Here is a 67,410-nt window from a genome sequence, read left to right on the forward strand (position 1 = left end):
TGAGGCTGCATGAATATTTAGATCAGTTTAAGGAGAATTATATTCTAGTCCATGAACACAGTGTTTTTCTTCATTTATACATTTGAGAGTAAATTGCAGACATTATTTCATTTTACCCCTAAATATTTCAATCTGTATTTTGTAAAAGCAATGATATTCTCTTACATAATCATGATACATGTACCAAAATCAGGAAATAAACATTGATGTATTACTATTGTCTAATCTCTGTGCATTATTTAGATTTCCTTTATACCTTTACTAATGTCCCCGACAACAAAAGAGAAAATAAGTGCTGTGGCATTTTTGTTTTTTGAATCATATAGTGCATTTATTCCTTATGTCTCTGTAGTCTTCCTTAAGCTAGAACAGTTCCTGAGTCTGTCTTTGTTTTGAAATGTTTAAGAATACATTTAAGGCCAGGTTTTTTTGGTAGAATATCCCTGATTTGGTTTCATCTGGTATTTCCTCATGGTTAGACATAGGTTTTTGCATTTAGGAAAGGAAAAGTCATGAAATTAACTTTGTGTCTCTCTTTTTGCACCATGTCAGCATGTATTAATACATAATGTCAACTTACCCCTTTGCTGGTAATTTTGTCCACCTGGATGAACTGCCAGTCTTCTCAACTGTAAGTTTACCTATTTTCCCTATGTCATGTGCTTTGGGTTTTTTGATGCTATTTTAATGCCATTTTTAAACTCTCTGATTGTTGATGGTATATAGAAACTCAGTTGGTTATGGTTGATTAACCTTGTATTCATTAACCTCAGAAGACTGTTTTGAACTGTGCTGTGCTCAACTGTGTCTGACTCTTTGCAACCTCACAGACTGTAGCCCACCAGGCTACTCTGTCCATGGAATTTTCCAGGCAAGAATACTGGAGTGGGTTTCCTCCTCATTTCCTCCTCCAGGATATCTTCCCCACCCAGGGATCAAACCCACATCTTGCATCTCCTGCATTGGCAGGTGGATTCTTTACTACTAGCACCACCTGGGAAGAACTTTTCTATAATTTGTTATATTTTAATTTTTTAAAATTCTTTTCATTCTAATAATTTATCAGTAGATTATTATGAATTTTCTACATTTACAAATATGTCAATTGTGTGTGTGTGTGTATTAGTCTCTCATTCGCATCCAACTCTGCAATTCTGTGGACTGTAGCCTGCCAGGCTCCTCTGTCTGTGGAATTCTCCAGGCAAGAATACTGGAGTGTTTTGCCATGGCTTCTCCAGGGGATCTTCTCAATCCAGGGATCAAACCCAGGTCTCCCACATTATGGGCAGATTCTTTACCATTTGAGCTATGTGGAAAGCCCCCAATCATATATAAGGACAGTTTTTTCCTTCTGTTCATGCTGAGTCTCTTCAGTAGTGTCCAACTCTTTGCAACCCCATGGACTGTAGCCTGCAAATCTCTTCTGTCTGTGGAAATTCTCAAGCAAGAATTCTGGAGTGCATTGCCATTTCCTTTTCCAGGGAATCTTCCTGACCCAGGGGTAGAACCAACGTCTCTTAAGTCATCTGCGTTGGTAGGCAGGTTCTTTACCTCTAGCACCACCTGCAAAGCCCTTTTGCTACAAAGCCTTATACCTTTTATTTTGCTTCTTGCCTTTTTTACTGGCTAGGATAATATTAAATAGAAATGGTGATAGTGAACACCCTTCTCTTGTTCCCAACTTCAGGGGGAAAGGTTTTGATATTTTATTCTTCAGTATAGTATTTGCTGTAGATATTTGGAGAATCACTTATTAGATTGGGGAAGATTCTTTCCATCCATAGGCACTGGACTTCTCTTTTTCTTAAGTCATGAATATGTAGAATTTTACCAAATGCCTTTTTTCCCTCTATTAAGTTAATACTATTTTGCTGTTATTCTGAAAAACATAGTTAATTACACTGATTAATATTTCAATGTTAAACGAACCTTGCATTTCTGGAATAAATTCAACCTATTTATACATAATTGTTATGATATTTGCCAGGTTCTTATTTTTAAAACTAAATTGCAGTTACCCCTAATAGTTAAAAAATCCCAAATATTATTTGGGTTAATTTATGTCCAGGTTATATTCAATCCTGGTAAATGTTTCAGGCTCACTTTTCCAAATGCTATGCTATGAAACAAACCACCAAAATTTAATTGGCTTAGAACAATAGTAACCATTCTCTCTTTCACAGTGTCTGTGTGGAGAATTCCAGCCACTCATCTCTGGACCTTGAGCAGTTGAGTCTGCTCAAGGTCTCTCATAAGGTTTAATTCTGATTGTTTGGGATTAAGTTACCTCAAAAGCTTCTTCACTCAAATCCCTGGTGCCTAGGCTGGGGAGAGCCCAACAACTGGATTCTGGAACACTTGTGTGTATTAGTTGTTCAGTCATGTTCGACTCTTTCCGAACCCATGCACTGTAGCTCACGAGGGGAAGGAAGAGCCCCAGTGGGCTTACAAAATGGGTATCACACATCACCCAGGCTAGAGGTCTTCAGAAATGCCATTATGCCCTTGGAACAACAGGGCAGACCCTGAATGCATCTTGGTTTCAGTGTCCCAAGGTGAAATTCTTTCCTCACTGCCCCAGGCATCCATTTCCTCAGTGAGGGCCTCCTCCCAACCAGGACTATGTTAGGAGCTGGTAGCCAATGTAATAGGAAGAGGGACGTGTCTGTAAACTTGTCAGACATGATCCAGAGGACAAAGGGGACACTAAAAGATGGTAGGCCAAGAAGTATCATGATCAGGTTTGCACTATCACTCAGTTCAATCGCTTAGTCGTGTCCAACTCTTTGCGACACCATGGACTGCAGCATGCCAGGCCTCCCTGTCCATCACCAACTCCCGGAGCATACTCAAATTCATGTCCGTTAAGTCGGTGATGTCAACCAACCATCTCATGGTCGTCCCTTTCTCCTCCTGCCTTCAATCTTTCCCAGCATCAGGGTCTTTTCCAATGAGTCAGTTCTTCACATCAGGTGGCCAAAGTATTGGAGTTTCAGCTTCAGCATCAGTCCTTCCAGTGAATATTCAGGACTGATTTCCTATAGGATGGACTGGTTGGATGTCCTTGCAGTCCAAAGGACTCTCAAGAGTCTTCTCCAACACCACAGTTCAAAAGCATCAGTTCTTCAGTGCTCAGCTTTTTTTATACTCCAACTCTCACATCCATACATGACTACTGGAAAAACCATAGCTTTGACTAGATGGACCTTTGTTGACAAGGTAATGTTTCTGCTTTGTAATATGCTGTATAGGTTGGTCATAACCTTTCTTCCAAACAGCAAGCATCTTTTAATTTCATGGCTGGAGTCACCATCTGCGGTGATTTTGGAGCCCCCCAAAAATGAAGTCTGTCATGTTTCCACTGTTTCCCCATCTATTTGCCATGAAGTGATGGGACCAGATGCCATGATCTTAGTTTTCTGAATGTTGAGTTTTAAGCCAACTCTTTCACTCTCCTCTTCACTTTCATCAAGAGGCTTTTTAGTTCTTCTTTACTTTCTGCCATAAGTGTGGTGTCATCTGCATATCTGAGGTTATTTATATTTCCCCCAGCAATCTTCATTCCAACTTGTTCTTCATCTAGTCGAGCATTTCTCATGATGTACCCTGCATATAAGTTAAATAAGCAGGGTGGCAATATACAGCTTTGACGTACTCCTTTCCCGATTTGGAACCAGTATGTGTTCCATGTCCAGTTCTAACTGTTGCCTCTTGACCTGCATACAGATTTTTCAGGAGGCAGGTCAGAAGGTCTGGTATTCCCATCTCTTGCAGAATTTTCCACAGTTTATTGTGATCCACACAATCAAAGGTTTTGCCATAGTCAATAAAGCAGAAGTAGATGTTTTTCTGGAACTCTAGTGCTTTATCGATGATCCAATAGATGTTGGCAATTTGATCTCTGGTTGCTCTGCCTTTTATAAATTCAGCTTGAACATCTGGAAGTTCAGTATTCAAGTACTGTTGAAGCCTGGCTTGGAGAAGTTTGAGCATTACTTTATTAGCATGTGAGATGAATGCAATTGTGCGGTAGTTTGAACATTCTTTGGCATTGCCTTTCTTTGAGATTGGGATGAAAACTGACCTTTTCCAGTCCTGTGGCCACTGCTGAGTTTTCCAAATTTGCTGGCATATTCAGTACAGTGCTTTCACAGTATCATCTTTTAGGATTTGAAATACCTCAACTGGAATTTCATCACCTCCACTAGCTTTGTTTGTAGTGGTGCTTCCTAAGGCCCACTTGAGTTCACATTCCAGGATGTCTGGCTCTAGGTGAGTGATCACAGCATCATGGTTATCTGGGTGGTGAAGATCTTTTTCGTATAGTTCTTCTGTGTATTCTTGCCACCTCTTCTTAATATCATCTACTTCTGTTAGGTCCATACCATTTCTGTCCTTTATTGAAAGTGGTCAAACAGGAGATGGCAAGAGTGAACATTGACATTTTAGGAATCAGCTAACTAAAATGGAATGGAATGGGTGAATTTAACTCACATGACCATTCTATCTACTACTGTGGGCAAGAATCCCTAAGAAGAAATGGAGTAGCCCTCATAGTCAACAAAAGAGTCCAAAATGCACTACTTGGATGCAATCTCAAAAACGACAGAATGATCTCTGTTTGATTGTTTCCATGTCAAACCATTCAATATCATGGTAATCCAAGCCTATGTCCCAACCAGTAATGCTGAAGAAGCTGAAGTTGAACGGTTCTGTGAAGACCTACAAGACCTTCTAGAACTAACACCCAAAAAAGATGTCCTTCTCATTATAGGGGACTGGAATACAAAAGTAGGAAGTCAAGAAATACCTGGAGTAACAGGCAAATTTGGCCTTGGAGTACAGAATGAAGCAGGGCAAAGGCTAATAGAGTTTTGCCAGGAGAACGCACTGGTCATAGCAAACATGCTCTTCTAACAACACAAGAGAAGATTCTACACATGGATATCACCAGATGGTCAACACTGAAATCACATTAATTATATTCTTTGCACCCAAAGATGGAGAAGCTCTGTACAATCAGCAAGAACAAGTCCAGGAGCTGACTGTGGCTCAGATCATGAACTCCTTATTGCCAAATTCAGACTGAAACTGAAGAAAGTAGGGAAAACCACTAGACCATTCAGGTATAACCTAAATCAAATCCCTTATGATTATACAGTGGAAGTGACAAATAGATTCAAGGGATCTGATAGACAGAGTGCCTGAAGAACTATGGACAGAGGTTCCTGACATTGTATAGGAGGCAGTGATCAAGACCATCCCCAAGAAAAAGAAATGCAAAAAGGCAAAAGGCTGTCTGAGGAGGCCTTACAAATAGCTACAAAAAGAAGAGAAGCAAAAGTCAAAGGAGAAAAGGAAAGATATACCCACTTGAATGCAGAGTTCTACATCATAGCAAGGAGAGATAATAAAGCCTTCCTCAGTGATCAGTGCAAAGAAATAGAGGGAAACAATAGAATGGGAAAGACTAGAGATCTCTTCAAAAAAATTAGAGATACCAAGGGAACTTTTCATGCAAAGATGGGCACTATCTCTATATTAAAGTAAATCTATCCATTTTCCTTACTGTCAAAAACAATGTATACTCAGTGGCACTGTGCTTACAAATCTCCACTACACTGTATTGGGCTGGAGGGAGATTTCTTTGATATGAAGCCTCTTTTAAGAGAACATCTTCCAGGCCTTGCTTGTTTTTACACCCACCCAGAAGCACACATTGAAGAAAACCTGCAGTGGAATGGAGTTTGTTTTCCTCAGTTCAGAAGACAGAATTCAGAATTATAATAGCAACTACTTTTTCTTTTTTTTTGCCTTGCTGCATGGCTTGCAGGATCTCAGTTCCCCAACCAAGGACTGAACCTTGGCCACAGCAGTGAAAGCCTGGAATCCTAATTGCTAGATCACCAGGGAACTCCCAATCTCCTAAAGAATTTACTCCCAATCCAGAGTTTTCACCATCTCAACAGATAAAGGCTAATTTGATTCACTAGCTATGAAAAATAGGCATAGCAACATCCTTTTTAAAATACTTGGGTCTGTTAAAAATGCCAGGGATGCATTCAGCAAGAAAATGGTCTGTTAAAAATGCCAGGGATGTATTCAGCAAGAAATTCCTATGAAAAGTCATAACAAAGGTTCTGTTTTCCCCATCGCCTTTTGTGGAATCCAGAGTGGCAGCAGCAATTCCTGGTAGGACTGTCTTTTCCTGCACCATAACCCATACTGGACAAGGAAACTGTATATCTGAATGATTCAGGAAATCAAAGTAATAAAACTGCCAGCAACAATGCAGCCAAGTGATTAGAAGAAGGCTGTTTGAAAATTGAAACACCCTTTTACTCATTAATCTCCAACTGCTAAAGACAAACAAAAAGCAAAATTAACATGATTGTAAACTAAGCACTTGCGTCCTGTGGCTACCGCGTTGGCCTGCTGAGAGGGAATGAGCTGATCAAAGCCAGTGCGTCCACAGAGAACCGCAGGATGAATGCTGCTTGGGGGAGCACACAGCTGGGATCCATTACCGGGCCTGTTTCAGGAACAGGTGAATACCGTAATTAATCTTGGCTTCAATTTGGAGGGAAGCGGGGAACCTACCTGCCCTGTCCACTGAGTTTATATGTTAATCCCCCCCAGCTCTGGGGAAAAGTTTTTAAATTGGTGTAAAGACTTCTTTTGCCCTTCCGAAAGTGTAGAGAGAAGAAACAGTAGGGGTGGGTTGCTGAGATCCCTAACTTCAGACAGTTAAGACACCTTCCAGGAAAGCTGTTGATTGCTACCATCCTTGGTTTGATGCATCTAAGCACACAGAGCCAAGGCTTTTCCAATGAAGCTCGCAGGGTTTTAACGCAAGAAAATACTTGAAGATGCAGGGGGCCTCACCCCACAAAAACGAAACCAGGAAATTCAGGTACTTGGAATTGGAGTTGCTCTCAGGGCAAACAGCAAACCAATGGGTTCTTGAATTGCCTAAAGCCTGTCCAGGACTTTATATATTATTCTAGGTAGAGAAAAATGAATAGGCACCTGCCTTACCCCTCCTTTGCACCAAATTCTCTTTTTTTAATGCAATAAATTGTATAAACAAAATATCTGCATCAACAATAGAAATTTCACAGTAAAAACACAGGGCCTGCATTAAAATTCAGTGCAGAATGATGAACTGGGTAGCAAAATAAAACCAGTGCACAGAAGCAATCATTCTTCTTTGAGACAACAAATTAGGATGTAAGCAAAAGATGCTGAACGGTGCCCTCTGACACCCCTAACATGGGGCAGTACAGACCTTTCTGTCACAGAGAACTGAAGAAAAGCCAGTTGAGAGGCCTGCTAGGAACTGTAACACATGGGTGCCCCTCCTTCAACATGGTCTCTGTGGCAATAGGCTGAGGTCCCACTGAGACACAAACTAGTCAGCCAAGCATAAAAACTTGAAGAGTAGGGTCCTTTTCCCAGAGACACTACACATGTGGATAGAAATGTAGCTTCACTGTGACTGCCTCCCCCATTCCACTCTCTCCTCCCCCACAATTCAGTAATAAAATATTACTACAGTTCTGAAATGTCATTGTTGCCAGCTTTTTTTTTTTTCCTTTTCATTTCATCTGGACCTGATGTCCTACTATTAAAATTTTGTCTGGGAATCTGCTTAATTCAGGCTGTTATAACAAGACACCATAGACTTGCTGTCTTAAACCACAGAAATGTTTATCATAGTCCTGAAAGCTGAGAAGTACAAGATCAGGGTGCCAGCAGATTTGGTGTGTGGTGATGTTAGGAGAAACACTGAAACCACCCACCCTGACCAGTCCCATTTGCAAGAGTTATTTTATGATAGGAGGTCCTCATAAGGAACATGGAACTAACAAGCCATCACCAACCAGAATTCCAGAAAGGTCAAAAGGAGACACTAGCCTATATGTCCTACCAACATGCCAGAATCCTGCTTGCTGGAATCCATCTTGGCTGAGTGATGTGTGTGCCACCAGGAAGGACCCTGAATCAGAATGATTGGCTGATGACAACTCAGAAACTAATCCTATTACCATAAAATCTGCAAGCCACCTGGCAGAGTAGCCCTCCTGGGTTCCCTTCAGTTCAGTTCGGTTCAGTCACTCGGTCGTGTCCAACTCTTTGTGACCCCATGGACTGTAGCATGCCAGGCTTCCCTGTCCCATCACCATCTCCTGGAGCTTACTCAAACTCATGTCCATCAAGTCGGTGATGCCATCCAACCATCTCATCCTCTGTTGTCCCCTTCTCCTGCCTTCAATCTTTCCCAGCATCAGGGTCTTTTCCAATAAGTCAGTTCTTTGCATTAGGTAGCCAAAGTATTGGAGTTTCAGCTTCAGCATCAGTCCTTCCAGTGAATATTCAGGACTGATTTCCTCTAGGATGGACTGGTTTGATCTCCTTGCAGTCCAAGGGACTCTCAAGGGTCTTCTCCAACACCACAGTTCAAAAGCATCAGTTCTCCAGTGCTCAGCTTTCTTTAAGGTCAAACTCTCACATCCATACATGACTCTCCATACATAACATAACAAAGCTCTAAGATGGTGGAATAGAAGGACATGTGCTCATCTTCTCCTATGCTGCTACTGCTAAGTCGCTTCAGTCATGTCCGACACTGTGCAACCCCACAGACGGCAGCCCACCAGGCTCCGCCATCTCTGGGATTTTCCAGGCAAGAACACTGGAGTGGGTTGCCATTTCCTTCTCCAATGCATGAAAGTGAAAAGTGAAAGTGAAGTCGCTCAGCAGTGTCGGACTCTTCGCGACCCCATGGACTGCAGCCCACCAGGCTCCTCTGTCCATGGGATTTTCCAGGTGTTAGGTAGGTAGAATAGGGAAAAGGAGTCCAAAATGGCGGTGGCTAAAAGACAAGGAAGGTCCGAGGACCAGAGTGAAGACTTCAGGCAGAACAAACAGAACAAACAGCACTCCTGGCTAAGCCCAATTTGCATAGGGCAGGCCCAGGTGGAGGAAAAAACATATAAAAGGAGGAGCCAAAGCGCTTTCTGATGGACTCTCTCTCCCGCATGCATGCGCGCTCTCTCTCTCTCTCTTTCTCTCTCTTTCTCCCTCCCCACGCACTTCTCCACTCTCTTCTCGTGGGGTCTTAGATTCTCCTCCTATCTTATAAATAAAACAGAGCTGTAACACTGATTTGCCTAAGAGCTGTAGCACGGTTTGTCCAAGACCTGAGAGCTGTGATGTGCCGAGGGCTTTAATGTCCGTTGCTCCAAATCTTTGTTGTGACGAGACAAAGAACCGAGGAACATACAGTCGCGTGACACAGGCAAGAGTACTGGAGTGGGGTGCCATTGCCTTCTCCGATCTTCTTCTATAAGAACTCCAAAACTGCAACTCACTGCTAAACAACCATCGACAGGAGAATTTGGATCCCACCAAAAAAAAAAAAAGATACCCCATGTCCAAGGGCAAAGGAGAAGCCCCAGCAAAAGGGTAGAAGGGACAGAATCATGTTTAGAATTAAACCTCACACCTGCCAGAGACGCTAGGAGGGCTCAAACAAATCCTTGTGTGCACCAGGACCCAGAGACCCCTGGGTTCCCTTACCTTCCTGCTTTCTGCTCCACCCCTCCCTGGGCGGGGGTGGGGGGTGGGTGGGGGGGTAGGGGGGTGTCCTTTCCCCAGTAAATCTCTCTGACAACTCATTTCTGAGTGTTAGCGCACTCTTGAGCCCTAGAAGGGATCCCCTTTCCTACAACAGTGAGAGCCCTCTTACTAGTTTGCAGATGTCAATCTTCTCATTGTATCCTCATAAAGCAGAGAGCAAAGAGAGAAGAAAGCTTCTTCCTGTTTCTTCTAAGGGTACTAATCCCATCATGAGGGCTCCACCCATATGATCTAGTTACCTCCTAAAATGTTCCATTTCCAGATAGCATTACAATGGGGATTAAAGTTTTAACATATGAATTGAGGAGTGTGTCCAACTGTGCAACCAATGGACTCTAGCCTGCCAGGCTTCTCTGCCCATGGAATTTTCCAGGGAAGAATCCTGGGGTGGGTTGTCATTTCTTACTCCACGAGGAGTAAAAGGCACAAACAGTCAGAACCCATATCAATTTCCAACAGCACCCAACACCTATTTTTTCAAAATTAACTGAGAAAGACTGGTCATGAATGCATGGAGAACAAATTTAACCATATATTTTATTTTTGTTGTTCAAAGTAGGGAGGGAGTCTGTGCATGATTCACCTATCATGCTACAGGCCTTGAGGTGAATTCCACATGGTCATTCACCTTGAGTTAAGGACCACTCTTTAATGGGGAAACATACAAGCTGCGGGTCAGGAAGAGAAGATGGCATGGCTTCAGGTCTTCCCATTATCCTAAAGAGAGAGAGATGCTGTGGCTAGGTGCTGTTGCATTCCAGTATAGGGACATGTACCCTGAGATGATACTTTCTTGGAGTAAAATTGTGAGAAATCAGCCTTGTCCAAATGTGGAAACAGGGACTGGAGCCAGTGTGACTATGTTTAGGCTCCAGCTGCCCAATACCTGGGGATTTCAGGGGTCCTTAGGAAGTTGCAACCCCTTTTGTTAGGGGTAGAAGGTTATCCTGGGAAGCTAAGTTTGGGCACAGCCAGTCCTGCTGGCAGAAAGGGAGACTCTTGTCCCTCCTGGCATGACACACAAGGCATCAAGGCTAGCTCCCACAGACATTTTAGGATGCTCCTACTTGAGGCACCATACTCATCTATTCATTTTTCAAGAAGTGCTAGTCACAACCTGCTAATGGCCAGTGTGAACAATACTGTGCTACAACAATCTGCTAGGTAAAGAAAATGCTTAGAGTTAATGGAAGACTGCTCAGAGGTGGAAAAGTTTCAGTGGCATACCTGTATTACATTCAGACACATCAGAATATTAAGTTACAGAAAGTAACTTGAGAATAGTCTTAAGTTACAGAAAGTTACAGTTAATTAATAACTGTAATTAAGTTACTGTTATTATTATTGAAGATGAATAACCAACAAGGACCTATTGTATAGCACACGGAACTCTACTTAATGTTATGTGCCAGCCTGGATGGGAAGGGAATTTGGGGGAGAGTGGATATATGTGTATTTATGGCTGAGTCTCTTCAATGTTCACCTGAAACAAACACAACATTGTTAATTGGCTAAGTGTTAGTGTTGGTCACTCAGTGAACAGGGAAAAGGTCAGTAGCTCAGTGAACAGTGAAAATGTCATTCTCTGAGTTGTGTCTGACTCTTTGTGCCTCCATGGACTGTACCCTGACAAGTCCTCTACGTATTGAATGGGCAAGAATACTGGAGTGGGTAGCCATTCCCTTCTCCAGGGGTTCTTCCTGATCCAGGGATCAAACTGGGTCTCCTGCATTGCCGGCATTCTGCTCACTCGTGTATAACTCTTTCAGACCCCAAGCAGATTCTTGACCATCTGAGCCACCAGGGAAGTACTAACCAGCTATAGTGAAAATGAAGTCGCTCAGTTGTGTCCAACTCTTTGCGACCCCATGGACTGTAGCCTACCAGGCTCCTCCCTCCATGGGATTCTCCAGGCAAGAGTACTGGAGTGGGTTGCCATTTCTTCCCGACCCAGGGATCGAACCCAGGTCTCCTGTATTCCAGGCAGATGCTTTAACCTCTGAGCCACCAGGGAAGCCCCTGGTGGCTATACCCTAATACAAACCAGCTATATCCTAATACAAAATAAAAAGTTTTAAGTTTGAAAACAAAAAAAGACAGAAGGCAAAATGGAGATAGTCTATCAATTAGGGAAAAAAGATGAAGATATAAGAAGATAAAGGAAGTTATTCTAAATAATACTTGAAATAAATTAATTCAACAAATATTTATTGAACACCTGTGCTAAGTTCTGAGGATAAGGTGATGAATAAGGCAGATATAGTCCCTACTTATCCTACAGACAAGTAAAGTGAAGTGAAATGAAATGAAGTCACTCAGTCGTGTCTGACTCTTTATGACCCCATGGACTGTAGCCTTCCAGCTTCCTCTATCCATGGGATTTTTCAGGCAAGAATATTGGAGTGGGCTGCCATTTCCTTCCCCAGAGGATCTTTCTGACCCAGAGATCGAACCCAGCTCTCCTGCATTACAGGCAGACTCTTTTACTCTCTGAGCCACCAGGGAATCCCACAGATGAGTAAACAGCCCAGTATAATCTTAAAAAGCTAAAATATTAATTTTTAAAGTTTTTTTCCTGAAATACTTGTACTAACACTTAAAACTCTCTCAAGGTGAAATCCTATTTACCTAAATTAACTGAAAAAAAAAAAACTGATGGATAAACAGAAACAATAATAAATTTTAAAGTAAAAATAAATTTTATGTAATCTTTAAAAATGATTCAGAAAATTTTTGAATGTTTATTTTGTGCTAAATTTATTTTAGGAAAAGACTGCCTTGTTGTTCAGTCACTAAGTTGTGTCCAGTTCTTTGCACCTCCATGGACTACAGCACACCAGGCTTTCCTTCACTATCTCCCAGAATTTGCTCAGACTTATGTCCATTGAGTCAGTGATGCCATTCAACCATCTTATCCTCTGTCACCATTATCTCCTCTTGCCCTAAATTTTTCCCAATATCAGGGTCTTTTCCAGTGAGTCATTTCTTCATATCAGGTGGCCAAAGTGTTGTAGCTTCAGCTTCAGCATCAGTCCTTCCAATGAATAACCAGGGTTGATTTCCTTTAGGATGGACTGGTTTGATCTCCTTGCAGTTCAAGTGACTCTCAAGAATCTTCTCCAGCACCACAGTTCAAAAGCATCAGCTCTTGGGGTGCTCAGCCTTCTCGACAGTCCGATTCTCACATCCATACATGACTACTGGAAAATCCATAGCTTTGACTATACGGACTTCTGTCAGCAAAGTGATGTCTCTGCTTTTTAATATGCTGTCTAGGTTGGTCATAGCTTTTCTTCCAAGGAGCAAGCGTCTTTTAAGTTTCATGGCTGCAGTCACTGTCTGCAGTTACAGTGGAGTCCAAGAAAATAAAATCTGCCACTTTTTCCCCACCTATTTGCCATGAAGTGATGGGACTGGATGCCATGTTCCTAGTTTTTTGAATGTTGAGTTTTAGATTTTCATACAAAAGCCTATTTGGGGAGAATTTTTAAGATTTAAAAATAAGAATCTTATAAGTATCCAAGACTCTTCAGCAACATTCACCAAGCTTTCAAGGACACATTATTATTTAATAGAAGGGCATTTTTCAAATATGCCAGAACTAATGAAATGTAGCCACTCTATGAATAAGCTATTTCAAGACACATTCTAGAGCAAGAGATGATCAAAAGAAAAAATTCAAACATAAGGAAGTTGCAGTTGGAAGAGACTGGCAATAAGTACTGAAAACATTTCATTTGTAGGGATGAGACTTGGTAATTGGTGTAAATACACTTATACCAAGAAAAAAATAGACAAAAAGTATGAATAAACAAACCCCAGGGAAATACAAATGGCTGGTAAAACATGAAAGATGATCACCTTCACCACTGATCAGAGAGATGCAAGTTAAAACCACAAAGAAATACCACTTTCCATGGATAAACAACAAGGTCCTAATGTATAGCACAGAAAATTATATTAACCATATATAAACCATAATGGAAAAAATATAAAAACAGAATGTATATATGTATATAACCAAGTCACTTTGCTGTACAGCAGATTGGCACAACACTGTAAATCAATTATACTTCAATTTTTTTAATTTAATAAAAAGAAATACCACTATCCAATCTATTATATTAACTTAAAAGGACACTTTTTTAATACTAACAGAAGAACCAGCTTGACATAGGAAACTACTGGCCAAAGTTGGGACAGTTTTAGTATCAAAAGAACAATGACTGTAATTAATTTTCAACACTGACTATACAAGAAACCTTGAGTTCATATGATACTCAAGAAAAATAAGAAGAATAAAACAAGCAAGCAAGCAAAGCAGATAAATTCTGCAGGTAACCATTACACTAAGTTCTTTCTCTGAAAGGGACAGGAACATTTTTCCTTTACAATATTACATCTCAGTGTACCTAATATTCCTAGTTGATGAGGAAAAGCACTTCTTTCAAGAAAAATGTCAGTTATAAAAGTAGACAGACTTGGAAAATCACAATTTACAATCCCTTGGTGGCTCAGACGATAAAGCGTCTGCCTGCAATTCGGGAGACCCGGGTTCGATCCCTGGGTCGGGAAGATCCTCTGGAGAAGGAAATGGCAACCCACCCCAGTATTCTTGCCTGGAAAATCCCATGGATGGAGCCTGGTAGGCTACAGTCCATGGGGTTGCAGAGTCAGACACGACTGAGCGACTTCACTTCACTTCAAGGACACAATTAAGCCAAGAATTATCAACAGATGCTAAAAGGTAAAAGGTTGGATAGTCACCTGGTGGCAAAATTATCACCTCACAGATCATTAGCTGGTTCCAAGGTGATAGTCATTACAAACACCCTGTGATCAATCTCAACATCACGAACAACGGAATAACCCCAGAGCTTCATTATGTGACTTCTAGTTACATCATTATGGAGTACAGTGTTTAACCTGAATTTAACTAAGCCTTTAGATTCAACTTCCAATAACAGAAAATTATCAGGGTTATTGTTAAATGATAATAAGAAAAAATCCAGAAATTAGGACATTCTAGGGGACAACTGCGGAGAAGGCAATGGCAACCCACTCCAGACGTCCATGGGGTTGATAAGAGTCGGACACAACTGAGCAACTTCACTTTCACTTTTCACTTTCATGCATTGGAGAAGGAAATGGCAACCCACTCCAGTGTTCTTGCCTGGAGAACCCCAGGGACAGGGGAGCCTGGTGGACTGCCGTCTATGGGGTCGCACAGAGTCGGACACGACTGAAGTGACTTAGCAGCAGCAGCAGCAGCAGGGAACAACTGACCTGGTCTTTCCAAGTAGTGTCATAGTAAAATAAAAAGCTGGAGAGAAGACTTCCTAGTGGTCTAGTGGTTAAGAATTCATGTGCTACAGTTTCATGCATGGTGGCATATTTTAACTGGCCTTGGTTCTTATCTTCACATCCTTTTCAGTTTATATACAAGAACACTTTATTTGAGATACAGGCCAAAGGTGAAGTTTCTCTTCGGAATCTGGCCAGTGATCCTGTTTGAGCCTCTCAGGAAGCAGTGATGAATTGTTACACCAAGAAAATAAAATAGCACGTACCCTAGGCCTAGCCAAACAAACAAGGAAATAAAGATCTACATGTTCAGATGTATTACGACCATCACAGCAAAGGAGTGACTTTCTGACATGCTGCCAGCCACACAGAGAATGAGGAATGGGACTTGTTGGATGTTTAGCTTGTGTCTTTATCTCATTTGTCTTCCCTCTCCTCACCCTCACCCTAAGATGTTTAAAAAGAAACAGACATAATGTGTATGTATATACCCGAATGCTGGAAGTATTGGGCTTCTCTTAACAGGTTAACAGTTTATGCTGATCATAGGAAGTTAACTTTTTCTCTTTTTTGACAAGGCTTGCATATGAATTTTTCTTAATATTTGATTAAATAATGAAAACAGTCAGCTAAGGACTAGCAAAACCCCATACCCAGTTGGCCTGCTGTGAGGCAGCACTTAGCTGCATCAGCCTTGATTTATATTTTTGTCATTATTTGCCTCTGCTGGTCGGAGTGTTGTAAGCAAGCTCAGACGTGCCACTGGGTTCTACACTAGTCACATTCCAGACTTACGGTGGGTGCTGGAGTGTCTCTGTGTGGTCACAGCCCAGTGGAGCGGGTGAGTCAGTCACCTTCTGCCCTTTATGAAGGCTGCCAGGACACCTGTAGAATGTTCCACCTCCAGCCAGTTAAAGGTTGTTGCCATGTTTCCTTTGATTTTTGCAGATCTTTAAGTTGTGACTGTTCTTATGGCTAGGCAAACATGATTGGTGGACTGACCTACTCATATTTCATCCTCCTAGAATAACTTATTTGAGGTTACCAGTAAATGTTGTTGTACTCTGACTTTAAAATTATGCAATATTTTCCAGTTTTCAGAGAGTCAATAGTTATGCCCAGGGAAATGCATGGAGTTAACTAGAGCTAAAATGATCAGGATCCTATTTACATAAAGCTTATTAGAATGCCTGTTCCTTCATGTTTTTAGAAGGAAATAGACATAAGGGTTGAAAACAGCTCTAACTTACTTGAACTTGTAACAGAACTACCAAAAATTAAAGCACTAAGAGACGGCAGTGAAATCTCATTGTAAGGCAGCTAATTCTATTGGAATTGAATGTATAACAAATTGAGTCACTTGTCTAAACACAACACCTGCCTGGAGTGAAAACTTGATTTGAAAAAAAAAAAAAAGAATTCATGTGCTAGTGCAGAGGAAGTGGGTTCAATCCCTGAACAGGGAACCAAGATCCCACATGTCTGACACAGTCAAATGAATGTGTATTTGTTTTTGTTTTTTTTTAAGTTGGGGGCGGTATGAGAAAGATACAGAGGGACAGAAAAAGGAGTGTCTGTTCTAGATTAAAGTACACTTCAGAAACCCAACAACCAAATGCAATCAGAGTTCCTGATTGGATTCTAATATGAACAAAGTTGCTGCAAAGACATTTTGGGGCCAAGCCTGGGAAACTTAGGTGTGTTGTTATTATTAACTGTGGTTCTGTAGGGAAGAATTCTTATTTAGATATGCATATCAAAACATTTAGGAGTGAGGTGGGGTGGAGGGCGGGAATTGGAGGAAGGCAGTCAAAAGTTACAAACTTCCAGTTACAAGATAACTAAGTACTAGAGAAGTAATGTACACCATTACTTCTAATTAAAATAACTATAATTAACACTGCTACATGTTATATATGAAAGTTGTTAAGAAAGTAAATCCTGAGCTCTCACCAAAAGAAAAATTTTTTTTCTTTTTTTTAAATTTGTTTATATATGAGATGATAGATGGTCAAAAAACTTATTCTAATAATCATTTCATAGTGTATGTAAATCAAATCATGCTGTAACCTTAAACTTACAGTGCTATTTATCAATTGTATTTCAACAAAACTGGAAGAAAAAATATTAGGAGTGAAATATTTAGGAGTCTATATTTACTTTAAAAAACTTCTGCTTAAAAAAAGTGAAACATGACAAATGTTAAAATAATTATTAAACCTAAGTGATAAGTTAATGGCATTTGTTACACTATTCTCTCTACTTTCCTGCACATTTATAATTTTCATAATAAGGACAAAAAGTATTTTTAATATCTAGCATTTGTGAGAGTTTAACGAAATAGACCATCCCACACAAATCATCTGGAGAAGGCAATGGCACCCCACTCCAGTACTCTTGACTGGAAAATCCCATAGATGGAGGAGCCTGGTGGGCTGCCGTCTATGGGGTCGCACAGAGTCAGACATGATTGAGCGACTTCACTTTCACTTTTCACTTTCATGCATTGGAGAAGGAAATGGCAACTCACTCCAGTGTTTTTGCCTGGAGAATCCCAGGGACGGGGGAGCCTGGTGGGCTGCCGTCTATGGAGTCGCACAGAGTTGGACACGACTGAAGCGACTTAGCAGCAGCAGCAGCATACACATTATTAGTTAGAGTGTAAACTGGTATACATTCTTAGGGGACAATTTGGAACACATAAATTTAAATTATTTATTTGTTCAGTTCAGTTCAGTCGCTCAGTTGTGTCCAACTCTTTGCGACCCCAATGAATCGCAGCACACCAGGCCTCCCTGTCCATCACAAACTCCCGGAGTTCACTCAGACTCACGTCCATCGAGTCAGTGATGCCATCCAGCCATCTCATCCTCTGTCGTCCCCTTCTCCTCCTGCCCCCAATCCCTCCCAGCATCAGGGTCTTTTCCAGTGAGTCAACTCTTCGCATGAGGTGGCCAAAGTACTGGAGTTTCAGCTTTAGCATCATTCCTTCCAAAGAAATCCCAGGGCTGATCTCCTTCAGAATGGACTGGTTGGATCTCCTTGCAGTCCAAGGGACTCTCAAGAGTCTTCTCCAACACCACAGTTCAAAAGCATCATTCTTCAGCACTCAGCTTTCTTCACAGTCCAACTCTCACATCCATACATGACCACTGGAAAAACCATAGCCTTGACTAGATGGACCTTTGTTGGCAAAGTAATGTCTCTGCTTTTGAATATGCTATCTAGGTTGGTCATAACTTTTCTTCCAAGGAGTAAGCGTCTTTTAATTTCATGGCTGCAGTCACCATCTGCAGTGATTTTTGAGCCCCGAAAAATAAAGTCTGACACTGTTTCCACTGTTTCCCCATCTATTTCCCATGAAGTGATTGGACCAGATGCCATGATCTTCGTTTTCTGAATATTGAGTTTTAAGCCAACTTTTTCACTCTCCTCTTTCACTTTCATCAAGAGGCTTTTTAGTTCTTCTTCACTTTCTGCCATAAGGGTGGTGTCATCTGCATATCTGAGGTGATTGATATTTCTCCCAGCAACCTTGATTCCAGCTTGTGCTTCTTTCAGCCCAGTGTTTCTCATGATGTACTCTGCATATAAGTTAAATAAACAGGGTGACAATATACAGCCTTGATGTACTCCTTTTCCTATTTGGAACCAGTCTGTGGTTCCATGTCCAGTTCTAACTGTTGCTTCCTGACCTGCATACCAATTTCTCAAGAGGCAGGTCAGGTGGTCTGGTATTCCCATCCCTTTCAGAATTTTCCACAGTTTATTGTGATCCACACAGGCAAAGGCTTTGACATAGTCAATAAAGCAGAAATAAATGTTTTTCTGGAACTCTCTTGCTTTTTCCATGATCCAGCGGATGTTGGCAATTTGGTCTCTGGTTCCTCTGCCTTTTCTAAAACCAGTTTGAACAACTGGAAGTTCACAGTTCATATATTGCTGAAGCCTGGCTTGGAGAATTTTGAGCATTACTTTACTAGCATGTGAGATGAGTGCAATTGTGTGGTAGTTTGAGCATTCTTTGGCATTGCCTTTCTTTGGGATTGGAATAAAAACTGACCTTTTCCAGTCCTGTGGCCACTGCTGAGTTACTGAAGTACAGATGTTTTACAATGTTGTATTAGTTTCATGTATACAACAAAGTGATTCAGTTATACATATATGTATAGGTTAGATTATTTTTCTAGATTTTTTTCCATTATAGGTTATTACAAGATATTGAGTATAGTTCCCTGTGCTATACAATAGGTCGTTGTTGGCTATCTATTTAATATAGAGTAGTTTGTATCTGCTAACCCCAAACTCCTAATTTACCCACTCCAGTACTCTTGCCTGGAGAATCCCATGGAGGGAGGAGCCTGGTAGGCTACAGTCCATGTGGTCTCAAAGAGTTGGACATGACTGAGCGACTACACTTTCACTTTCACTTTCCTTTCCTCTTTGGTAACCATAAGTGTGTTTTCAATGTCTGTGAGTCTACTTCTATTTTGTAAACAAGTTCATTTGTATAATTTTTTTTAGATTCCACATTAAGTGATATCATATTTGTCTTTATCTGATAAATTTTACTTTTAAATATACATATCATTTGACATAGTAATCCCATCTTTAAGAATTTATTAATAACTAGTGATACAAAGGTCTGTCTAGTCAAGGCTATGGTTTTTCCAGTAGTCATGTATGGATGTGAGAGTTGGACTGTGAAGAAAGCTGAGCACCAAAGAATTGATGCTTTTGACCTGTGGTGTTTGAGAAGACTCTTGAGAGTCCCTTGGACTGCAAGGAGATCCAACCAGTCCATTCTAAAGGAAATCAGTTCTGAATATTCATTGGAAGGACTGATGTTGTAGCTGAAACGCCAATACTTGGGCCACCTGATGGGAAGAACTGACTCATTTGAAAAGACCCTGATGCTGGGAGGGATTGGGGGCAGGAGGAGAAGGGGATGATAGAGGATGAGATGGCTGGATGGCATCACTGACTCGATGGACGTGAGTTTGAGTGAACTCTGGGAGTTGGTGATGGACAGGGAGGCCTGGCGTGCTGTGATTCATGGGGTCGCAAAGAGTCGGACATGACTGAGCGACTGAACTGAACTGAACTGAACTTAGTGATACAAGTATAGAGGATATAGGTATAAGGATATTTATTATAAGCATTGTTTATAATATAAACAAATTTGCGGCAACAGTGAAGTGGTTAAATATATTCTGACAAATATTACATACTATTTATGACAAAGAATGCCATATTACTGTTAAAAAGAACAAAGTAGGTGCATATTTACTATATTGGTTTGCTAGGGCTGCCTTAAAAAAGTAACAGATTAGGTGGGAGGCTTAAAGAATAGAGATTTATTTTCTTGCAGTTCTGGAGGCTAGAAACCTGAGACAGCGTGTCAACAAGGCTTCTCTCCTTGGCTTGTAAATGGATGTCTTTTCATGCGCCTTCATGTGGTCTTTCCTCTGTACCATCTGCGTCCAAATTTTCTCTTCTTATAAGGACATCAGTCATATTGGAGTAGAGACCACACTAACAACCTTATTCACACTTACCTTTGTCTTTAAACTCTATTTCCTGGACTTTCCTGGTGGTACAGTGGATAAGAATTTGCCTCCCAATGCAAGAAATAAGGGTTCAATCCCTGGTCTAGGAAGATTGCACATGCTACGGGGCGACTAAGTCCATGTGCCACAACTACTGAGCCTGCTCTTTAGGACCTGCGAGCTGCAACGACTGAGTCCATATGCTGCAACTTCTGAAGCCCATGAGACTAGAGCCTGGGCCCCACAGCCAGAAAAGCCATCGCAATGAGAAGCCCGTGCACCATAGGGAAGAGAAGCCCCCACTCGCCACTCGCCGCAACTAGAGAAAAGCCAAGCACAACAACAAAGACTCGGCACAACCAAAAATAAAAACAAACAAACAAATAAAAACAGCCTATCTCCCAACACAGTCACATTCTTAGGTGCTGGAAACTAGAACTTCAGCATATAAAATTTGGGGGACACAATTCGGTCCATAACATTAGTAACATAGAAAGATGTTCATGATTTTTTAGGTTAAAAAAAAATTTGAGCAGAATAGCCCATGCAGTACAATCCCCCTTTTTTCAAACTTAAACACTAAAAACAAACCTCTGGTACGTGCTTATTTGCAGTTTGGGGTACACTGCAAACATTCTGGAAGGACAGATATCCAGCTGTTAAAAATGGTCCCTGGGGAACAAAACTTGAGTTAGGAATGGGTAGGAGGGACAGATTTTCACTCTCGATCTCACTCTCTCTCTCTCTCTCTCTTTTTTTTTTTTTTACAAACATGGGTTACATTTGTAATTGGAAAATTTGAGTTTAAAAAATAGAGATACAGGGTAGACCCCTGATCAAAGAAAAACATATCCTTCCTTGAAAGAAAGTGTCATTATTGAAATGAGGGTTGGGGACTGGCATTCAATCCAAGGTAAATTGACAAAGACAGGAAAATGGAAAGAAAAACAACTAAAACTGAGGTGAATTTAAAATAACATAAAAGAGAATTGAAAAGTATTGTTCTGATATTGACTTTGATAATTACATAAAGGTTTAAAGCTGTCTTTGAAACACTGTAGGATTTCATTGAATTAGAATTAAAAGCAGAGTTTTCCTTTCTTCCAAAGTACTGCAGCAGATAAGAGCAAACAAAGCATTCTATAAGAGAAAAAAAAAAGGAAAGAAGGAAAATAAGTACTTGAAATTAAATACATAAACAAAGAGGAAAATTAAGAGATAAGAGTTTTGGTAATCGATGTGAATAAGAGTTAAATTTATTGACTCCTATGTGCCTGGCTCTGAGCTAAGGACTCTGCCCTGTGAAGATGACAGAATCTGCCTTCAATTCTTTTCTGGCTTTTTAATTTAAAACAAAGCTGAGCTTTGAAGAGAATTCTATGCAGCCAGCAACAAATATCTTGGTTAGAAAACTTGAGGAAAGGAGATTTTCTGTATCCCAGCCTGGCAGGATTCCCTAAACTGTTGGGAAGATGTAGGAAGAAGTAGGAAGAATGAGCTCTGTGGTGCTTCTGGGATGAGACCACCAGCCCGTCCAATGGGCCTGAGACAAGAACTGGAGGGAGGAGAAACCCTTAAGGTGCAGGTGCCAAAAGACAGGAAGGTGCATTTACCACAGCCCAGGGCCAGATGTATTCAATCTGCCGTAACTCCCTGAATCTTTAAGTCTCAAGAAGTGCGAAGGGAGAGACTCAGGATGCCCAAGATGGACTTTACCTGCCAGAGGAATGAGGGGCTCAGGGTCAAAAATTCTGTCTTAGAAGATAAAGTGACATTTCTTGCACATCTGAACTTTTGGACAGAGATTCATACTGGCTATACATGCTCTTCTTATTTAATTCTCTTACAATTCTATTAACTTCATTTTACAGATGAGGAAAGGACTTTTTAAGGTTAATTTCTCTCTGGTCACAAAACTAGTAAGTAGCAAAACTAGAATTCAAATTTGGGTTTCCCTCACACTGAAACCAGTGCTCGCTATTGCTGTATGCTGCTTTGGATAGGTTTTGTCTTCTCTCTCCCACCTGCACCAGTGCCTACTTCCAAATCTTGCTCATTTAATTAAGTACATACTCTATTCCAACAAGTCACTTTTGAGCATTCCTGCCCTCAAGTTTAGGTAGCCTGCTGTAGGCCTCCCTAAATCCCCTGACCCATCTTATCACAGATCATACCACATTTGAATGATCTTGTGTAAGTGTGTACTCCTTCAGGAGACTGTGAACTCTCCAGAGAGGAATGAAATAGTTCCTGTGCCTGACACATAGTAGACTCTCTAGTTGTATAACACAAGAATATCACTTCTATTTGATTGTTTCCTCAATAAACTTTGAAATTCATAAAATTAAAAAATACATCTGGTTTTATGCATGATTAAATCACTGGAGTCTGACACAGAGTTCGGCACAGAGTCAGTTCAGTTCAGTTCATCAGCTGTGTCCAACTCTTTGTGACCCCATGAACTGCAGCATGCCAGGCTTCCCTGTTTATCACCAACTCCTGGATCCTGCTCAACTCACGTCCATTGAGTTGGTGATGCCATCCAACCATCTCATCCTCTGTTGTCCCCTTCTCCTCCTGCCTTCAATCTTTCCCAGCATCAGGGTCTTTTCAAATGAGTCAGTTCTTCGCATTAGGTGGCTGAAGTATTGGAGTTTCAGCATCAGTCTTTCCAATGAATATTCAGGACTGATTTCCTTTACGATGGACAGGTTGGATCTCCTTGCTGTCCAAGGGAGTCTCAAGAGTCTTCTCCAAGATCACAGTTAAAAAACATTGATTCTTCGGTGCTCAGCTTTCATTATAGTCCAATCTCACATCCATACTTCACTACTGGAAAAACCATAGCTTTAACTAGACGGACCTTTGTTGGCAAAGTAATGTCTCTGCGTTTTAATATGCTGTCTGGGTTGGCCATAACTTTTCTTTCAAGGAGTAAGTGTCTTTTAATCTCATGGCTGCATGACTGCACTCTCAGTCACCATCTGCAGTGATTTTGGAGCCCCCCAAAATAAAGTCTGTCACTGTTTCCATTGTTTCCCCATCTATTTGCCATGAAGTGATGAGACCAGATGCAATGATCTTAGTTTTCTGAATGTTGAGCTTTAAGCCAGCATTTTCACTCTCCTCTTTCATTTTCATCAAGAGGCTTTTTCGTTCTTCTTCACTTTCTGCCCTAAGTGTGGTGTCATCTGCATACCTGAGGTTATTGATATTTCCCCCAGCAATCTTGATTCCAGCTTGTGCTTCATCCAGTCCAGCATTTCCCTTTTTTTTTTTTTTTTTTTGAGAGGGAAATAAAGTTTATTAGAGTGTGAGATGCTGTTAGAACATTGGACCAGCTCAAGGGAGAACCAACCTCGAATAGGGGTCCTTAGTTCACTTTTATACTCAGGGTACAAGGAATGGGATAGGGGTCTTGCGGGTCATTTGCTGATTGGATGAGGCACGTATACTGGGTGGAGGGAGGAATAAAGCAAACACCTTCTCCCTATGGGGTAGCAGGGGAGACAGGTTATACTGCTCAGGAAGACCTGAAATCCGTTAATAGTTAGAACATGGGGGAGAGAAGGACAGTGAGAGAATTTTGAGCATTACTTTACTAGCATGTGAGATGAGTGCAATTGTGCAGTAGTTTGGGCATTCTTTGGCTATTTGTAAGGCCTCCTCAGACAACCATTTTGCCTTTTGCATTTCTTTCTCTTGGGGATGGTCTTGATCACTGCCTCCTATACAATGTCACAAACCTCTGTCCATAGTTCTTCAGGCACTCTGTCTATCAGATCCCTTGAATCTATTTGTCACTTTCACTGTATAACTGAAAGGGATTTGATTTAGGTCATACCTGAATGGTCTAATGGTTTTCCCTACTTTCTTCAATTTCAGTCTGAATTTGGCAATAAGGAGTTCATGATCTGAGCCACAGTCAGCTCCTGGACTTGTTCTTGCTGATTGTACAGAGCTTCTCCATCTTTGGGTGCAAAGAATATAATTAATGTGATTTCGGTGTTGACCATCTGGTGATATCCGTGTGTAGAGTCTTCTCTTGTGTTGTTGGAAGAGGGTGTTTGCTATGACCAGTGTGTTCTCTTGGCAAAACTCTATTAGCCTTTGCCCTTCTTCATTCTGTACTCCAAGGCCAAATGTGCCTGTTACTCCAGGTATTTCTTGACTCCTACTTTTGCATTCCAGTCCCCTATAATGAGAAGGACATCTTTTTTGGGTGTTAGTTCTAGAAGGTCTTATGGGTCTTCATAGAACCATTCAACTTCAGCTTCTCCAGCATTACTGGTTGGGGGACAGACTTGGATTACTGTGATACTGAATGGTTTGACTTGGAAACGAACAGAGATCATTCTGTCGTTTTTGAGATTGCATCCAAGTAGTGCATTTTGGACTCTTTTGTTGACTATGAGGGCTACTCCATTCTTCTAAGGGATTCTTGCCCACAGCAGTAGAGTAGTAGAGATAATTCACCCATTCCAGTCCATTTTAGTTCACTGATTCCTAAAATGTCGATGTTCACTCTTGCCATCCCCTGCCCGATCACTTCCAATTTGCCTTGATTCATGGCCCTAACATTCTAGTTTCCTATGCAATATTGCTCTTTACAGCATCAGACTTTAGTTCCATCACCAGTCACATCCACAACTGGTGTTGTTTTCGCTTTGGCTCCATCTCTTCATTCTTTCCAGAGTTATTTCTCCACTGATCTCCAGTAGCATATTAGGCACCTACCAACCTGGGGAGTTCATCTTTCAGTGTCCTATCTTTTTGCCTTTTCATACTGTTCAAGGCAAGAATACTGAAGTGGTTTGCCATTCCCTTCTCCAGTGGACCACGTTTTGTCAGAACTCTCCACCATGACATATCTGTCTTGGGGTGGCACGGATTAGGTTTTCAATAAATATTTTTGAATAAATAAGTCTATCTTCTCTATCTATTGTTACATACCAAGAAAAAGCAGCTTCTTAACATTCTTTTCCTTGTAACCAATTTAGTGTTTTAAAATTTGTCATCATTTTTGCATTTTCATCCTCATTCACATGAAGCATGATCTCCACTATTTGAACACATGTGATTTTGATTCAGCCGTGTATTTATCCCTATATTGCAGACTACCAGCGTACCAATTTCCCATACCTGACTGCTGTGCTGTGTTTAGTCACTCAGTTGTACCTCTTTGTGACCCCACGGACTGCAGCCCACCAGACTCCTCTGTTCATGGGATTCTCCAGGCAAGAATACTGGAGCAGGTTGCCATGCCCTCCTCCACAGGATCTTCCCAACCCAAAGATTGAACCCAGGTCTCCCTCGTTGCAGAAGGATTCTTTACCATCTGAGCCACCAGGGAAGCCCTACCTGATTGCTAGAAAGTAATAAATCAGGGGGAGGTACTTCGAGGTGAACAGTTAGTCTCCAATTTACAACCTCGCTTCACTCCCAGGTAATTATAAAGTCACACGTTTCTAGGTGAGACCTTCTCACGGCATAATCGCCTCAAGGAATAGATTGATTAGACTACACATAACTGATTAAAATAAAGGTGTAGTATAATGGAAGAGTTACTATAATATTTGCTAGGCAAAGTTGTGTAGTTTTTAAAAACATACGACATAGGCTTTCACAAGATAAACAAGGAATACATGTTCCAAGTTACCTTCCAAGCAGTTAGCCTGGATAGACAGTCCCACGGACCATGGAGGGAACCAAACTCTCTTCCAGACCGGCGTTTGCAGCCCAAGCTGTGGGCGGGGCCACTGAGCCTGCTGCAGCTGCTAAGTCGCGTCCGACTCTGTGCGACCCCATAGACGGCAGCCCAACAGGCTCCTCCGTCCCTGGGATTCTCCAGGCAAGAATACTGGAGTGGGTTGCCATTTCCTTCTCCAATGCATAAAAGGGAAAAGTGAAATTGAAGTCGCTCAGTCGTGTCCGACTCTTAGCGACCCCATGGACTGCAGCCTACCAGGCTCCTCGGTCCACGGGATCCTCTAGGCAAGAGTACTGGAGCGGGTCGCCATTGCCTTTTACCGGGACCTAAAGCAGGAGGGGGCGGGGTCGAGGGCGGGCCCAGGCCCCCCCCATGGGCGGGGCCGCGGCGGCCGAGAGGCAGGCTGGGAAGCGGCGCCATATTGGCGTCGGCCGCGCTGTATTGTCATAAATAGAGCCGGTTTTGTGGTGTTCTCACTACTCGGTTGGATGCCTCGGCTGTAGTAAGTGAGAGAGTGAGCGTTCAAGCGAGTTACAAGCAAGCGGAGGAAACTGGACAGGAGGAGAAGGGAAGAACAAGAACAGGACTCCAGAGCGAAAGACAACTCGCCGGTGAGGGAGACGCAGGAAGCGATGAAAGAGATGTCTGCGTAAGTAGTGGGGGGCGGCGGTTGGGGGTGAGGTAGAACTGGGTGGGCTGGGGTGGCCAGCACGGACCCCGTTTCCGTTCCCTGGCTCTCGCGTCCTGCCCAGAGCTCTCGTGTAGTCTCCTTTCCCCCTCTCGACCGGTCGGCAAGGGCACCTCCCCTACACCCGGCGGCTCACCTGGCCAGACTCGGGGACTCTAGAAGTCCCCATCTGTTCCCTGGCTGCCCTGTCTCCGAGGACGCCCCAGACTAGGTTGCGGCGGGAGAAAGGCCCGTGTGTCTGTGGGGAAAAATTGTCGGTCACTCTCCTGCCCCCAGCGCTGTCTGAGCCGGTCTCTGCTCCTGTCTGCATTGGCGCAAATACCATCCCCCTACCTCCCCCGCCTCCCTTCCTGACCGGCTGTCTCCAGGTCTTCTGGAGTGCATTCACTCCTATCCCAGCCCATGGGTTTCTCTTCTTAGTCAGGCTTTGGTTTTTTCACCCTTCCCTCATCTCCCCACCTATCCACAGTACATCTGCCAGTCTGTACCTCCTGGTCATACTTTGATAAGTCAGGAACAGTGTCGGTCCTTGGCAAGATTTTGTTGTAACTTCTTACATTTTGGTTTATTAGCAAATAATTTAAACATACAGAAAAATGCTTAAAATAACATAATAGCATCATTTACGTAGCTATCATCCATCTCCCAAAGTATAACGTTCCGTGTGTGTGTGTATACACATATCTTTAGTTAAAAGAAACCGAACATACTGAATACATCTGAAGGAATTCTGTTACCTCCTCCTCTAGGCCCATTCACCTCTCTCCCTGGAGTTCCCCACGGTTCTGAATTTGATGCTTATGCGGCGTATTTTTTTTTAATGCTATTACTGCATATGTATATGTCTATAATCAGCATTGTTTTACTTGTTTTAAACTTTATATGACTAGTACCACACTTATTATTCAACAACTTCTTTAGCGCAACGTATGTTTGAGATTTGTCCATGATAGTATTTTTCAGCTCTAATTAATTCACACTAATATTGTATTTCTTTGTAGAGATACATTCTGATTTAGTCCATTTCCTGTTAGTGATTGTTTTAGGTTTTTTCTAGGTTTTTTTTTTTTTAATGTCACAGTGTGGTAGTGAACATTTTTGTACATGTCTCCTTGTGCACTTATCCTAGAATTTCTCCAGAGTGTTTACTTCTCCAGGGATTGTGTCACTTGCTTTTGTTTTCCTCTCTAGATGAGAGAGGTTCAGAACCATGGGTTTGGAATTTTAATGCTAGTAGAGAAGATAGTGGCAACCCACTCCAGTGTTCTTGCCTGGAGAATCCCAGGGACAGGGGAGCCTGGTGGGCTGCCGTCTATGGGGTCGCACAGAGTCGGACACGACTGAAGTGACTTAGCATAGCATAGGGACCTTGATGGCCAGCATTTTCCACACAGAGATAAGAAAGTGGGACTCAAGATCATAGTTGGTATCATAGACTTCATTTAGACAGTGAAAAGAACAATTAACGAGTCACAGAATGTTAGGACTATAAACTCTGATGGATGCAATGGATGTTAATAGGTTTCTCAGGGACACATCTAGTGATTTCTTTTTAAAAGCTAGAGTATTTCATAAGGACCTTCTAATCAAATAATTTTGGTTTTTTTTCCTGGGGTTGGGGGCATTGTTTTTTACTTAGAGCTTTCTTTCAAGTGGCTGACTGCTTTTCAAAGGTGGTACTTGACTTAAGTCTGCAGGGTGTAGTCAAGGTGGCCCTGGCCCCGCTCCCATTCAGGCTCTTTGCATTTGAGCTGAGTGGTGTTGGCACAGTTGTCCTGATGCCAACACAGGCTGCTTTTGACTTGAAAAGACATCCTAACCATGAAAGCTTGAAGCAGAATGAATAGTCCTTCATCTCCATAAGCGCAAAATACCCTTTTTTCCTTAAAAAAAAAAAAAAAAGGAGGGGGGCGGCCAACCAATAGTACTGAGTAAACTTTTAAGGTAGCTAAATTAATGAGTGGATTGAGAGAGTTAATGTATCAGTAAATGAAACTTTAAATTTTTTCTGCTCTTTCATTTTTCTTGAACAGAAACACCATGCTGGACAGCCAGCGTCAACAAAAGCATTATGGAATCACCTCTCCAATTAGCTTGGCATGTCCTAAAGAAATTGATCATATTTACACACAGAAATTAATTGATGCCATGAAACCATTTGGAGTGTTTGAAGATGAGGAAGAATTGAACCATAGGTATGTCATTTAAAAATGCAAAGTATTTTACAGTACATTCTTTAGTCATTACTCTATAAACATATGTTCATGTACCAGTGATGTCCCTGTGTAGGGATATAAAAATGACAAAATGAAAAGAACACTTGGCCTTCCTAGAGCTTAGAGGAGGAAACTTAACAATTAGCCAAGTAAGTAAAATAAACACAGTGTTAACATATGACAATTGCCGGCTGAGAAAAATGAAGCTGAGACTGGAGGTTGTCAAGGAAGTCTTCATTGACATTTGAGGGAAATTTTGAAAGTGAGGAAAGAGCTCTGTGGATTTGATGGAAGAGCAGTCTAGGAGAGGCTTGCGATAGGACCGTACCTAGTATTTTTAAAAAATAATAGATAGCAAGGTAACCTAGGTATATGACATAGAGTGAATAAGAAGGGGAATGTGGGCTTAAAGAAAATGAGATGGGAAAGAGCTTGGAGGGAAAGGTCATTTAGGACCTTGAAAACCATTATAAAGGTTTTGGCTTTTACTCTGAGATGGGAAGCTCTTAGGGTTTTGAGCAGCAGATTGACATGATTGATTCATGTTTAACACAGTCACTCTGGCTGCTTTACTGAGACTAGTCTGCAGAAGGGTCAAAGTCAGAAACAGGGAAACTAGTTAGGAGACTGTTCCAGTAACCCAAGGAAGAAATGGTGACCGGAACTAGGGGGATGGCAGTGGAGGTGATAAGAGATAGTAGAATTCTGGATGTCTTTTAAGGTATATCTTCTGGATGTCTTGTTTAATAACTGGAATGGGGGAAGTGGGGGGCATCAAGGATGATGCCAAGATTTTTAGTTTCAGCAGCTGGAAGGATGAGATTCCATTACCTGAGAAAGGCTGAGGGAGAAGCAAGTTTGGACACATCGGGAATTCAGTTTCTCATGTGTTATCTTTGAGATGCCTAAACTTTTTTTTTTTTTAATTTGGATTTGGATATGCCATTGGTTGCAAGTTTGTTTTAATATCAAATTGCTTTTATTAAGTTAAATTTTTTATAAAAAATTAGCCAATATATAATTTGCCTGTTTTTATTATCCAAAAACTTGTAACTGTCAATGAGAGTGCTGACTTCTACTATTACCACACTGAATTGATTTTATTCCATAGTAAGGCCAAGAAAGTTGACAGTTCAGTTGGCCTCTGCAGCCTTATTGAAGGTAATTTTGATTTTTTTTTTAACTAGGCTTTTTGAATTTTGAAAAAATAGCTCAAAAACCAAAATACTATCATCACATTTATCGTCTCTTTGGAACTCTTAGGAACCTAAGAATGCCAAAGAGATGTGCCTTGTGTCAACAGATGTGATAGCATTAGCACGTGTATAATATGCTTTTACTCTAGCACCAACATAAAGGTACTGCCTATATGTTTAATTACTTTTTAAAATACTGTTTGTTTTTGGTGGGGGTTTTTTGTTTGTTTTCATCTAAAGCATGTTATCTTTTATTATAGGCTGGTTGTTCTTGGTAAACTCAACAATCTAGTAAAAGAATGGATTTCTGAGGTCAGTGAGAGTAAGGTAAGACTCTAAATTGAATTCATAGTTTCATTGTGTCCTGGTAACAAAATGCAGAGTTGAGAATGATCAAAAATAGATAAACATTTTTAGTATACTTAGAAATGAATTGTTCTAGACAGTTGAAATGAAGAGAAAGTCACTTAGTCATGTCCAGCTCTTTTTCACCCCATGGACTGTATAGTCCATGGAATTCTCCAGGCCAGAATACTGGAGTGGGTAGCCATTCCTTTCTCCAGGGGATCTTCCAAACCAGGGATTGAACCCAGGTCTCCTGCATTGCAGGTGGATTCTTTACCGGCTGAGCCATCAGGGAAGCCCTCTAGACAGTTGAGTCCTAAATAAATGGGGATTTACCCCAGAGGTAGCCAGTGTCTGACTACATTTCCACATAAATGTCTTCCTTGACTCACATGTAGTAAACCAAACTTTAAATACTGAAATTTTAAAAGCCAGATTTCAGAATTCTTGTGAAATACCAGGTATGGCAGCACTGGGCCTTTCTTGGGGCAAGGCCAGAAGAGGCTTGAATGGAATTGGGCTACTCCCCTCTGGTGCCTCATGGTCCCCATTACTCCCTGCTCTCTCAGACATAGCAATTGCGATTATCAGTTTCTGTGTTTCTTACGTGTATACTTTCCTCATTTGCTTACCTGCCTGGCCTAGGAGATGTTGGAGTTTGCAAACCCTAATTTATAATTATACTGCTTTTTTCCCCTCCAGTAGCTTAACTTTTTTCCTTCTAAAATCAATTACATATCTCTTTGCTTTCTTAGAATCTTTTGAATATAATTGAATTCATTTGTTTGGGACTCTTCATTGGCTGTAGTAAAATGAGATAGGGCATGTTCAACTGGATAATACTGTTTGTCCCTTTACTAAGTGGCTCAGACTGTTGTATTTTAAATTTTTAGTTTTAGTTGGTTTTTTTTTTTTTTTTTTAATAGTTTTCCCATCTCTTAACAGCTGCCAGCTGAAAGTTAAGGGCTCACAGCAGTAGTGTCTCTGTAAAATCCCTTTCTGCCCATTAATTTGCATCAGTTTAGAAATTACACACCTGTTAGAATTCTTTTACAACTTTTATTTCCTTTTGTAACCTTTGATATATGTATAAAATTGGTTCTTTCAAGCAGTGGGCTCTGAATAAGGTTATGAGGGACTGTGCTAAGTCTACAGTCATTGTGTTTAAATAAATGATCTTTACACTATTGACTTTTTCTGCCAAATGACTATCTGGCTCATTTTTGAGCTCACAGCAGGGTTATCAATAGTTGAAGTTTTCTGTTAGGTTGAATTCTGAGCATGTGAAATGCTAGTCATGAGTAGTTAAAAAAAAAAAAAATCATGCTTGTTTCTCTGCTACTAGCTGATCAACTCTTTAATAAACTTGTCTTATTCACTTGTACAACCTCAGGACAGAGCTCAGGCATTGAATGAATGTTGGGGAACCTGTTGTCTCTGTCTATAATCAGCCCATAATTGCTGTGGGTATGCAAACCAGATACACAGCTTGCTAGAATTGATTTAAAATCAGAGTAACAAGCTTTTTGACTTCTTGTGTTGTCTTTATGTCATGTAATGTGGTTATACTGAGGTCTTTGCTCTCATACATATTCTAGGATACATCAAGGGAAGTCAAGTGTTTACTGTTCACAAAAAAGGGCTAGATACTTTATTGAGAGATGCACCTAACTAATTTTCTTACTGGGTGGATTTTTTGCACCTAAAAGAAAAATTAGTAGAATCTGTTCCAAGGTCAAAGGTTTTTTTTGATTTTTTAAAATTGCTTTCCCATCATTTTATTCACATCAGTACTTTAATTTACAAATTTCACTAGCTGGTTTCCATTTAATTCCTAGGCATAAAACCATTGTTAAAAATTTGAGGCATTTCCACTATTTGATTTTTTTTTTAAAGCAAAATACAGTTATTTTTTAAAAATTTAATTGGTTTTAGCATCTTCCTTTCCATAGACACAATGATTGGTCATTTTCAATATCATAATTCTCTGTCATTTATACCTATTTTATATGGAACATATCCAAAGGATTTGAGTTAGATCAAATATCATTTTACTATTCTGTGCATAGTTGGAATATTTAAACTTTAAACAATCTAGAACTCCAAACCATTTTAGTTAAATACTGTGGTTTGTGGTGCAAGTCTTTTGCTCTGTTTATCACTTTCTCATAAATCATGAAAGAATCATGCTTTTCAAAGTGGGAAAGTAAACTCAACAGGGCTTCTCTATCCTTTTGTTTCAGTTAGTCATTAATAATTTTATTAGCGCCTTTCTAGCTATAAAATTTGTGGTACTCTTGAAACATACCTATTAAACAGAAAGTAACAAACATAATATCCTATTATACAGATTAATCAAACTAATTAGTGCATACCACTCTTTGGAACTTGGACTAGGCATTTTGGGGAAATGCCTAGAAATAGTAGATATAGTTCTCACCTTCAAGGAATGTAAATATAGTTGAAGTGATGAAACTAACATACAGGGAAGAAAAAAAGTAAATGTAGTATGAAAGAGCACATAGTGGGGAAAAGAGCTTATAAAGAGGAGGGTAATCGAAGAATGCTTCATGAGGAAGGTGGGACTTGAAGTGAACTTTGAAAAATAGATGGAATTAAGATAGCAGAAAGGACAGCAAGCATTTGAGGCAAAAGTGAAAGTGTTAGTCACTCAATCATGTCTGACTCTTTGCGACCCCATGGACTGTATGTAGCCCCCCAGGTTCCTCTGTCCATAGGATTTTCCAGGCAAGAATACTGGAGTGGGTTGTCATTCCCTTCTCCAGGGGATCTTCCCAACCCAGGGATCAAACCCGGGTCTCCTGCATTACAGGCAAATTCTTTACCAGCTGAGCCATCAAACCATTGGCCTATTTAAGGCAAGGAAAATGGCAAATGCAATGGAAAGGAGACTAGGTTATGTAACATGTTGGCAGTTGGAGCTTCAGAAGGGAAGATCAAGAAACAAGGCAAGAAAGATCCTACTTTTCTCTTCTCCGCCATCCTATGTACGGTTGAGTTCTCTCCTCACCATATCTTCTCACAAGACTTTCAGGATAAAGTGATTGCTGGCCAAGAAACAAAAGCAGAATTGTCCCGTTCCTCAATGGATTCGAATGAAAACTGGCAATAAAATCAGGTACAGCTCCAAGAGAAGACATTGGAGAAGAACCAAGCTGGGTCTATAAGAAGCAAGCTGGGTCTATAACATGTGGCACACATGTTAAGACCACTTTTTTAAGCAGCTGAACCACAGTGAGAACATCACTACTGTAATGCTTGGCTCCTGATATTTCTTATTTCCTATCAGTATGAGGCTCATTAATAAATATGAAACGTTGGGGGGAAAAAAAAAAAAAAGATCCTTAAGAGCATACCATCAAAGTCTATAGGATCCAAGGATCAGTATCCAGAAAAGAATGTATTGGCAAGTTTTGAGCAAAAGAGTTATGTGATAGAGTTAAAAATATCAGCCAGTGAATTTTTTACAAAATGGGATTTAGAAATAAAGATTAATGGCAAGAGAGTAACTTATGATACTATTAAATAGCACAGAATGGAGGTGGGTGGGGAGGAAGTGACGTGTAAGGAATATAATTTAAGACTTAGTAATCCAGGAAAAACAATAATAGTTTATAGGTATGGGCAGTAAGGAAAATGAGGAACAGAAAAAGTGATCTCAGAAGGAGGGATATCTGGTTTATCAGTCATGGTTACTGAGGTGAATCAGAAAGTGTGAGTGAAAATATGTGATGGGCACTTAGAATTGGCTCTACAAAGCGGTGAAAAGTAGCATTGTAATTCTGATACAGCCCAAAATATGTAAAGTTTTTAGATTACCTCTCATGAGGAGATCGTTTTAAGAATGACCCCCCTTGTAGAAATATTATGGAGCTAGAATAAAGAAATTAAGCATATCTGTCACAGAAACTAAAGGGGAGATGGAATTAGTCAACTATGCTAACTAGAGAGCTGAAAGTGCATTAATTTAGTAGTTGAGGGTTCTACTATTGAGAGTCACCAAGGAGTCAAAGACAGGCAGTTGAAGGGGACAAGTAAGGTCAAATGATAGAAAACATTTTTCTTAAGATAAGGATATATGCATCTCTGTGTGTGTGTATGTGATATATGCATCTGTGCGTGTCCCCTCAGTCGTGTCTGACTCTGTGACTCCATGGACTGTAGCGTGTCAGACTCCTCTGTACATGGGATTTACCCAGCAAGAATACTGCAGTGGGTTACCACTTCCTCCTCCAGGGGATCTTCTTGACCCAGGGATCTTGTGTCTCCTACATTGGCAGGCAGATTCTTTACCACTGTGCCACCAAAGAAGCCCATGTATGCACGTATACTGGACACAAATTTGTTTTGTCTGTCCTCTGAGAATACCTTCATTACTTCAAGATACAATCAAAAAACTCTATAAATCTCAGCTCACTAAATTTGACAAATGTAGTATGTATCAGTAGCATTTAGGCAGTTTTTTTAAAAAATTGAGGTATAGTTTATTTATAATATATAAATGTTAGGTATACAACATAGTGGTTTGCAATTTTTAAAGGTATACTCCACTTAAAAATTATTTTAAAATATGACTATGTTCCGTGTGCTGTACAGTGTGTCCTTGTACTTTATTTTATACATAGTAGTTTGTACCTCTTAATCCTCTACCCCTCTTGTGCCCCTCTCCCTACTGGTAACCACTATTCTCTGTATCTACAAGTCTGTTTCTTGCTGTTATATTCACTTGTTTTTTACATTCACATGTAAGTAATAACATAGAATATTTGTCTTTCTCTGTCTGACTTACATAAGCATAATACCCTTGAAATCCATCCATGTTGTTGCAGATGGCAAAATTTTATTTTTTTATGGCTGAGTAGTAGTTCATTATACACACACTACATCTTTACCCATTCTTCTGTTGATGGACATTTAGGTTGCTTCCATGTCTTGGCTACTGTAAATAATGCTGCAATGATCATGAGGGTAGTAGTTCAGTCACTCAGTCTTGTTCGACTCTGCAACCCCATGGGCTGCAGCTCACCAGGCTTCCCTGTCCATCACCAGCTCCCAGAGCTTGCTCAAACTCATGTCCATCGAGTCAGTGATGGCATCCAACCATCTCATCCTCTGCTGTCCCCTTCTCCTCCTGCCTTCAATCTTTCCTAGCATCAGGGTCCTTTCAGATAAGTCAGTTCTTCACATTAGGTGGCTGAAGTATTGGAGTTTCAGCATCAGTCTTTTCAATGAATATTCAGGACTGATTTCCTTTACTATGGACAGATTGGATCTCCTTGCTGTCCAAGGGAGTCTCAAGAGTCTTCTCCATCACCACAGTTCAAAAGCATCAATTCTTTGGTGCTCAGCTTTCTTTATAGTCCCACTCTCACATCCATACATGACCACTGGAAAAACCACAGCCTTGACTATACAGACCTTTGTCAGCAAAATGATGGCTCTACTTTTTAATGCTGTCTAGGTTGGTCATAGCTTTTCTTCCAAGGAGCAAGCATCTTTTGATTTCATGGCTGCAGTCAACATCTGCAGTGATTCTGGACCCCAAGTAAATACAGTCTATCACTGTTTCCATTGTTTCCCCATCTATTTGCTGTGAAATGATGGGACCAGATGCCATAATCTTCATTTTTTGAATGTTTAGTTCTAAGCCAGCATTTTCACTCTGCTCTTTCACTTTCATCAAGAGGCTCTTTAGTTCTTCTTTGCTTTCTGCCATTAGGGGGGTATCATCTGCATATCTGAGGTTGTTGATATTTCTCACAGCAATTTTGATTCCGGCTTGTGATTCATCCAGCCCCACACTTATGATATATTTTGCATAGGAGCTAAATAAGCTGGTGACAATATACAGCCTTGACATACTCCTTTCCCAATTTATATATGTTACAATTTAGATGTGTACCCACATGAGGGAACATATCTTTTTGAATTAATGTTTTTATTTTCTTCTGATACATTCCCAGGAGTGTGATCCAGTAATTGTTAGATCATATGGTAGCTCTATTTTTAGTTTTTTTAAGGAACCTTCCAATTGTTTTCTACAGTGGTTGCACTAATATACTGATCAGATCAGATGAGTCGCTCAGTTGCGTCCGACTCTTTGCGACCCCATGAATCACAGCACGCCAGGCCTCCCTGTCCATCACCAACTCCCGGAGTTCACTCAGACTCATGTCCCTCGAGTCAGTGATGCCATCCAGCCATCTCATCCTCTGTCGTCCCCTTCTCCTCCTGCCCCCAATCCCTCCCCAGCATCAGAGTCTTTTCCAATGAGTCAACTTTTCGCATGAGGTGGCCAAAGTACTGGAGTTTCAGCTTTAGCATCATTCCTTCCAAAGAAATCCCAGGGCTGATCTCCTTCAGAATGGACTGGTTGGATCTCCTTGCAGTCCAAGGGACTCTCAAGAGTCTTCTCCAACACCACAGTTCAAAAGCATCAATTCTTCGGCGCTCAGCCTTCTTCACAGTCCAACTGTCACATCCATACATGACCACAGGAAAAACCATAGCCTTGACTAGACGGACCTTTGTTGGCACAGTAATGTCTCTGCTTTTGAATATGCTATCTAGGTTGGTCATAACTTTTCTTCCAAGGAGTAAGCGTCTTTTAATTTCATGGCTGCAGTCACCATCTGTAGTGATTTTGGAGCCCAGAAAAATAAAGTCTGACACCGTTTCCACTGTTTCCCCATCTATTTCCCATGACGTGATGGGACCGGATGCCATGATCTTCATTTTCTGAATGTTGAGCTTTAAGCCAACTTTTTCACTCTCCACTTTCACTTTCATCAAGAGGCTTTTGAGTTCCTCTTCACTTTCTGCCATAAGAGTGGTGTCATCTGCATATCTAAGGTTATTGATATTTCTCCCGGCAGTCTTGATTCCAGCTTGTGTTTCTTCCAGTCCAGTGTTTCTCATGATGTACTCTGCATATAAGTTAAATAAACAGGGTGACAATATACAGCCTTGACGAACTCCTTTTCCTATTTGGAATCAGTCTGTGGTTCCATGTCCAGTTCTAACTGTTGCTTCCTGACCTGCATACCAATTTCTCAAGAGGCAAGTCAGGTGGTCTGGTATTCCCATCTCTTTCAGAATTTTCCACAGTTTATTGTGATCCACACAGTCAAAGGCTTTGGCATAGTCAATAAAGCAGAAATGTTTTTCTGGAACTCTCTTGCTTTTTCGATGATCCAGCGGATGTTGGCAATTTGATCTCTGGTTCCTCTGCCTTTTCTAAAACCAGCTTGAACATCAGGAAGTTCACAGTTCACATATTGCTGAAGCCTGGCTTGGAGAATTTTGAGCATTACTTTACTAGTGTGTGAGATGAGTGCAATTGTGCAGTAGTTTGAGCATTCTTTGGCATTGCCTTTCTTTGGGATTGGAATGAAAACTGACCTTTTCCAATCCTGTGGCCACTGCTGAGTTTTCCAAATTTGCTGGCATATTGAGTGCAGCACTTTCACAGCATCATCTTTCAGGATTTGGAATAGCTCAACTGGAATTCCATCACCTCCACTAGCTTTGTTCGTAGTGATGCTTTCTAAGGCCCACTTGACTTCACATTCCAGGATGTCTGGCTCTAGGTCAGTGATCACACCATCGTGATTGATAGATTCCCATAAATAGTTTATAAGGATTACTTTTTCTTCACATCCTCACCAGTGTTTATTAGAGCACTTAGGCAGTTTTAATGCTAAATAATTTGAATAATTGAATGCCTTTTATATTTTTTTATTTTATTTTAGAATCTTCCACCTTCTGTTGTGGCTACTGTTGGTGGAAAGATTTTTACTTTTGGCTCCTATAGACTTGGAGTACACACCAAAGGTAATTCCTTTTCTGTGTTTTACTGGTAAGAACTTTGAATAACAAACTTATTTATTGTTTATAATTAGAAAATGGGGGGGGGATTCCCATTATCTCATCACTCAGAGTTAATCAGTGTTAACATTTTCCTATACTCATCTTACATAGTTTCTTCTGTACATTATGTTTTTGTTTATAAAAATGTAATACATACTCAATATACTGTTCCTAATAACACTTTGATTTGCAGGAGCTGACATTGATGCACTTTGTGTAGCCCCAAGACATGTGGAGAGATCTGATTTTTTTCAGTCTTTTTTTGAAAAGTTGAAACATCAAGATGGCATTAGAAACTTAAGAGTAAGTATACTGTTATTTAATATTTTGAGTTTGTTAACAAATAACAGCAAAAGCTAGGGCTTGTGATGACTGATATATTTTAAAAGTTGCTATATCTTAAAATAATGGATGGTGAGTTAAAACATGAGCTTTTTTTTTTAAAATTGGAGGATAATTGCTTAAAATGTTGTATTGATCTCTGTCATACAACAACGTGAATCTGCCGTAAGTATAGATATGTATCCTCTCCCTCTTCAGCCTCGCTCCCTCCCCATCCCCATCCCATTCCTCTGGGTTGTCACAGAGCACCAGACTGAACTCCCTTTGTTACAGAGCAGCTTCCCACCAGCTCTCTGTTCTACTCGTGGTAGCGTATATATGTCAGTGTTACTCTCCCAGTTTGTCCCCCACCTCTTCCCCACTCTGTGTCTGCCCTGCAAATAGGTTCACCAGTGCCATTTTTCTAGGTTCCATATTTGAGTTAACATAGGATATTTGTTTGTGTTTTTCTGACTTCACTCTGTATAACAGGCTCTAGGTTCATCCACCTTAGTTCAGCTGTCTCAGATTTGTTCCTTTTTAAGATTGAGTAATATTCCATTATATATGAAAACATGAGCTTTTTAGTTATACAGATCTTGATTGAGTCTAAAATCTACCACATATTAAATAGTGGATTTTGGTCAAGTTACCTATTCTCTCTGAGTCTCAGTTTCCTTAGCTATAAAATGACAAGCTAGTGATAACTTTCTTATAAAGTTTTTTGGAGGATTGATGAGATAATTTACATAAATCAGTTACTGTAATATCTGGTAAATGGTTGTTGCCTATAAAATTGTGGCTCCTATTATGTGTAAGGTTCTATTAGTAACTCTTTATGTGTATATCTAGCTATTCATTCAGCAAATAAAATCTCAGCACCAGTGATTCATCCAATATGGCCTTAGTCCCCACAAATACAAGAGTGAACAAAACATAGTTTATGGGATGGAGGGATTGGGGGAACTAAACACTTTATTTAGTTAGTTATTTTTTATTTTTGCTGTGCTGGGTTTTCATTGCTGCTCATGGGCTTTCTCAGTTGTGGCGAGTTGAGAGGCTACTTCTCATTGCAGCCCTCGGCTTCTCACTGCAGTGGCTTATCTTGTTGCAGAGCACAGGCTCTAGGCACCTGGGCCCAGTAGTTGTAGGGCACAGGCTTTGTTGCTCCAAAGCATGTGGAATCTTCTCCCACCAGGGGTCGAATGTGTGTCCCCTGCATTGACAGGCAGATTCTTAACCACTGAACCACGAAGTCCAGCAAACGGTTTTAATGTAATTTCAAGTGCTTGGATAAGGTGAAGCTCAGAGGATCTTGTTATTTGGGTTTCTGGGAATGGAGGAGGAGGTTAAGAATTCATTAGGTGGAGGGATTAGGAGGGCTTAGAGAAACATTCCTACTAAATCCAAACTATAGATTTTTTTGCTAAATTAGTGATGAGATCTGATACTTTTTTACACTAGTGCTCTTGGTAAATAATCAGTTTTCAATTTAAGTTCCAACAAATAGTAAATACCCAAATGATAGCATTTTTCCCTGCCAGTTTCTGATGAGTATTTTTAGAAGGATAATAACTTAGATAACTACTCTGATGGATATCTTGCATATCTTGGATAACACAGTCACAGTGTGGAAGTACTTGCTTACCTAGAATGAGAAACCCAGAAAATTTTCACATTTTCTACTGAGTTAGAAATTGGGAGAAAAAGTATTCACATTATTGGCATTTGGGAAGGACAGAGAAAAGATTACACCTTATTTGTTATAATTGTTTTCTTCTTTTGCAGGCTGTAGAAGATGCCTTTGTGCCTGTTATAAAATTTGAATTTGATGGAATTGAAGTAAGTGTTACCTATTTTTCTGACTTTACAGTTAAACTATTTAACCTGTATGGGGTGTTTTTTTGGTACTGTTTTGTATTTTTTAAAAATCAGATTTACATAGGCCCATATTTTAAGGAATCAAATAGTCTAGTCATGGTGAATCCTTCCTCACCATGGAAGATGAACCAACCTCCATCCCTGCCCCCATTATTTTTATACACATCCGTCTTGTTCCCACAATCTCCTAAAATAATTATATTATTATAGTTAGAGCAGTATTCATTGTTTTTGTTATTACCATCTTATAAATAACAGTTCAAAACTAAGCACAAAATGTACTATTCTTTGCTATGTGACTTTTGTTTTCTCGGAAGTTAATGTTTTGTGTTTTGTTTCCTTGATTTTTATACTTTTACTAATTCAAACTAGTCTCTCCTGGTTGTCTAAATCTCCATTAAATAGATTTGGATTTCTCAGGTGTTCTGTCATTAATATCTTGGAAAAATATCTCACTGATTCTTCTCATCTATTCAGATCTACTCTGATTGGTCTCCATTAGTGATACACAGCTGTCATTCTGACTTGTCTCTTCACTGATCCTGGGATTTCCTTTTGCTTCTCTAGTTTTCTTTTCTCTTGACTTGCTCTCATTTTAGAGGCACTCATCCACCAGCTTCCCTAAAAAGAGCACATATTTTTGAGATCTTGCATGTTTAAAAATGTCTTTATTCTGTTCTCACACCAAATTGATATGTTGGCTAAGTATAGAGTTCTAGGTGGGAAATAATTTTTCTTAGGATTTTGAAGGCCTTGTTTGCTTCATTGTCATCTAGTTCCCATACTCTGTTGAGTAATGTGAAACCAATTTGATTCCTCATTTTTTGTATGTGACCTGTTCTGTCTTTTTGGCCACTGTGTGGTTTTCTTTTTTCCACCTGGTCTTCATCATTGTAAAATTCATGGTAATACACTCTGTTTTGCCATGTATCTTTTCAAACAAATGTGCTAAGGCACTTAGTTCTTTGATTTGGAAATACCTGTCCTTCAGCTCTTGGAAATTGTATTGAATTCTGTTGTGTTTCCTGCCTTTGTTTTCTTTCCTCCTGGAACTCCTAACATTTTTGCACCCCCAGGACTGCCTTTTTTTTTTTAAACTTCTTCCTTCCTACTTATAACTGTGTCTTCATATTTTGTTCTCCTTTTTGGGCTTGTCTCATCTTTTAAACTTTTCTCTTGTTTTTCATTTCTGCCATCATACTTTATTTTCTATGAATACTTTTTTATTCTCTAAGTGTTCCTTTTTATTTATGAGTTTATTTACAGTTTCTTGTCCTTATTTCCTAGATACATTTTATCTCTGCTTTCTTAGATCTGCTCAGTCTGTTACATTTGTCCAAAAACATTTGTTTTCCAGCTTTCATAGTTTTTACTGTTGTCTTTATTTATTTGTGGTTTATTATGTGTTTATTATGGTTTATTATGTGTTCTTTGACCTAGTAGGTTATGCCTTTAAAAACAATAACACTAGAACACCACAAAACAAAATCTTGCCAGTATTTTAGTGAGCTTTCAAGAGGGAATGAATGTAAATGTGTTGAATCTGCCATCTTTATCTAGAAATTTCACTCATATGGTTTTGATTTTTTTTTTTAATGCTTGGCAAAATTAAAATGCTTTCCCTTCATTTGAAAACTGTTCTCCCAAAACTTTGCAGTGATTTTCCAATGTGGTGTTGCCTGCATAGGCCTTTGGAACATTTTTGAGATGGGAAAGACAGAGAGAATGGACTAGGAGAAAAAGTAATATTTCTCTTTTCATTTTTCCAAAGATTGATTTAGTCTTTGCAAGATTGGCAATACAGACCATATCAGAAAATTTAGATCTAAGAGATGACTCTCGACTAAGAAGCCTTGATATAAGGTGTATTCGCAGCCTAAATGGTAAGCTTCTAAAAAGAAATTTCAGAAACCTGCTTGAAAATAGTTGGACAAATAGAGATCTTTTTGCAAAACTATTATAAGAATTAGCCTTAGTTTAAAATGATGTAATTTTCTTTATACAAGTAATCTGATCACATTTAACCATCATAAAACATAGATTTGAAATATTTATAGCAGTGGTTCTCAGGCTTATTCGTGTCAGGACCCCTTTACACTCTAAACATTTTTTGAGGACCCCTCCCCAAGATCTTCCATTTACGTGAATTATATTTATCAATATATCATGTTAGAAATAAAAACTGAGAAATTTTTAAGGTATTTACTTAATCCATTTAAAAATAGCTATAATAAATCCATTTATAAGTGAATATAGGTATATTTTTGTGTGTGAGTGGCAGGTTTTTTTCAGGTATAATTACATACTATAAAATCCATCTTTTTTAGGTATATAATTTAGTAGTCAGTATATTCACAGTTGTACACTACAGTAGAATTTTAGAACATTTTTTATCATTCTCAAATGATCCCTCATACCCATTTGCAGTTATTCCCCTTTTCAACCTCCAGTTGCCGACAACCACTTCTATCTCTGTAGATTTACCTTTTCTGGATATTTCATATGAATGGGATCATATAATACATGGTCTTTTGTGTCTGGCTTCTTTCACTTTGCGTAATGTTTTTGAGGTTTATCCATGTTTGTAGCATACATCAGTAATTTGTTCCCTTTTCTGCTGAATTAAAAGTGATCTTTTTTACGTGTTGATTAGAATATAGAACCTGAAACTGTTATCAGTTAACTTTTGTACACTGTTACAAAAGGTCTGCTTGTTACATTAAAATATATTGGTGTGTCTGATTCTTTGAATGGATCTTTTACCTGTGCATGATTCTGTCTTATCATGCCTTAGGTATGTGGAAAATACTGGCTCACAAAGTTATTTATATATTCTAAATACTAACTACTATAAAATAATTTTTAAAAAATCACGTTCATCACTATCACCACCAGTCTCATCAGAAAAGCCTAGGTCTTGGAAAGCTGTCAAGCTCATAGTAGCAAATACTAGTTGTCCAAAATTCTGATTTTTACTTGAAAGCTCGAGTTTTATTTCAATAAATTTCATCATTTGGTTTTCTAAAAGTGAGGGGCTCATTTTGTTCATTTTTTTATGAAATGTCTGCTAAATACCCAAAAATGAATAACCACAGTTGTGTGTCAATCATTCTACTAAAACTGATGTTCCCTGAAAAAAAGAACATAGTTAGCTTACCTTGAACACGTTCAGACATCACACAAATTCCTCTCCTGTTTTCTAACTGCAAACTTGTGGTGAAGATAATATTGTCTACTAGTACACTTTGTTGGCACAGCTTTGATTCACTGCTTAGATCCCAGAAGTTTTATCCAACACTGGTTTCGCACCATGAGTGCAAATTTAACATGGTGAAACAGTCAAAGAACACATTAATATTACAAAAATAGATTTGACCTAATAGAGTCCCCAGAGTCCACTGACCACACCTTGAGAACTACTGGTTTATAGTATCTTCTTTAACTTAATCATTGTGTTTTGCTATATTTCCAGAGCAGCAATAGACTACAGTATTTGTGGATAAGGTTTGCATTAAAGCAATAATAGTTTTCTAACTTAGAGGCATTTGACTAACAGTAAAGCCAGATGTGGAGAAAAATAATTTCAGATTCATCTCTTATTTTAATATTAGATTGCATTACCTATGTGCTGTTTAATTCTTTATAAGCAAAGTGATTTCTGTTATATAAGGCCTAAATTTACATGGAGAAATTAAACTTCATATTTTATTACCTTTGATATTTTTAGCATTTGAGAGTTGAAGTTAAAAGGCTGTTTGAATTAACTGGAATTTGTTGCATAATGAAAAATGAATGCTTTGTGTTTTTCAGGATGTAGAGTTACTGATGAAATTTTGCATTTAGTGCCAAATAAAGAAACTTTCAGACTCACCCTAAGAGCAGTTAAACTATGGGCAAAACGTACGTATCCAAAGTCTTTAATTTTACCTTGAGTTATAAAATTACAATTTTCAGTTGTTCATGGTAGACAGACATAGGAAACTACTGTGGGGGATTGAGGTACAGTAAGTTTTGGAGGGGCTCTTTCTTTTTCAGATGTGACTCTTTTTTTCTTCCATAGGTGAAAACTAAAAGCCCCTGACTCTACATCTTAGGTTTCAGTCAGAGAGTTAGAATGAGTTAGAACTTGAAGAGTAAGATCCTTACTCATCTTCAAGTTCTCCGTAGGCAGAACCATCTTAATCATCTTTATCGCCATCGTCAGCAGTCTAGTATATAATAGGTGTGCAGTAAATTCCTACTGTATCACCTACAGTGATAGTTTTAACATTTTGTTTTTACCTTACAGCACTCTGTATTGAAGGGCAAAGTAGGAGATAAGATGAGTGACTTAGAGTTACTAACAAGAATGATCCTGTCATGAAGGTCTGCTTGTTGATTTTAATGTTTCTATGATGGAAGAGAGTTCCAAGCAAATCTTAGGAGAGCAGTTAAACTTTAAGCTGTTCTTTATACGTGAATGTCATGGATAGTAGGTCCTAACAATAATTAACAACTATATTAATTTTCTAGGACGTGGTATTTATTCCAACATGCTGGGATTCCTTGGTGGTGTCTCTTGGGCAATGCTGGTTGCAAGAACTTGCCAATTATATCCAAATGCAGCAGCTTCTACTTTAGTTCATAAGTTCTTCTTAGTTTTTTCCAAATGGTAAGTAGTCATGTACATATTTTCTCAGCTTACTAACTTCTGCCTATGTGTATACTTATTTGGAAATTAAGAGTTATGCGTATACTTTTTCTGTTGTCTTACATTTGTTTTTAAAAGTTAAATTTTAAACATCAAATTTGAGGAAATGATGGGATACCAGATGGTGCTTTCTTCTAGGGGGTCTGTAAATGTGGGCCTTTAGCTAGTGAGAGTGGTCTTTGCTCTGCTAATTACTAGCTCTATATAGGTTAAAATCTCCTCATCTGTAAAATAGAGATAATAACCATAGCTGTTCCATGTATTTATTAGGAGTATTCTCAGTGAATGTTAGCTGTTGCTGTTACTAAATTATCAGAGTTAAGTCCGTGAAAGCAAATAAGAAGGAAAGAAAAATTTCAGATTTAAATTAGTTAAAGTTAATGGGCAAAGCAGTATTTGGCCCTTTCAGAGATCACTGCTTTAAAATAAGCAGTTTTTAACATTTCATGTAGTTCCTGAAATGAGGTCTTACATGAGTTTATTTTCCTATTTCATGTTAGGGAATGGCCAAATCCTGTGCTGCTGAAGCAACCAGAAGAAAGCAATTTGAATTTGCCAGTTTGGGATCCTCGGGTATGTAACTTATTAAAGCTTTCTAGGAAAAGGACACTTCTGTAAAGTGAAAGTTAGAACTTGAAGAGTAAAGCTGTTCCAGTTCATCTTCCTTCTATGTAACTATAGTCCTTTCCCTCCCTCTACTGTGTTTTTTGGTGCAGATAATTTGTGTCTCCAATGCTGATCCAAATGTTATGGCATTAAAAATCACCCGTATAAGACTTGATGAGTGGTTGTATCAACCAGGATATCATAATCTGTTGTTTAAAGCTGTCTTACAAGTAATTAGTTACTAATAATAAAATACTGACATATATAAAACATGTACTTTGCAGTACAGTTTAAAGCAGATTTTCGTGGTCCCACGATAGCAGAACTCTCACCTTGCATTTTAATTTGCTTTTTAGAGTACTCATTCCTGGGTAACCAAGGGGAAGGTGTGGAAAGAGGATAAGGGACCATTGGACCAGATAATCCTCTTTGCACTTACTATTATATTTCCTTGGTTCTAAAAGACCTTTGTTTATAAAGTGTACCATCAATTTAAGTTTGACTATCATACACATCTGACTTCAGAAATAAATGTAGTTGGGGAGGGGAAATGTTCTTCTTAGAATTGAGGAAATGTAGTATTAAAATATATTTCATATTCTTCAGACTTTTGGGGAAATGAAGTGAGGACAACTGAAATAGGAGAATAGATCAATTATTCTGCTTCTAATTTCACAGGTAAATCCATCAGATAGGTATCATCTCATGCCCATAATCACCCCTGCCTACCCACAACAGAATTCTACGTATAATGTGTCCACATCAACTCGAACAGTAATGGTAGAAGAATTTAAACAAGGTAAACCTGTTAGCCCTGTTGCCCTATACATATTCCCACAAGTTTTGGTTGACAACAATTTTATTCTATTGCAGTTATGCCTATTATTTCTAAAAATTCTTTCAAATGTGTTTTTTCAGTAATTGGTTTTGCAAAGTATGTGATAATATTAAAAGGCCAAAAATGGAGCCACTCCAGTCTGGTTGAAATTGACTTTTGTGTTCTAAGAAAGAACATAATAAATTTATATATATATTTTTTTTAACTTAGGGATTTGGTGGGGTTAGAGCTTTGAGGGAAGGGTAATACAGGAGCTATGGTGCTGAGTGATGCTGAATTTTCAGAATCTGTGTTTCTTTCTCTATTTAGGTCTTGCAGTCACAGATGAAATTCTTCAGGGGAAGTCAGATTGGTCCAAACTACTTGAGCCACCAAATTTTTTCCAAAAGTATAGGTATTTGAAATTTTGCATTTTGTGTGTGCGTGTGTGTGTGTGTGTGTGTAAGGAAGAATATTAAACTTACAAAGTTAATACATAATAGGTGACAGTTGTCACTTGAATAGTTCAAGTGAGGTAGACAATAGGTTAGCAGAAACCCTAGGTGATAAGAAAAGTCTATACTCTAGTAGTATCAACCCAGTATTTGTGGGGTTTGGTTTTAGTGAATGGTTTTTAATTAGAGGGTCTAGAATTAATTTTGTGAAAATCAGCGTGTTTTAATTTTCATAAATGTGTGCCTGTGTTAGCTTTTTTGTTCATTGGGAGGGAGAAAGAAAAAGTAATGATGAGGAGAAGGAAATGGCAACCCACTCCGGTGTTCTTGCCTGGAGAATCCCAGGGATGGGGGAGCCTGGTGGGCTGCCGTCTGTGGGGTCGCACAGAGTTGGACACAACTGAAGTGACTTAGCAGCAGTGACTGTATGTTTGTGTAAAATGGCATGACCATGTTGAATGTATAAGTTTGTTAATTAAATTTTCTTCTAATAAAAATTTATTATGAAAAAAAATTTTTTTTAAATATCAAATAAACTGTTCACCTCTGTTGAGTCAATTAAAAAAAAAAGAAAGAAAAAGTAATGATGGAAAGTCAAACTCTAACAATGATTTATGGCTTTTCCCCCCCTGATTGTTGCTGAAAATTCTTTACAGACATTATATAGTATTGACTGCCAGTGCATCAACAGAAGAAAATCATCTAGAGTGGTAAGGCATTTCAAGTTCTCTGCCTACTATGTAATGATAACATATTTATATGATGCTTTATCATTTCTAAAACACTTTCTTACTTTTCAATTATTAAATATCATAGTGACTGTTGTACTTGACCATGGAGTATCAATGTTTAAGAAATGCCATCAAATTAATGTTTCAGAATTGAAAGTGACATGAGATAAGGATATATGCACAGACTTTTGCTTTTTGTCACTTCTCAGAGTCAGATTTAAGCAAAATTGTGAGGCATTTGAATGATTCTGATACCTAGTATATAACCATAATGTCTACACAGAGACACATATATATACACACATACTCCAGTCATGACTATTTTCACGGCCCTAAAAGGCAGTATTTTAGATCAAGAGTGCATTAAACAGATCTGTCCTTCTTGAAAAAGAAAGGGGAGGAAACAGAATTCACTAAGTAACTTTTCATTTACTTGAATGATATTCTAAACAGGGTCTCTTAATACACTGGACTGAATTTTTTTAATGAACATGTAAAGCTAGATTTAGAAAATGCAGAGGAACCAGTGATCCAATTGCCAAAAATCATTTGGATCATAGAAGAAGCAAAGGAATTCCACAAGAATGTCTACTTCTGCTTCATTGACCTCTCTAAAGCCTTTGACTGTTGTGTGGATCACACAAACTGTGGAAAATTCTGAAAGAGATGGGAATACCAGACCAACTTACCTGCCTCCTGAGAAACCTGTATGCAGGTCAAGAAGCAACAGTTAGTACTGGATATGGAACAACAGACTGGTTCAAAATTGGGAAAGAGAGTACGTCAAGGTATTGTCACCCTGCTTATTTAATTTATATGCAGAATACACCATAAGTGCTTGCCTGGATGAATAACAAGCCGGAATCAAGATTGCTATGAGAAATATCAACAACCTCAGATATGCAGATAATACCACCCTAATGGCAGAAAGCGAAGAGAAACTAAAGAGCCTCTTGATGAAAGTGAAAGAGGAGAGTGAAATAGCTGGCTGAAGACTCACCATTCAAAAAATGAAGATTATGGCATCCAGTTCATCATTTCATGGCAAATAGATGGGGAAACAATGGAAACAGTGATAGACTGTATTTTCTTGGGGTCCAGAATCACTGCAGATGGTAACTTCAGCCATGAAATCAAAAGACGCTTGCTCCTTGGAAGAAAAGCTATGACCAACCTAGACAGCATATTAAAAAGTAGAGCCGTCACTTTGCTGACAAAGGCCTGTATAATCAAGGCTATGGTTTTTCCACTGGTCATGTACAGGATGTGAGAGTTTGACCACAAAGAAGGCTGAGCACCAAAGAATTGATGCTTTCAAACCGTGGTGCTGGAGATGACTCTTGAGAATCCCTTGGATAGCAGGGAGATCCAAGCAGTCAGTCCTAAAGGAAATCAGTCCTGAATATTTGCTGGAAGAACTGAAGCTGAAACTCCAATACTTTGGCCACCTGATGCAAAGAGCCAGTTCATTGGAAAAGACCCAGATGCTGGGAAAGATTGAAGGCAGGAGGAGAAGGGGACAGCAGAGGATAAGATGGTTAGATGGCATACTGACTCAATGGAAATGAGTTTGCTCAAACTCTGGTAGATAGTGAAGGACAGGGAAGCCTAAGTGTGCTGCAGTCCATGGAGTCACAGAGTCAGACACGACTTAGCAACTGAACAACAAAATCATCATAGCTAATATGCTATTTGGTTTACTTGGATATAGCTTCCACATTTAACATTGAAAATTCTTATCTGTGTTTTTATTTTAGGGTTGGGTTAGTAGAATCTAAAATACGTGTACTTGTGGGAAATTTGGAACGGAATGAATTTATTACTCTTGCCCATGTAAATCCCCAGTCATTCCCAGGAAATAAGGAACATCATAAAGAGTAAGTTAATTATTTTTTAATATTTTATTTCTTAAATAATGTTACCTGACATGTGTATATTTAAGATCACTTATAAGATTGCCATGTTACATAGCCGTTATTGCTGTGTAACAGGCACTGATGGATGATGATAAATCGTGTACTGAAGCATAAGTGATCATGGTTAAAACTTAAGTACATGTTGGGAATTCTGTGGTGGCTGAGTGGTTAGGACTCTGACTCTCACTGCCCAGGGCCCAGGTTCAGTCCCTGGTCAAGGAACTAAAATCTCACAAGCCACATGATGAGGCCAAAAAAAAAACCAACCAAGTACATACTATGTTGGTAGCCCACAGACCTCAACAGTCCTTAAATACATAGTCAGTCATTTTCAAAGCATTTAATCTGCTTTATAATAACACAGGATAACTTAACATTTTTTTTTAAGAATTTGGCCAAACCATTGAAATTTGTATTTGTGCTTCCATAGAGACCAAGTTTTAATTACAAAAAGCATCTGTAAAATTATTAAAAATTAATGGAAATTCTTAAATTTTATTTTATAGCAACAATTATGTATCAATGTGGTTCCTTGGAATAATTTTTCGGAGAGTAGAAAATGCAGAAAGTGTTAATATAGACTTGACATACGATATACAGTCATTTACTGATACAGGTAAGACTTTGTCATCATAGAGCTGTGGCACTCAACCTTGGCTGTAATGCAGTATCCTCTGTCTAGGATCTGGCTGGCTGTATTTTTATAAAGTTCCACATTTGGTTAAATGAACATGAAACATCTATATTGTGAAACTCTACGCTGCCCTTAAAAAAGTAAAGGCATGATGAAACAACTTACAAGACCTCTTGGGGGAGGAGGGAGGTACAGACCAGTAGGTATGGTATAGTATCATTTATATAAATCAGTAAAGAAATGCATGCATTTTTGCTTAAAAATCATAGACTATCTCTGGAAGGATATATAGTTTTTAATAAAAGAAACTGGCAGAATTGCTTTTAGGTCAAGGAACTAACTGGGTGTGTCTGACAGAGGCAACTTCACTGTATACTCATGAACCCTTTGAGTTTTGTACCATGTGAATATATTAACTTTTAAAACAAAAAGAAGACTAAAGAAACTCTAGATTTTTAGTGTGTACAGCCAGTGTTTATAACCAAAGTCATAAAGATTACTTATTTTTTGACCTTTATTTTACATGAAATAAGTATCAGTCAATACAGGCTTGCTGAATATGTTTCAGAATCAGTGAAAAGAATCTTATCTTCTAAGACCATCTCTGTGGAATATCTTAATATATTTGTTATAAATGTGGGCTTGTCTTAATAATATGGAAACTACATTTATACTATATTCTTGGTTAGCTCATCTGAGTTTTTCTTTTGAACTAGCACTCATATTTATCATGAAAATGCAGGTTTCTCTGCATCACCTTACAACTACTGAATCATAGGCTCTGGGAGTGGAGCCAGAAGTCTGCACATTGAACATGCACTCTTGAGGGTTCTTTTATAAGCAATCTGGAATGAAAACATAGATATTTTTCCATTCTAATTTGGACTCATTTTTTCCAAAAGGAAGGGGTTGGGAACCTCTGTTTATTACAGATTTATAAAATGTTCTCCAGATAGAGATATTGAGGCCCCAAGAGATTATATAATTTGCATTTCACAGTAGATACTGTGCAGAAGAAACCTCCCACCCCTCTCTTAGCTTATCATATGAGTATTCACAATTAACACACACTAAATAATTTATATAATAGTTAATAAAACTGACTTTCTTACAAGGGGTGAGAAGCACCAGAGTGGGAATCTGGGGCTATGTGTATTTCAGTATTGGCAGGGCATTCAAGGCTGTTGAGTCTTGCTTACCTACCTGGATGATAAGGATGTACTTCTAGATGGTTTCTCATGTCTAACAGTCTATGACTCATATAGTAAAAGAAGCTTCATGGAGGAGGAGAGCTTAAATTGCATCTTGTGTATATGGTATTAGGATTAGCTCAGATTTGGGCAGGTAGTAATGAGAAGAGATTGCCCTTAGGGAAAATAGCAGAAAACAAGATTTTGGAAAACTTTTATCCATACATTAATTTTGTTAGTGAGATTAGATTATGGGAAAGTCTTACAAGTTGGACATGAGGAAACTAGTCAGTACTTGAAAAGGATTGTGATGTTGTGAAAATGTTTTGGAAGTATGTGTGCTGTAAGAAGAATGTGTTTTTGTGTAGTAATGTGGAGATACTGAAGGTTCGTATTTTAGAAAAACAAAATAGCACCCTTTCTTTAGAAAGGAGTTTCCCATTTTAACATACTGACTTTTGTTACAGTGTACAGACAGGCAAACAATATTAACATGCTAAAGGAGGGAATGAAAATTGAAGCAACTCATGTTAAAAAAAAACAACTTCATCACTACCTTCCTGCAGAAATTCTTCAGAAGAAGAAGAAGGTGAGTTTGTACTCACCTCTCCAGTCTGAACCCAGACACATGATCCTGGGCCCAAATCTGCATTTCGGCAGCACCCAAACCTATTGAGAAGGTTTGGGAAAGTACAGGCAATTCAATCTAGGACTAAAATCTTAACCTTCATTAATCACAAAATATCTTTTGTTTTATATGTACTTCAGAATTGAAACCATTTTTCTCATTTACTTATTGAAATCCTAAAAGCTTTTCCCCTGTTTCAGCAAAGTCTATCTGATGTCACCCGAAGTTCAAGTGGACCTCAATCCAAAAGATCATCTCTGGATAGCAATTGTTTGGACAGCTCCAGAGACACTGATAATGAAACACCTTTTAATTCCCCAGTGTCTGCAAACAAGCCTTCCAAGCCTGATATTCCTCCTTCAGGGGAGACAGAGAGGTCTGCATTTCAAAATTTTCCTTTCAGTCTTCAGTTTATTTGAGGATAATATAAACTTGTGTACTTTTGCTAAATATCTTTTAACTGTAAAAAAAAAAATTTTGTGAGTTACTAGTCAGTTTCTTATTTAGAATTACTTGACAGTTTGTGGAATCCTGTGGGATGTGTTCTAGGTTTATGAATATATGGGAATATTAATAGGTAAGTAAACAGAAATGTCCAGGTTTTCTCTTTAATTTTTGCTGTTAATTCTCACTGGGTCCTCTTCCTTCCCCCACTGTTTTTTTTCTTCCTTTGGTGAAATGTTAAAGTAGGAGTACTTGAAAGAAGTAATTTAAACATTTAGTTAAGGTTTTAAATACATACTGTTTAAATAATTTAATAATGATTATGTAACACTTTTTATAGGAATAATGCTGAGCCTGCTGCTGTAATCGTGGAAAAGCCACTGAGTGTCCCGCCAGCTCAAGGGCTATCTATTCCTGTCATTGGTGCAAGTAGGTATCTACACTTTTCTTAGTTATGATTCTATTACATCTGTATTTAATTACTAAAACCTTTCTTTTTTCCTTTTCAGAAGTCGACTCTGCATTAAAAGCTGTATCACCCCCAGCTGTGTGTACCATTCCTACGGTAGTAGGACGAAATGTCATTCCTAGGGTCACACCTCACAACCCTGTCCAGGGGCAGCCACATCTAAATGGGATGTCAAATGTAACCAAGAATGTTACGCCTAAAAGACCCCACTCCCCATCCGTAGATGGGTCCTCTAAGAGGTTGAAAGACATAGAAAAGGTATGATTACAGAGTCAATGGTGATTCCGTAGTCAATTTTTTTTTTCAAAGTAAACTTAAAATAGTGGTAAAGAAGCTCACAGTTCTTCATAGTTACCTTAGTATTCCGTTAGGATTTGACCGTTTAAAAAGAATATTTACCTAAACCCTAATAGGATAATACTAATTGTTCATTCTGAATTCAAACTAATAATGTGTCTAAAAATTTGAATGATTAGTCTGAGTTTCTCCTTGGCTTACGTAAAAGTCATTATTGGTAACTAAATTAATTTATTGAGTTAATAATGGTGATCTCCTCTGCCTCCAATAGGTGGTGGTATAAGTACTGTCATCTCAGTAGATCAAACTGTAGAAATTAAGGGTGTCAATTAAATTCAATCTGATTTAAATTATCTTTGCTCACCAAACCTGTTTGTAAAAGTTTTGACATTAGCCTGGTCACTAATTAGTTTCTTATTTTATATAGACTTATATGGTTTTATAGATAATAAATAGCACCTATAAATACATAGTACCTATTTAATAGGTAATAATAGCACCTCATTTTAATGTTTATATTTTAGTTTATTCGACTTGAATCAACGTTTAAGGAATCACGTGCTGCTGAAGACAGAAAAAGAAAATCAGTGGTAAGTATATTAATAGTGTGCTTAAAAATACTTAAAGAGCCATGTACCAGGAAAAGTACTATATTCAAAAGTAGATCAGATTTATCTCTTAACTTTTAGTTATGGCTTATATCATGTAGAAATAAATATTTGCATATAGGAACGTTTTCACTTGTATGTAATTCTGTTTTTAGGATGCCATTGGAGGAGAATGTATGCCTATTCCAACTATTGATACATCACGCAAAAAGGTAACAGTCTAATTTGTAAATAAAATGCACAAGTACGAGTTCATAGGTAATCTACAGGTACAAAAAGCTCATTAAGAAGAGCCTAGCACTTAGGTGAAGGAAAGAATTAATAAGATTTTGTCCGTATCCTCCATATCAGCAGTGTAGTTGGAAGTTGGGATGGAAATAGCAGAGTATATGAGCCTAAATGTATGTATCTCAAAAGTCTAGAAAAGAGGGAGTTGTTCAAGATTTCATGATTTATTCAAGGTATGTCCAACTTTTGTTTTTAAAGAAGCAGTTTAGTGCTCAGCACAGTAATTCCTGCCAACACTTGATAGTCTTTTGTTGTACCCCATTGCTTACTGTGAAAATCAGGCTTGATAGTTGGGGACCATACTTACTAATATTTTGGAGGAACCAAATATACTGGTGTATAGAGAAAGTATCTTTGAAATATGAGCTAAAGAGCCCCTAAATCTTAATTTAAATATTTATTTTCAAGGGATTAACATTTTAGCTAGTAATGTAGGTTCTCGTGTTTCTTGTTGTAGTCAACTGTCACCCTGCCAGATTCCCCAGGATGTATTGGCAGTTCTAAAGCAAAATAGAAAATGTCCTCATACTTTCTATTAGTTGTAGAATTTACACAGTTTAACATAAGAGCAAGTTAGAACAAATAGAGGTGTATAATTATATAATGTATGGTAGTGGAAGAAAAAATTTGAGGTGGATATTAAAGTGTGAAATGAAATGTCTGAGTTTTACTTTAAAAGATTTCAAGTATAAAGGGCAAGCGGTATAACCCAAACAACTACGGCAAAATTTTAATAATGTCTGAGTCTTCATTGTGGCATCTTCATCGTCCTTTCTGTTCTTTTATGCATGTCTGAAATTTTTCATGTTTTTTAATGGATGCCCCTATAATACAATTGTTTAGCCAAGGTAACGTGAAAGGAGGATTACTTCTTGCAGTCTTCTCTTAATGACTTGAAGCTTACATATTGTGTTTCCATCACACAACTATTTGTATTTTAGGTTTCCATCTTTGTTTCTCAGTTTCATAGACTTGCCTTCATTATGTAATACTCTTTAATGTCTTCAAAAGCCTTCATAGAGATGTTACTGAATTGTACCATCACTAAAGTTACCTACCCTGACTGCAAAGTCAGTTTTCCTAAAAACTTAATTACCTCACAAGTTGGGTTATTCTCCATGAATGTTGTACAGAAACTAATTGAGGGATATAACTCGATGTCAGGTTTCCCTCTGTATACACACTCATTTCTCACCTTGCACCCTGAGAATTTCGTGTTTAGTGACTGTAGTCTTCCTGTTTCTCTTTACTGTTGCCTGACTCTGAGGAGGACTTTGTGCATTTCTCAGTGTAGAAGTGTCGACTGATTTTACACAGCCCTCTTTTTTATTCATACAGCCCTCCCACTTCTGCCCTTTCCCTGTCCCTTTGCTTTTCACCTGTTTTTAAGTCCCCCAAACAAGAAGTACCTATGAACATCGGGAGAAAGTATTCAACGCATACTTGAGTGTATAGGAACTTAGAGCTCTTGGCAAAAAATTCAGACTTTTGTTACTGTTTTACTCACTGGACCTTTATAATATGTATTTGTTTTTCCTTCTTTGTTTCTATTTCTTTCTAACAGAGACTGCCCAGCAAAGAACTACCAGATTCATCATCTCCAGTTCCAGCAAATAACATCCGTGTCATCAAAAATTCCATTCGGCTGACCCTAAATCGGTAAAAGCAGTGCCTCCTTACTAAAGTGAATATGCAATCATTTAGTGGCATAGATGCAGCCACTCTTAAGGATAGAGTGAGCTGTCACACATAAGATAAGGTGAAAGTTACAGTCATCCGCCTAACGACGTTGAAGTGTTTTTTTGAACTCTCACACTTTGACCTGCAGATGCTGTAGCATTCTCTCATTGATTGCTACATACACTTCTCTGAGGATCACCTGCTATCAAATTGTCATCTGCAGTCTTATGGCTTTGCGTTGGAGGTTTTACTGCCTTAACTTTCGATGCTTGTTTCTCTGTTATGGGAACCAGTTCTTGGCTCTTTGGACACTCATAAAACAAGTCCTGAAATATCCACCGCCCCCGCCTTTTTTTAAGTCTTATGTTGTAATCATTGTATAGAACTGAAAAAAATTGAAGAAAAAAAAAAAAAAAGTCTTGTAATTTTCCAAATGTTAACACATTTACTTTAGCATTGAAGCCACTTTGTGAAACCTGAGATAAATGAATGTGAGGTATCTTTTCTGCTTTCCTCATTTGTGTAGATGTACTTTTTGTCTGTTCTGTTGATTTAAATTATTTTTTCTCAGATTGGCACATGAAATATTTAAATTTTATTTTTTTGTGCCTTTCTGTCCAAATGTTGCATAGTTACCAGGGAGGATTAGTCCAGTGATTACATAAGAGTTGGGCACCACAAATTCTCTATATTTTGCCTCCTGTGGAGGCCTTTGAAATGCATCTTTATTAAGAATCAAAATATAACCAGAATACTGAAAGTCAGTATATGAACGGTAAAATTATTACATAACCTATCTCATGCCATTCTTGTTAGTTGACTGGTATTTTTTACTGAGGAGCAACTCAATCTGGCATCAACAATAAAGATACTTTAAGTATGGCAAACTTGTATTTTTGACGTGTACAATTTAACTTGGCATGATAATTCCTGACCATTACGTATCCCCACAACTTCAGTTTCTTCACGGACTAGGCATGCAGAAATAAGCAGTGGATTTTATTGAGACCTAAAGGCATTTTTGATGACATTGTTACCAACCATTAATTGGCTCAGGACCTTTGTAATTTTTATTTAAATATGAGTTGTCTTTTTTTACACTGCTTTTTTCAGTCCTTTTCTTAATATTTTTTAAGTTTCATGAATGCATGCTCCATTTATTGAAATCCATAACCATGTAATTCTTGTAATATGTTGATTCAGTGTTTTGTAAATGAAGTCGTATGTATTTTCAGAGTATTTTTGTATGTACTGTAAGATACCATCTTTTCAAAGAGAAAACTTTAAAACCTTTACTGTCTCTCTTTAGTCTAATTTTTTAAATATGGATTATGCTTGAATTAAAATGAAAATGTATAGATTGCACAGCCAGGAATGCTGGTATATATTACCTTCCTCAGCTTGCACTCACCATTTAGCGGGTCTAGTAGGGAAAACAAAATGGTACGTTTGAATAGTGCAGGGAGAAGCCCTTGGTTGTATAGTTTATAGGACACACGGGATGCCATTTAGCCATTGGAGTCATAGTTCATTTCTTCTTGCAAGCCCTTTACCATTGAGCTGAAATGACTTGAATTCTGATTGTCAGAGAGCAGTATCCTTCTTCTCCCCTCCTGTTCCTGACCCCTACCTACATCTCTGAAATGGAAATTCTAGTGTTTACTTCTAAGTTTTCCTTTGTGAAAGTTAAAGAATAGCAAGGAGAAAACAATGGTTGTTCCCTTATTTATTTTGTACATAGGAAAAGACGAGAATGAAATCCCATGACCAAATGGTAGCTTCCTTGGCAAAGCTGTTTTTTTAGCTGACCCTTGTCCTTTATTCAGGTATTTTGAGCTTTGTTTTATAAATATTCTGTTTGAGCAAAAGTACATGATTATGAAAGGACTGAATAACTGTCATGTGACTCAAAACATTAAAAACTTCTTTAAGGGCTTTAAGAATTCTTCATACATAGATCCAAGTTTCACCTACTATGTAAACCAATTCTTTGGAGTAACTAGCGGAGTTTCTCTTTAATAAGAAAGCAACAGGCCTAACCTTTGTACTATAGTATAGTCATATCTCTTGTTTTAAGTGTCCATTTGACATGGGGTTAAAGACATAGCCAAATAACTCCTCAGAGACAGTATTCTTCAACCTGTTTGCTGACTGGTTTGGGGAATTGATGAGATGCTTTTGAGATGGTGGGTTTGGTCAGAAATGAAGTGTTTTCTATCCCAAACAGTAGGTAGATCAGTACAGTTGATCCTTGAACAACACAGATTTGAATTACACAGGTCCTATATGTATATACTACAGAGGTCCTATATGTTACCTATACATATTTTTTCAATAAATAGTACTTGTATTTTTATCTTACAGATCTTTAAGTAGGGGAGATCACAATATGTAGAATCAAAAGAACTAGGGTTTGAGTCGTGATTCTATCCAAACTGTTTCAGCTTCCTGCCCTTGGGTGAGTCATGTATCAATTCCTATGTTTTTGAGACAGAGTTAGCAGTACAAGTGTTTTCAACTGGGGTGAGGGGTTCAGCACCCCTACATTGTGCAAGGGTCAGCTGCACATTTTGTCGTCATGGTAGGAGATGGGGTTCCAAGTGAGTTAAGAGGGGGCCGTGATCTGTGACTGTGTGCTATGTTCAGAGGCGCTAGGCGAGTGTGTTTGATTCTGAGGTGTGTTTTATTTCAAGAATAACTAGAAATATATTTTACAAAGTCGAATAACCTGTTCTGTATGTAGACAACACATTCATTTTCATGACGGTATTAAATTTTAATCTTACTTTTCAGTGACTGGCTCTAAAGAATTATATATATCAAAGAAACGATTATCTGCTAGTTTAAACCTTAGGGATTTAACTAATTTGAGAGACAGGATACATGGCTTAAAACCTTGTAAAATTAGGGGAAAAGGATTTTACAAGACTGTGTTTACAATAAGAGTTTTTGTCTTAAGACAGCAATTTGGTAACATTAAAATGCTTACTGTCCTATATAGGCACAGAGAAGTGAAGACAAACAGTGTCAAAATGGGCTAAACTTATTTTCCACGGTGTCCACCACTTGAAAATAGGAACTCCCAACTTGCAAGATCATGGACTGTAGGGAATCCCTTGTAAATATATATAAGAAGTTTCTGTTCATATGCATATGTCTGAGGGGAAGTTCATACTTTCATCAGTTCTCAAAATGGTTCATGACACTAAGAAAAAAAAAGTTAGGGACCACAGCTTTACAGGATTGAATAATCCCAAACTTTGGAATTTTCTTAAGATTTTTCTGTGGTATATTTCTGAAAATGTACTGTGGCTCTTAACTAGTAAAGTGGGCTAATGAAAGACTCTGGAATACTAAATTTCTCTTTTCAAGTTTTCTTTATATATCTCAGATGAAACTTTATCAGTATTTAGAAAAAGCTTTATGATTGGATTTATAAATGTCTTCATGTTAACTTCAATTCATTTAACAGGGTCAAACCAACAAATTTCAACGTAGGAATGATCAGAGTAGAATAGCTTAGAATAATCATTAGAAATGGTAAAAAGCAGAATTAATCATTAAAGATCCTTAAAAAATAATAATTAAAGATTCTAATCCTTTGATTTGGTAGCCTTAAATTTCTTATTCCTCCATGTTTGTGGTTCAGACTGAACAGACCAATAAATAGAACTTTAGTGTAAAAAAAATTTTTTAATAAATAAAATTATGTGAGTGCATAAATAACTACCTATTAAACCTTCCAAAGCTTGGAATTTAAGTCATGATAATAGTGATGAATATAGTGCAAGCAATAGAAAAAAGCCAGTCTCAAAAATGGTAACTATTTCCTTAGGATTTTTTAAAAGAATTGTACAAGGTCAGAGCCTTCCCAGATTTCATATTTTTTTCTGGAGTTTTATATTTGAAGTTAGCTGAACATAAGATTATCATCAGGCTTGCTCTAATTTTTTAATGTATTGCTGCATTTTTAGCAAGGACCCAAGTAATTACCTTAAAAAGTACTTAGGATATATTTGAGGTAAATGGTGCTACATCACTTCACAGTATTAATGTAAAATGAATGCAGCTGCTGCTCCTTTCTAGTTAGCTGTTTGTGTAATTCATATTAATTTTCCTGCTTTTTATTTGGATTGTCTTAATTTCTTAGTTGTACACACAAGCCTCATTATCTGTCTGGAATAAGTAATATAATAAACTTGCTTTGATAAATAGGTATTGGTGATTGACTGATATTATTTGGGAGTAACTTAAAAGTACCAGACGTCTTTACTTATATTTCAGACTGACAGCCAGTTAGTTGGTCATTTACCTCTCAGACTCTTTGGCAGATAATGGGATCCACTACTTGCTTAATACAAAAGCAAATCTCATATGCAGTTTGCCTTACACGGAATATCTGATTAAATATTAGCAAGCAGTAGCATCTGCCTCAAACGTTGGGGGCAAAATTCTATCACCCTTTTGGTCAGCATCAGGCAAGCAGACTTCTCTGCTAATGGCTGAACAGCAGCGCATTTAGCAGTCAGATCTTGGGTACTGTCCACAGAAGTACAAGCTATAGGTCTTGTCACCTTCTTGTTAATGAACTGTGCTTGTTTGTAGTAGCGCACCTATCTTGAATCTAGTACTGAATTCACAAATAAGAACCTGTGTCTGCATCAAGATATTAGCAAGCCACGGCACCAGTGGAAACACACTTGACATTTATTAAGCTAATTATCAAAGCCTTTTGTATGGATTGAGCCATGGATAACAGAAGGACTTCTAATAGCCACTTGTAAAGTACACTGATTGGAGTGCCAGCTAACCATACCCAGAGTGGGAGTTTCTGATGAGGGCAACTCATTGCTCCTAGGATCTAACACAGTTATCACACTATGCTTCATGTGTTAGATTAACATCATAACAGGTTCTTTGTGGATCTGACTGCATGCATTAAGCTATTATGGGCAAGACAGAATCTGATGCTTTTAAAAGCACATGTCCTAAAAACTATCTTTCAAACCATATGAGCCAGCCAAACTTTATTAATTAGTCCTTAAAAACCCTTCCTTGCAAATCTCTGATCACTAACATCTTGAGCCTAATGGCCACATAAAACCTTCCATGATAACCTGACCACCGTCTGTCATCCTACCTCTGTATTGTGTTACTTTTCAACATTTCAGTTATTTAGCCTGCATAATTTTTCTGTTAACCTACTTGCTTTCCCCTGGGAGGTTGCAAGTTGGGAGTAGGGGGCCTCTATCCAAGAATCTTTGTGTAGTGGGTGCCCAGAAAATTCCTGAAGAAGAAAATGAGTTAGTCCTGTTTAGTTGGTTGGTTTTTGATAATTTTCTTTTTAAATTGAAGAGGCTTATCTAGAATAGAGAGGCCTGATGAAGAAACTAAGAAACAAATAAACTTAGTGAAAATCATTAAAGTATGTTTCTCAGCTTTTTTCACTGTGAAGATCATTAAGATACATTTTTCAAGCTCTTTCAACTGTAATGCTTGGTTTTAAACATTTTATATTGTAAGCCAGCACATGTATACGTATATGAATATGTGTAATTTATATATGTATATACACACATACATAATTGAAGCAAGGTTCACAAAATGCTTTCCTTACTGTGACAAGATGCAGGTTGCTATTTTAAGCACCAGCTATGATTTCACTAAGGTGATTTCACTACCTCTCCTGAGTTGTGACCTGTTACTACAATTTCAAATACACTACATTGGAAGTTTTCTTCCCAAAAGTTCAGGTCAAATTTGGATCATCTTTCTTTATACTGTCTGTTCTAGAATGCAAACTATTAAAGCAAATAGTACCAGAAAGACCAATAGTATAAACCATGAAAGAGAAGTAGGTGAAATATAGCTATGCCTTTCTCCTAAGGAAAAAGGTTACCCCAAAACATCTTTGCATCAATTGATAGCAAAAGGGGGAAAAAAATACGAAAGCCAAAAAATCGGCAAAGGGCAAAAATTGGAACATTTGAATGATCTTTATTTTAGTACTGGTCAGTTGACTTTAGCTAGCCAAGGGGTGTCATCGAGCCCTGGATGGTGGACTAGGGGACAAACTAAGGAATGACAGGTATATCTCGTTAACCAAAAGTCACTCCAGTGAGATATATCAATTACTCATTGAGAATATCCCAACATAGTCCAGGAATTCGAGGGTACCAGAGAATTGGCTTCCAACAGTGAAAGTATCAACATTCCTATCTCCTGCAAAATTCTAGAGCATAATTTTAGATGTGTAACATTTCCTAAGCACTTGGGATGTGCCTTGTAAAACATTAAGACACTTAATCTTTACAATGATCCTAATGAGGTAGCACTGTTGTCCTTATTTTACAAATGAGGAAATTGAGGCTTAGAGGGTTTATGTGATCAGCTCCAAATTGCATAACTATTAACTGGCAGACCAGCACTCAGTTGTATCTCCCATTTATGAGAGATCTTAGATGAAGGTGTGGATCCAATTCCTGCCACACAGCATTCTCCTGTGGAGTCTGGAACTCTTGAGGGATGCCTGGTCAGCAGCAGTCATTTGTGCCAGGCTGCAGGGGACACTGGCCTCCTCCAGGGAGCCTGGGGCTAAGACTCAGGAACACCCATCTCTGCCGAGGCTCAGCCATTTGTATCTGTGTACCTTCCACAGACACTCGGCTGCGCTGTGCTTTGTTTTCTCCCACTTGAAACACTCGCCCTTCAAACCTCATTGGGAAACTGTGATATGAAACTATTCCCAAAGATTGGCAGGTTCTACAAATAGGATGGACACACAGACCATTAATCTCCCAGAATAAGATCCAACCAGTCCATTCTGAAAGAGATCAGCCCTGGGATTTCTTTGGAAGGAATGATGCTAAAGCTGAAACTCCAGTACTTTGGCCACCTCATGCGAAGAGTTGACTCATTGGAAAAGACTCTGATGCTGGGAGGGATTGGGGGCAGGAGGAGAAGGGGACAACAGAGGATGAGATGGCTGGATGGCATCACTGACTCGATGGATGTGAGTCTGGGTGAACTCCAGGAGTTGGTGATGGATAGGGAGGCCTGGTGTGCTGTGATTCATGGGGTCGCAAAGAGTCGGACACGACTGAGCTACTGAACTGAACTGAACTGAGAATTCCTTAGCCATCAGTCTAAGAGCAGGAAGAAAAGGGATTCAGGAGGAATATAGCCAAGAAAAGTGAAAATGAAGTTTTGCTTGATACGTTTTATCATAGAAGATATGAACACTTCTCTCAGGGTTTGAGAACAAATAATTCTTTTAATGAAATAATTTCAGGGCAATCAAACAGGAAATGTACCTACGATCTATCACATGGATGAGCTGTAAATATTCACATAGTCGTAATAAGTAGAGAACATTGAACAAGCCCCAAGTTGTAACTATACTGAGAAGGGGTGGAGGAGAGGGGAGGATAAGGGTGTAAGAGAGTGAAATCTTCAGTGGTAGTAAGTAGAAAATATCTAAAACCAAAAAGTCCAGAATAGGGTAAGCATGTTATTCAGAAATAACAGAAACATAAATAGTAACTAGGAATAAATAATAGGAGAAAAGTCTTAAAGATGAAAATAAATGACTCTAGGGAGCAGAAATCAAGTCTGAAGAATAGGAAAGAAAGTGCTGTTTTGTTGTTTTTTAAGAAGACTTGTAGAACGTGTTGCCTTTTAAACTAGTGTACCACTACCTGAAGAGTATGCAGTCAGAGAATGTGCTAGACTTTGGGACAGAGAGCTGTGGGCTCCACCTCTACTACCTATGGGACCTTGGGTTCCAGGTCCTAATGTGTAAAGTGAGACTGTCAATATCTGTGTCACCAGAGCAGCATCAAAAAATGACTTAGAGCAGCAATCCCCAACCTTTTTTGCATCAGGGACCAGTTGCGTGGAAGACCATTTTTCCACAGCACAAGTGAGGGGTGGTGGTCCAGGTGGTAATGCGAGTGATGGGGAACGATGGGGAGCCTCGGGTGAAGCTTCAGTCACCTACCACCTACCTCTTGCTGTGCGGCCCAGGTCCTAATAGGCAGCAGACCCAGGGGTTGGGGCCACTGGTTTAGGGACTGCCTAGACTCCGACTGCAGCTCCACTTAACTAATAGTTGTGGAAATTATTTCCCTGTGCCTCAGTTTTCTCTTCTGAAAATGATGGTTATGATAACAGAACCTACCTCAAAGAGCTGCTCAGAGGATTAAAAGAGATTCAGAAGCTCCTGGGACATAGCGAAGTTCAATAAGTAAGTGAGGCATGAGAAGGTTACACACAGCAGCGCATCATGCACTGTGCATGGTGCTTCCCCCTGAATGGGCATCTGCTGCTAAACCACATCCGAAGAATCAGGGAAGAAGCCACCTCTGTCTCCCCAGCAAGACCGAAGGAGTAGCTTGCTACCTCCCCTGCAGTGATGGAGAGATAAGTGGTCCTTGCCCTGCCACCAAGCTCCTCAAAACATACTTTCTGGGAGAGTTATTTGGAGAAAGTAACGGGGGCTTCCCTGGTGGCTCAGACAGTATAAAGAATCTGCCTGCAACATGAAAGACCCAGGTTGGATCCCTGGGTCGGGAGGATCCCCTGGAGAAGGGAATGGTAACCCACGCCAGTATTCTTGCCTGAAGAATCCCCATGGACGGAGGAGCCTGGCGGGCTAGAGTTCATTAGGCTGCAAAGAGTTGGACACAACTGAGTGACTAACAGTTTCATATGAGACTAATTCTTACAGCATTTCACTGGCTTGTTCTTCCATCTGCTTAAAGGTTACAAAAGGTTAGGCTAAGAGGAGAATGCCTATTGAGGTGGTCTCTGCCCTCCAGGACTCATGGAGCACCTAGCAGGGCAGCTACACCACCAGTGTGCAGTAGACATGCTCCAGCTTAAACAAGCATCCTCTGATTTCAGGTGAGACTATACCTGGGAAACCTGCCACGCATGGAGAGGTGGCCACGGGAATGATCCAAGGCCACCACCACCCCCAGACATACCTCTTTATACCTGCCTCTCCCAAGAAACAAGACTGTCAAACCCAGATCCCAAGTCACTTCCTGCCTGGGCTTCAGGGCAATTCAAAGAACTGCTAAGTGCAGGTTCTTTCCAAATATATTGGTTTCTTGAAACTCACAAGAAGTCAAACACCAGTAAGGAGGGGATTTCTGAAAGCCACCCACTAGGATGGCAACTGGTGTTCGGTAGTTTCAAATATTAAGAAAAGAAAACATCGGCGTTGATTAGGCAGTATCTAATCTCCCTGAGCACAGGAAGTGAAGGCGATTGAGCCTGATCCGCAGGAGGCCCTGAGGATGTACAAAGCAGCCACTCCTCTAGCAGGGCCCACTCACCGCCTGCAGGCACGCCTGCTTTTCCTGCCTCCAGCTGAGAACCCCAGAGGGAAAGCACCATTAAATTCCCTGTGTGCTGGAGCCCATTAGCTGCACCAAGGTCACCAGGTGAAGGGGTGGGGAAGGAGGGAAGAAAGGATGAGGTCAGCTTGTCAGGCTAAGTTGATGGTCTCAGTGGGAGACGAGCCACGAAGACATTCGTTCCACGAAAGTTTATGGAGCCCCCAACATTCCCCCCGGCACTGACCTAGGCACCCAGGTCACAAACAAAGATGAAACGTGTCTGCACAGAAGGACTGCTCAGACTGGCAGGAGGTTGTCTGACATCTTGGTTCTGCAGCAGTGTGGGAACACAACAGAGGGACCCCTTCCTTCTGCCTTGGTCAGGGATGGTGCTGGGAAGAATAACCTTAGGGTTAAAGTTGTAGGACAAGTTGAAGCTTTCCAGGCAGACAAACAGCTGGGGGAGTTGGGAGGGTGAAAAGGCAGAGGAAGAAACCACGTGTGTGAAGGATGGAGGCTCTGGACATTAGATGTGGAGTAGGGCTGTGTGGAAGGAGTGCTAGAGGCGTTTGGGGAAAGGTGTGAGAAGAGGTTAGAAAGGTTGGCAGTCCGACTACCTGTGGGTGAGAGCAGGGTGGTGGGGTGGGCAGGCAGATGGTGAGGTTCTTGCTGTTGGTCTAGCTAAGAAATGGGGAGAGCAGGAACCACAGCCACAGAGAGGGGACAGGTTTCAAGAGGCTTCTGGGGTAGAATGGATGGGCTCTGCTGACAAACCAGATCAGGGACAGAGTAGAGGATAGTTTCCACTTCCCCTGGGTTGGAAGATATTGTTCTGTCATTAATCAATTCTGAGAACACAGGGGCGGTGTTGGGGTGAGAGGGTCATGAATTCAGACCTGGCAGTGTTGAATCTGCGCTGCCTCAAGCCTGTCCCCATGGAGATGTGCAGTAGACAGTGGGAAATACAGACAGCTCATTTTATCATACTTTGCAGATATTGTAAAAAAAAAAAAAACAAATTGAAGGTTTGTGGCAACGCTGCTTTGAGCAAGTTCATCAGCACCATTTTTCCAACAGCATTTGCTCACATCCTGTCTCTGTTATATTTTGGTCATTTTCACAATATTTCAAATTTTAAACCCTCCACCGGCACAAAGATTACAACTCACTGAAGGTGCAGATGATGGTCAGCAGTTTTTAGCAATAAAGTATTTTTTAATCGAAGTATGTCCTTTTTTTAAGACATAATACTATTGCACACTTAACAGGCTAGAGTATAAATATGCCTTTTATATGCATGGGGAAACTTAAAAAAAAAAAACCTGTTTGGACTCAACTTTATTGCAGTGGTCTGGAACAGAATCCCCCAAATCTCCCAGGTGTTCCTGTCCTGGTCTGGAGCCCAGGAGAGAGGCCTTGCCTGCAGGTTTGGACTGCACAGCTGGGAGGGTTAACTCTACAGACATTTTGTTAGTGGGGAACTAGCCTCAGGGATTCTAGTAGGGACACGGGGAGAGGACAACTTCTCTGACTGGTCAGTTGGGAAAGGAACAAAGCCAGCACCGCACTGGGGGCTCCACACTCTAGATCTACCCCATGCGTGCTGATTGGTTCTCTGGGGACTGCAGTGTGGTGGTTTGTAGAGCAGGCCACTTGGGGCAGACCCAGAACAATGGTCTCCATCAGCGTTATCAGTAATAAGTGAATATCTTTGATCTCCATCTCTCTCCTACAAACTCATGAGGGGAAGGGTATTATTTATTGAAACCACTTCCAAACTTTCAACACGACTAGTGTATGTTCTGTTTGTTGTACTTTTCTCTCCTCTGCATTTCAAGCAGGTGGTCAGACCTGTTAGGGTGTCCTTTCCT

General features: G+C 39.3%; 1 protein-coding gene and 1 pseudogene across 3 annotated transcripts; both read left to right on the forward strand.

Moving 5' to 3' along the window:
- Positions 1–26,591: 26,591 nt before the first annotated feature.
- Positions 26,592–60,409, forward strand: PAPOLG (poly(A) polymerase gamma). 3 transcript variants are annotated; one of them, XM_027555371.1, is made up of 23 exons: positions 26,598–26,854; positions 28,927–29,088; positions 30,566–30,632; positions 38,423–38,504; positions 38,734–38,843; positions 40,650–40,703; positions 42,514–42,625; positions 44,553–44,642; positions 45,255–45,393; positions 45,933–46,005; positions 46,717–46,837; positions 47,186–47,270; positions 47,967–48,020; positions 49,799–49,918; positions 50,464–50,573; positions 52,249–52,370; positions 52,610–52,785; positions 53,194–53,282; positions 53,363–53,580; positions 54,144–54,209; positions 54,383–54,439; positions 56,080–56,174; positions 56,344–60,409. In XM_027555371.1, the coding sequence occupies exons 1-23, from the start codon at positions 26,838–26,840 to the stop codon at positions 56,576–56,578; spliced, it is 2,454 nt and encodes an 817-aa protein (XP_027411172.1). In that variant the 5' UTR covers positions 26,598–26,837; the 3' UTR covers positions 56,579–60,409. The 3 variants fall into 3 exon arrangements, with proteins under 3 accessions (XP_027411174.1, XP_027411172.1, XP_027411173.1); XM_027555372.1 differs by having other exon boundaries at positions 30,566–30,617; XM_027555373.1 differs by having other exon boundaries at positions 26,592–26,854; positions 56,080–60,409.
- LOC113901231 lies at positions 33,449–34,786 on the forward strand (annotated as a pseudogene).
- Positions 60,410–67,410: the final 7,001 nt, after the last annotated feature.

Source organism: Bos indicus x Bos taurus, chromosome 11 (assembly GCF_003369695.1).
Source record: "Bos indicus x Bos taurus breed Angus x Brahman F1 hybrid chromosome 11, Bos_hybrid_MaternalHap_v2.0, whole genome shotgun sequence".
Classification (NCBI taxonomy): Eukaryota; Metazoa; Chordata; class Mammalia; order Artiodactyla; family Bovidae; genus Bos; species Bos indicus x Bos taurus.

Coding starts and splice junctions, on each gene's coding strand:
- PAPOLG (XM_027555371.1), top strand. Junction 45,394..45,932: donor TTCTTAGTTTTTTCCAAATG/GTAAGTAGTCAT, acceptor ATTTCATGTTAG/GGAATGGCCAAATCCTGTGC. Junction 56,175..56,343: donor ATTCGGCTGACCCTAAATCG/GTAAAAGCAGTG, acceptor TTTGACCTGCAG/ATGCTGTAGCATTCTCTCAT.